Genomic DNA, 59,326 nt, shown 5'->3' on the forward strand with positions numbered 1-59,326 from the left:
GGTTCCGCCCCAGGCGCCTGATGGAACCCGAAAGTTTCCTGATGGAGCTTGGGTCATTTCCCGCCTCCTTAGCCCACGATTCATCTGAGACCCTTGTTGCGGCCTGGGAACAGGCTGCGGTGGGGGCCCTGGATCGAATCGCGCCTTTGCGGCCTCTGATCCGACGCAGATCCCGGGCGGCTCCTTGGTTTACCGCGGAGCTCAGGGAAATGAAGCGTCGGAAAAGACGCCTGGAGGGTGGTTGGAGATCCTCCCGATCCGAGTCCGACCGAACACAACTAAGAACCCATATTAGGTCTTATCTTGTGGCGATGGAAGTGGCGAAACGTAACTATTTCGCCACTCTCATTGCATCTGCAGAAAATCGCCCAGCAGCCCTGTTTAGAGTGACCCGCTCCCTCCTTAATCAGGGAGTGAGGGAGGACCCCTTACAGGGCCGTGCTGAGGACTTTGCACAGTTTCTGCAAGATAAAATCACTCAGATTCGGACCGGGTTGGACTCCGACTGGACAGAGTCCGTTGAGGTGACAGGGCCTAGTCTCGGTGGAGACATCTGGGTTGAGTTTGAGCCTGTTTCATTGGATGACGTGGACAGGATTATGGGTAGGCTGGGGTCTTCCACATGTTTACTGGACCCTTGTCCCTCCTGGCTTGTTTCGGCAGCCAGGGAGGTGACTGGAGACTGGATCCAGGCTATTGTCAACGCTTCACTAAAGGAAGGGGTCTTTCCCGCTGCGCTTAAAGAGGCGGTGGTTCGACCCCTCCTTAAGAAGCCTAACCTGGATCCAGACGTACTTAACAACTACCGTCCAGTCTCCAACCTTCGCTTTTTAGCGAAGGTTGTTGAGTCCGTGGTGGCACAGCAATTCCCTCAATTCCTGGAGGAAACTGACTACCTGGATCCTTACCAATCTGGTTTCAGGCGTGGCCACAGCACGGAAACGGCATTGGTCGCCCTAGTAAATGATCTCTGGCGGGCCAGGGATGGGGGTTGCTCCTCCATCCTGGTCCTTCTTGACCTCTCAGCGGCATTCGATACCATCGACCATGGTATCCTGCTGCAGCGGCTCAGGGGGATAGGGTTAGGAGGCACTGTTTTACAGTGGTTCTCCTCCTATCTCTCGGGCCGTCTGCAGTCTGTTTGGGCGGGGGGTCAGGGATCCTCCCAGAGGCCTCTCACTTGTGGGGTGCCTCAGGGCTCGGTTCTCTCTCCTCTGCTCTTTAATATCTATATGAAACCGCTGGGTGAGATCATCCGTGGTTTTGGGGTGAGGTATCATCAATATGCTGATGATACCCAGCTTTACATCTCCACCCCTGACCACCCTAGGGATGCCCTTTCCGTGATGTCCCACTGCCTGGAAGCGGTGCGGGTTTGGATGGGGAGGAACAGGCTCAGACTCAACCCTTCCAAGACTGAGTGGCTGTGGATGCCGGCATCCCGGGATCTGGAGGTTCCATCCTTAATGATCGGAGGTGAAACCCTTGCTCCCTCCGACAGGGTCCGCAACTTGGGTGTCCTCCTGGATTCTCGGCTGTCTTTAGATGATCATCTGACGGCCGTAACCAGGGGGGCCTTCGCACAGGTCCGTCTTGTGCGCCAGTTGCGCCCGTTCCTAGACCGGGATGCCCTCGCCACGGTCACTCACGCCCTTGTTACCTCTAGGTTGGACTACTGTAACACCCTCTACATGGGGCTGCCCTTGGGATGTGTCCGGAGGCTTCAGTTAGTCCAAAATGCAGCCGCGCGGGTAGTTACGGGGGCGTCTAGATACTCCCGTGTAACACCTCTCCTGCGTGAGCTGCACTGGCTACCGGTGGCACTCCGGATACATTTCAAGGTGCTGGTGCTCACCTATAAAGCCCTTCATGGCTTAGGCCCGGGGTACTTGCAGGACCATCTCCAGCCGTTCTCCCATCGTCCTGTGCGCTCTCACAGAGTCGGCCTCCTCAGGGTGCCGTCGGCCAAACAATGTCGGCTGACGACCCCCAGGGGGAGGGCGTTCTCTGTGGGAGCCCCGACCCTCTGGAATGGATTGCCCACTGAGCTCAGGACAGCCCCCGACCTTCTTTCCTTCCGTCGCGAGCTGAAGACGTGGCTCTTCCGCCAATTAAACTGATCCGTTTGGGGATACACTGATATAATTTTAAATTGTTTTAATTGGGTTACTGATTTTAATTTGGTATTGTATTGTGATTTGTATTGAAGTTGTCTTTTTGTAAGCCGCCTTGAGTCCCTAGGGAGAAAGGCGGCATATAAATCACAATAAATAAATAAATAAATAAATAAATTATTCCACAATTTGCTATTTCTTTTTAGAACTGCAGAGCTCATCTGAAATTGAAAATGTTTGGAGGGAAGGGAAAATGTTTCAAAAGCACCACAAGCCATAGAGACAACATATTTCTGAAACTCTGGCCTGGCTAAAATATAGTTCCAGATGCTATTGTATAAAGAAGTGTCTGGGAAATTCATTTTGAAGAAAAAAGAGATTCAGAAAGTCTGTGTCTGAGCACTACATTAAGATACGAAAAATATATTTTAAGAGCATTTGTTCTTTTTATATTCTGAACCTCATAATTATCAGAACAGGATAAACATACAACTGCGGAAATGAGTCTGCTCTCTTTGGCACGCAAACCCATGAAATAAACCTCTTTTATTTATCAGAGTAGACCTATAATGGGCACAATATGTAAACTGCAAGTTTGAAGAAATCTTTATGATATAAGCATAAATCACATGGGTGCCAATTCCATGATGAAATATGGTATGAAATTGGCTCTAAGCTGGCCTTCTAAACAAATATTTCACCCAATTGTGACTTATTCAACAAGCCATAATTAAAACATGGAACAAAATCCCTCATATTTGCCCTTCAAAACTGGAAATACTAAGATTTGAATCAAGACTATTTATTATGCCAAGCATAGTTCAATCATCAAACTGCAGTTCCACCTTGTAGCAGTATTCTCATAATAAACAATACTTTTAATATCCCCTTCTTAAATTAAATTTTAACACGCCCTTTTTAAATTAAACTGTGGGCAACTCACAACCCAAGGATGAAAGGATGAAAAATTACCAACAATGAAATACTGTATACACCAACAATGAAAACAGTAAGACAAAAAAACCCAAAAAAAGATCTGGCAGCACAGCTAAACTTCACCCTATTAGAACCAACAGTTAGTAAAATTGGATAAGATTTAAAAAAACAAACAACAAACCAAGAAGAAGCGTAATGGAGAAGGACTTTCAAATTGCAAGCTGGCCAAAGAGAAACCACTTCCAGTTTTGGAGGTAATATCTGTTCTGAAGACTATTAGTGATTTTTTTTAAAAAAAGTGTTTTTGAAAGCTTGCCTCCATATTGTGTCAAAAAAACTGGCTTTTCAAATGAGCTTGGGAGAAGCCCTTCCTGGAAGCTATTCCTAACATTCTTTGTGGGTGTTACAAGGAAGTGGCTGAGCTATGCGTGGGGAATTGAGGAAGCTGCTTGTTCCTTTCACAGTTCACCTTCTACTTGGTTAAGTGCTTCTCTGCCTCAGTTGCTCATGTCTCACTAACAGGATGTGGCCAAGTTTTATTTCAGTCCAGTTGGGTGCAATTGGTGGTGTGAGGCTTCTTAATGTTTCTTCATAACCATGGGCAAACCTTCTAGGAAGGGTCTTTTTGTATTCATATCGGTTCATTCTTTTCCGTCCTATTTCCACATTAAACCTTCTTAATTTTTTAAAAAAACTTTAAACATAGCTAAAAATACATGTCACAAGTAGGAGACATTCAACATTTGATGGACAATTCAATCAGCCATAAAAATGGGATTGCATCCATTTAAAATTCCTGAAGCTTCTTACTACAGTACTTGACTGTGCACTTATCAACCTAAGAATGAGTGTTTTGGGAATGTAGGAGATCAACGAAAATAAAGATCACTTTAACTTATAATAGTGACCTTTCCCCATCTATGACTTCAAGATGTCTCCATGTTCCCACCAACCAGAATGAGAGTTCTGGGGCCTGTAGTCTGATAAATTTCAAGGTATTCCTGTAATTAAAAAAAAAAAATAGAGTTCATTAGTGAGTGGGTTTCTTCAGTTGTAGATTTATTTCCAAATACAGGTAATCCTCAATTTACAATAGTTCATTTAGTGACCATTCAAATTTACAATGGCACTGAAAAAACAGACTTATGACCATTTTTCACATTTATGACCATTGTCACATGATGAATCTATCGCTTGGCGATAGATTCATATTTATGACAGTTGTAGTGGTCCAGGATTATGTGATCAACTTTTGTGACCTTCTAATAAGCAAAGCCAATAAGGAAGCCAGATTCACTGAACAACCATGTTATTAAGTTGAGAACTACAGTGATTCACTCAACAACTACGACAGGAATAGTCATAAAATGGGGCAAAATTCACTTAACAACTTTCTTGCTTAGCAACAGAGATTTTGGGTTCAATTGTGGTTGTAAATTGACAACTACCTGTATTATTCAAAGCCATTCAATATTTTAACATATTGAATGGCTTTCAATAATACAGGTAGTTCTTACTTTTTGGAGTAAGCCTTACAGCCAGATTTCCAAAATAGCTTGAGTCTTCAGCAACAAAAACAGCTGCAATGGAAATATTGATAAAATTCTACCTGAAGATTCCTCTTCTCCGTATCTGCCTACAGCAAACATACAGCTTTATTGCATTAATGCCACAAAGGAAAAAAATCGGTAATTGCCTTTTAATTTAAAAGCTAATCCAAGCATCCTCCTACCTAGTGGCTGTCAAGCCAGAAGACATGATTAGCCCTCAAATAATGATATTGAGAGCAGCTCTTGAGACAAACCAATTGTTTGTACAACACTTATTTTAGCAGGAAACATCCTTGTTTCAGGTATGAGAGCATCCTGGCTCTATGCAAGGATGACATTGCAATTGTTTATACTCATAAACCTGCCTTCAAGTGAAACACCATAATTTTAGAAATCCAAATGAACCCTTAGTGAGATGGTTCATTAAAAAAAAAAAGTCAGTCTAGTCATTTTGAGAACCACAGTTTATTTTTAGGAAAACTATCCTTCTGGGGGCAGAAGGGAAGCGTAGGCAGGCTAGATGGATGGTGACAAGTGATGACATCACCCTCTTACCCAAGGCAGCTGATTGGTCCTCTCTTTACTGCCGCAGAGTTTAAATTCATGCACTCTCATAGAGGATACTAATTCCTGGGATTTGAAAATAGGATTCAATTTTTTTATGCTGTAAGGAAGTTATTTTTTCTTAAGACAAGGACTTCTGGATTGAGCCATTGGAATAAGTAAAGGTAAAAAAATAATTCTCTATTTTGTTCTGAAATTGTTAAGAATAAAAAAAAACTAATGCAGAAAGCACCTGCGGATACGTAGTGATAGTGAAAGAAATTAGAGAATAAGTAGATTATTATTACCTGTAGAGGCTATAAATCTTAAAAATCAGCTTTAATTATTTCATCTTTCAAATGTGTACATGTAAAAGTGTAGAATGAGAACCTTATAGGAAGGGTCTCTTAAAAAGTAAGATTTTAAAAATTATTTTGATAATCAATAATTAAAATAGCTATTATGTATTTTTACATGTTAAATGTATTTAACATGTTAAATGTTAATGAGTATAAATAAAGCAAATACATTTTGGATATAAATTAATTTCACCTTTGTGAATAAGATTTACTTAGATTTAATTAATAACTGTGGAACTATTTCTCTACGAGAAATAGGTGATTTTCAAAAGCAGGAAAATTTACTCCTATATATCAATTAATGGGACAAGGGAAAAACTTGTTGATTCATTAATTTTGGTTGGGCAAAATTCAAACTAATAAAACATTCTAAGTTGTTGTGGTTATATATATAGTGTGGAGGGAAAGGGCAGGTCTAATTTATAGCACCAGGAAGCATATAAAAAACCATCAAATATTGCTCTCAATACACTATGAAAAGACCATGTACATATAAATTTATATACATACAGACATTTATGATGGTCTCTCCTGTTGCCATGGTCATGGCAATACAATCAGTAGTCTGATAGTTATACATATTTTCTAGGTCTATGTGAGCAAATTGAAATCTGCTCACAGATTTATTTTCAACATCTGTGTCATAGTCATTTGTACCTTCTGCCTATTTCTATCAGTTTTTTTTTTTAAATAAAAAGGACAACTTTCCCAATTCACAAATAATGATCTGGAAGGAAAAGTCATTGTCTTCCTATAGTAAATATGATATATCTGATTAGATGTTATTTCTGAAAATTGTGTCCTGGAAAGCTAAATCTGGCAGCCTATGGATCAAATCTATCTTGTCATTTATTTATGCCATCCTATCAATAGCCTTTCGCTCTGAATGAGCTAAGATGTATCTCAACACAATAAAAAGGAAGCAACAATCAGAGATCTTTGCCAGTGCTATAAACAATTGCTGATTTGGGCACCCATCTTTTATTGTTACAGACATCGTAAAATAGAAATGAAGATAACTGGTCTCTTGGTCATCTCATTATGGAGTCTCTGCTGGGCTCATCCTGTAAGTAATCTTTAATGTTTTAAGGTGACTCAAAATGTTCTTCCAAAAGCTTGAAATGACATTTGCCCCTCTAAGCCAAGAGTTCCTTTTTAAGAGGTTTATTTATTGATTGATAACATTTGTACAGCCATCCCTTTTAAAACCAGATTCTGAGTAGCTCATAATAGATGCACAGTAAAAATATTTATTTCCCCTTCTAATATTTTCAGGTATCCAGATACCCAGGTGCACACCACAGCAACTCCAAAGAACACTGGGTAAGTAAATCAACTTCAATATTTGTTTTCAAACTGAGATTATTTTAGAAATTGTCTTTATAACATCTGTGCAAAATCAAAGTATAAACACGTATGGAACCTTTGTGGGACTGTTGAAAGGACTGCATTTAAATAGGAGATAGGTGTCGTTGTATCCCTCCCCCTATGTTTTAACATAGATGGTCTCTTTGACACCAACTTCCCATGTTAGAATTGAACAGCCCTCCCTCAGCAGAGAGTGAGGGATACAGCATAACCTGTGTCCTGTCTACAACATAGTCCTTTCAATGGCCTCCACAACTCTCAGAAAGTTAACGACTGACCTCTAGGGTGACTGCAAAGAATATAAATCCTTCCATTCCTCCTCCAATCTGTTCTTCCCCAGCTACAGACCCCAAAGAACGCAGCACACACAAAGTCCGTTCAAACCTTAGTTTACTAAATAAACCAGTTTTTTTACAACAACTGCTGCTAATTAACTGCATGAACAGCCGCTAAGAATTCAAAGAATAATACTGAAAGCTTACTGTGGTTGGCAGAATGCTCAGAAGCAATTTGCAGGAAGCTGATAAGACAAGCAAGACAAGACACGAAGATATGTGAACAAAGTTGTTCCCTGCAAATTGCTTCAGTCGGCGTTCCTCCTTAAATAGGCTAAGAAAGTGGCCAATTAGCCCCAAGCCATACTCTCGAGGAGAACTCCTCCTGAGGAGCCACTCCTGCCTTTTGGCAGCTTTTCACTCCCGTGCATCGAGAAGAGGCTTCTCCTCTTCATCCTCTTCACTTAAGGGAGCTTCTGGAGGTTCTGAAGTCCCTGGCTGAATCCCTGCCTCTGGCACCACATCTTCTCCAGCCTCCTCATTGTCCGACTTGAGTGCCAGCTGCACACAACCACGTACGGGCCACAACACAGTCAGTTAGAACTGAAGAAACTGCTTGGACGAGAGGTGAAATATTTTCAGAGAAAAAAAACCTCCCCAAGAAAGACCAATTGCCTTTTGGAAAAACCATCTTTGGGACAGCGATGACCTGATGATTGTAAATCTCCATAGACAACTCTTTATATCCCTCATTCTTTCTTGTCTACTTTCAGCTACTTTTCTTATGCTCACTCATACATTTTTCTCTCTTCTTCACCTGTTCTCTTGGGCTTTCTTGCTCACTTTGTCTCACTGTATTGCTCTTTCTCTGTCTCTTGCTTTGTCACTTATCTGCTCCATTGCTTGTTCCCTCATTCATGCAGTCTGTTACCTGCTTTGCTATTTGCTTCATTGCTCACTCCACTGCTCACATCTCACTCATCCTATCTGTTACACAACAATTCATCCTCTCCTCTCATTCAGCCTTATCTTGCTTTCTCTCATTGTTTTTTAAAGCTGCAGTGGAGGCTTCTGACAGTTGCTAGGGAGTGGACTTTCCTACCTCTGCCAGTGCTGCTCTAATGTCCAAGCTGCTGATCAAACAGAGTTCATCTAAGCCATGTAAATTTTGCCTTTTGAGGTGACATCTGCCTCAATCTTTCTGGCCTTCAAATCTGGCTCTGCTCGTTGGCCTGAAGCCTCAATGGGGGGCACACTTTGCTGGAGGTGATGGATTGACTGAGAGAAAATAGTCCATAGTGTTCATACTCTTAATTTTAACATTTAATTGTTGTTAATCTTAATCTTAATGTTTTTAATGTTTGTATATCTATATTTTATGCTATTGTAAGCATCCCAGGGTCACTTGAGATAGTGAGATGGGTGGCATATTAATTAATTAATAATAAATTCATAACTCTTATAATGTGTGACTAACAGGGGTGAAATCCAGCAGGTTCTGACAGGTTCTAGAGAACCGGTAGCAGAAATTTTGAGCAGTTCGGAGAACCAGTAGTGGAAATTTTGACTAGTTTGGAGAACTGGCAAATACCACCTCTGGCTGGCCCCAGAGTAGGGTGGGAGTGGAGATTTTGCAATATCCTTCCCCCAGGAGTGGGGAGGGAATGGAGATTTTGCAGTATCCTTCTCCTGCCATGCCCACCAAGCCACACCACACCCGCCAAGCCACACCACACCCACCAAGCCATGCCCACAGAACCAGTAGTAAAAAAAATTGGATTTCACCACTGCTGACTAGTGCTTCTTATAAGCTCAGCCAAGTGGACATGGAGGGAAATTGTTAAAGAGACATCACATCCTGTCTCCCAGCTCACAGATTACAAACTGTAGTAATGAGGCTAATGTGGAGAATCTGGATTTCTTCTTCAGAGGGGATACATTGCAAATCCAATGTGTCAAGATTCTTAATCAGTCCTGCAGATACTATGGATACATTCCCTCCCATTGTAAGCAATGAGATAAGATCCTTTACATAGAAAAGATGGCAAAAACATTTCATTTCTGAGTTCTGTCTTGCCAATAGAAATATCATCAGATGGTATATTCCTTGAAACATCTGATATTAACTTGCTCTTGGGATGACAATAAGATGATCTTGTTTCTTATTATAATATGAATATATAGAAGATATATCTAGCAACGCATCCTCTTATTTCCATTTCTTGGATAGTCTATTTCAGTTGAAGAAGGCTTGAACAAGAGAGCTGACTCTACAGATCTTAGTGATGAAGATGCAGAAAACAGACTAAGCTCAAGCACAGAAGACAGAAGAAGAGATCTTGGCGGCAACAGCTGTGAAAGTTGTGAAAGCAACAGCTTTCCCAGGGAGGTTTCCAGCAGAAGCCTTGAGAGCTTTTCAGAAGATGATCATCAATGGAGCACTCAGGACAATGAAGAGGGAGCTTATTTTGGACATCAGATGGTCTACAGGAAAAGGGCAGGCAACAAGGATTCCCACTATCACCGAAAGGAAATAAATAAGGAGAGTTCTGATGATGAATCTGCTGGCAGAACATCATTGGTAGGTCTTCAAAGCTTTCTTGTATAAGCGCCGAAGTGCAATGGATGGGTTATTTTGACATTAGGGGGAAAAAAAAACCTAGGAAGCTAGGAATAGTCAACATTTAGTAATACAAAATGCAATTAATTTAGGGCATGGGGAAGGAGACCAAAGGTCTATGGAAGACTATAAGAAGGTCTGATGAAAGATTGCAGGGATTCTTTGCATTTTTAACTGCATAAAACCCATTTTAAGGGCCAGAGTTCAGTTTGCATGTGTTTCTTACCTTTAAATGATAGAAAATTAAAATGCCTATTTTTTGACATTATGATTTGTGAAAGATTTAGAGTAGCAACATGGATTTCAAGGACACCATGGATTACAGAAGTGGAAGCAGCTGCCAGCTATTCAGAAACAAAAATACCAGTTTAAATATAAATTATTAAATATACATTGTTATTATTATGATTATAAATCATAAATTAAATCTTATGACCATTGCTTTAGGAAGGCCCTTCAGTCAGGGGCGCTATTCAGCAGGTTCTGACAGGTTCTGGACAACCGGTAGCAGAAATTTTGAGTAGTTCCGAGAACCGGCAAATGCCACCTTTGGCTGGTCCCAGAGTGGGGAGGGAATGGGGATTTTGCAATATCCTTCCCCCAGGAGTGGGGAGGGAATGGAGGTTTTGTAGTATCCTTCCCTTGCCACGCCCACCAAGCCATGCCCACAGAACCGATAGTAAAAAAAATTGAATTCCACCACTGCCTTCAGTAATGTAGGAAATAATGTTATATACTTTAAAAATGTAGCTATGAGATGCACTTTTATGAATGAAGCTGGATAGAAGCCAGAGCTACAATTATTCTATGAAGCCTATAAAGACTTACAATGAACCTATGTTGTCCCCCCCCCCATTTGTCTTCTGGCACAGGAGGACCAAAGTGAAGGTCACCTTTTTGGGCCTAACAAAATATCCAAAGAACAGTTTGATGTTGAGAATGACGGCATGGTTTATACCCCAGAACAAGTCCTTTATACTTTTGTGGAGAGAGGAGGAAGTGATCTAACAGCTGAAGAAGATATCAGTGGTGATGACTCTTTAGATGGAAATAACGATGAAGACCCTGGGTACACCAAATCTCCAAGTGAAGTAGATGCTCTGCAACCTCCAGCAACTCATGGAGAACAGGATGGTGGTCATACCAGAGGTCGACATTCTGATGATAGTAGCAGCAGTAGCAGTAGCAGCAGTGAAAGCAGAAACCTTGAGAAAGAGGACAACCACATTATTGATTATGGCAGAAGGCATGGAAGGGGTAGTTACAGTAGCAGCCAAGAGGATGGATATGATTTTCAAAGTGAAGAAATGCAAGGAGACGAGCCAAGGACTTTTGAGAGCCACGGCAGTGATTCCCACATGCTTCCTGAGGCTATTCATTCAAAAGAAAGCAGCCAAGAAACCCATAGCAGTAGCAAAACAGTAGAACATTTTGAAAGGAAACCGATTCATTATGTTGATGGTGATTCAGATGAAGATAACAGCCCTGAATATGAACAGAACAAAGCCTTGAAAGAAGATGATGATAATTCTGAGGCAGACAGCCAACTTGTAGAAGATATTAGTCGATCAACAGAAAATGTTCCCAGTCAATCCAGAGAAGATGAAACCAGTCATTCTGGGAAGTCTATAGAGAGCTCATCCAGGGAACAATCTAGAGAGAACCTTAACAGTCATTCTACAGAAGATATGCATAGCCAATCCCAAAAAGATGATAAGCACAGCCGGTCCAGGGAGCATGATAAGCACAGCCGGTCCAGGGAGCATGATAAGCACAGCCGGTCCAGGGAGCATGATAAGCACAGCCGGTCTAGGGAAGATGGTAAGAATAGCCAGTCCACAGAAGATGATAAGCACAGTTGGTCCCAAGAAGATGCAACCAGAGGGCACAGTCAGAGCCAGTCTAAAGAGAACACGAGCAGCCATTCCAGAGAAGACAAACATAGCCAATCACGAAAAGATGATGTTCATAGTCAGTCCATAGAACTTTCTAGCCAATCAGGAGAGAATGAAGACACAGCATCTGAAGAAGATGTAAAGAGTGACTCCATTGAAGATACCAGAAGCTCCCAAGAAAAAGTTGTGCAAAAGTCTAAAGAGACAGAAGAGGAATCAAACGAGCGCAATCCTAGCAAATCTCAGGAGAGTCACTCTGTTGAAAAATCAGGAAACATGCCACCAAGAGCCGCTGAATCCAGAGAATTCAAGTGGCATCACAGCAGATCAAGTGAGAAGAGCTCTTCTATGGAAGAGAGCGAAGAGTCAGCTGAAGACACAAAAGAATCCGTTGAGGACGACAGCAGATTGTCTCAAAGTGCATCATCTGAGAGCAGCAAAGTATCTGAAGAAAGTGCCAGCAGTGATGACAGTAATTCAAATGAAGGGCAAGATCAGCAAAGCAGTTCATCAGAAACCAGTGAATCCAAAGAGGAAGTCAGCAATTCTATTGAAAGACCCAGTAAATCCAGAGAGGATACTATGAGCCAGTCTGACAGCATGGAAGATAGCAGTTGGTCAAGAAGCAAGGAGCTCGAAAGCCGAAAACTAATGCTTGACTTTTACCATAACAAACCCTTTAGTGATTATGATGATAACGATTGCCAGGATGGGTATTAATTTAATGCACAAAAAAACAAAGAAAGCCAACTTTGTATGGTAGTCGGAGGTCAGGATTCTTTCTTTTAATTTATTTAATTGTTTTAGAAATGTGAAAGTTGACAGGTAGAAATGATAATTCTAGAAGAACCAGGGGCTCCAATGAAGCACAAATGCACCTGAGAAATGTCAAAGAAGATGAAATCAGTTTCTGCAAGATTTGACACGCATTGATTGCTGTAGAATTAAGTTCAAAGAAAAATATCAGTTAAAGCTATTTCTCAGAATAAACAATTGAGGAATTTTGCAGAAACTGAGAGTTTGTATAACAGTGGCAGCTGCCAGTAGATTTCCTTCAGAAATTCTTTCAGCTGTCATTTAAGATTTTTTTAGAGGCCGATATTCATTTCTTTCACATAGGCCTACTTAAAAAAAAACAGTTTACACACATGCACATATGTGTTCACAACAATCCAAAGATATGTGGTTGACTGCTGTTTTAAATTGTGTCTATGATCAATTTAATAGGAAGTTTTCCCTTTAAATATACAGGGTCCCCCCCCATTATTATTATTTTTTGATGCATGGATGCCCCTGCCCCCAAATTTGCACTCCTGAAATCTGGTGGCACAATACAGATTCTCTCATACCAACCAACAACAAATTTTTGGGACAAAGTCTCAATTCTTTGTCATGATGTCAACAGATTATCAGCACACTTCCTATAGGTTTGGAAGAAGAAGAGGAATAACATGTTAATGACATAGGTACATTTGTGTATTAAGATTAGACTCAAAGGCTTGTGACTAAGTGGCACTTAAAGAAATTTAGTTACTACAGGGATGGCACAAAAGGAGACAAAGAGAATATGTGTTCCAATGCACGTCAGCTGGTCTGCAGCCTTAGAAATATCATTAATAATATGGGATGTATGAATATTTTGTGATAAATGTATAGCTGTATTGGAAAATATTATATTTTAATCCCTCCTTTTTATACAAGTGGACTTAAATTAAAAAATAAAGCAATCCTCTTCTTAGCAATAAAAGTTTTTTAAAAACCAATAATTGATTGCCTGCTTTAATATTTATGCTAGGAGACACTTTAATATATTGTATTAAGATTTGAATATCGGTGTGTCACAATAGTAGCAGAATACATATGTATTTGAGAAATAGAAATGCTTCCTCCTCATACACTAGTTTTTAAGCAAAAACATTTTGAAAAAAGTTAAGGAGATTTTTTTTTTTTTTGGAGTTAAGAGCAATTAATCAATGAAATAGCTTGCCTTCTAGGGTTCTGAGTGCTCCATCACTGTAAGTTTTCAAAAATAGACTGGACTATTTGACTGGGATGGTATAAGACTGCTGGCTCCTGCCTTGAAGACCTCCTTCCAGCTCTATGATTCTATGAGAATTCAAGAGAAAATAATTTTCAAAAATTATGTACCCATAATTAGGCCTACAACCAGATCTAATTCTCTTAGATAACATTTTGGAATTTATTGGAACAAGCAACTTAGAATGTCCCAAAGGTATTTTTCAAAAGGCAGTTGGACTTTCTTGTTTTTCCCCCTTGAAAATGTTTTGCCTCTCATCCAAGAAACTTCTTCAGTTCTGAAGTGAAGAGGCTTCTTGGATGAGATGAGAAGCGAAATATCTTCCAAGAAAACAAAAGGTCCAGTTGCCTTTTGGAAAACACCTTTGGGACAACCATGAGCTGGATGATTGACAACCTCCATAGACATCAAGCAACCTAGAAGTTTTGTGATAGCACAGCTTTTTCTTTTTCAACTCGGCACCTTTCTGATATGTTGGGAGAGCAGTGTCCCAGCAAATTCCCAGCAAATAATTCCCAGCAAATAATTCCCAGCAAATAATTAGTTGTGCTAGCTGGGAATTTTAGAACAGTATTGGAGAATACCAGGTTGGGGAAAAACTGCTGTATCACAATATCTGGATGTCTGCTGAAATAAAAAGGATTAGCCATTCCTCCCCACTCACTGAAAACAGTCTGATATATTTCTGTACTCATATAAATTAAAGGCCACCATTTCCTTTTTCCACACCATGCAACATGACAATATCTCTTGGCCAAAATAGATTCCTGCAGTGGTGGGATTCAGCCAGTTCACACCACTTCGGGAGAACTGGTTGTTAACTTTCTGAGCAGTTTGGCAAATTGGTTGTTGGAAGAAATTATCAGGGCAGAGAACCAGTTGTTAAATTACTTGAATCCCACCACTGGATTCCTGTCTAGGAAATCTGAAGCATTTGCAGGCAGAGGCCCAATAATGTTTCTTTATTTGAGCGTATCATGTTATATTAGCAAAGCAAATGTATTTAGTTAATATGAGTTTAAGTTTTAGTATGTTGTATGAACCCAATCATTGTTTAGTTTTTCAAAATATTTGTCATATGAGTAGGATTCCTATCACAGTGCTTGAGTCCCCTCAAGTATTCCTTTACAGATCTGACCCTGAGTGATGGATGCTTCCTCAGAGCAAGCAAAGTCAGTGTTGTGAGAGGACAGCAACACTGTCACAAGCTTATAATTTAACTTTAACCGGAAAAGTTGTAAAAATTGCAACTTTGCAAACAGCCAGAAAGTGGCACTGCTGTGTAAATCAAGCATTGTAACTATCCAGCTGTTTTTGGCTGGACTCGAATATTTGCTGGGCAAACTTTCCATAGAAGTTTAGAATGTAGAATAACAGAGTTGGAAGAGACTTGGGAGGTCTTCTAGTCCAACTCTCTGCTCAAGCGGGAGACCTATACCATTCCTGACAAACGTCTATCCAATCTCTTCTTGAAAACTTCCATCCCTCAGGAAATTTCTCCTTTCTTCTAGGTTGGATCTCTCCTTAATTAAGTTTCCATGCAGCCATACAACAAGTTGTATCTCTACATCAGTGGTTCTCAACCTTCCTAATGCCGCGACCCTTTAATACAGTTCCTCATGTTGTGGTGACCCCCAACCAGGGGTGGGTTCTAAATTTTTTTACTACTGGTTCTGTGGGTGTGGCTTATTTTGTGGGTGTGGCTTGGAGGTCATGTGACTGGGTGGGCGTGGCTAGCTGGTCATGTGACCAGGTGGCCATGGCTATATGTATAGGGACTACTCAGAGGGCTGAAAAAAGTCATTTCTGACAGGTCCTCGCACTTTTGACTGGTCCTCACACTTATGACCATCCTCACATTTATGCCTGTGCAGCATTCTTAACAACCATGTCACTCATTTCACAACTGCTTCTCTTCAACATGGTATAAGATAGGGCAAAAAACGTAAAATGTGAGGACAGTCGTAAATTCGAGGACTGGTCAAAAGTGTGAGGACCAGTCAAAAACAACTTTTTCAGCCCTTTGAGTAGTCCATATGCATAAAAGGATACAGCAATAGAGTGGGATGAAGGAAGGGAAGGGAAATTAGAGTAGAAGTGAGGGTAAGAGAGGGAGGAAGAGAGGAGGAGAAGGAGAAAGGAAGAGGAAGTAGGGAGGAGAAGAAGAGGGGGGGAAGAGAAAGTAAGAAGAAAAGAAAAGAGAGAGGTGGTAGGTTTGAGGAGAAAGATTGCTGTACAATAAAAAAGATGAAAGGGAAGAAAGCCAACCCCAAACAAATATTAAGATATTAAGATAAAGAATGAATTGTTAAACTTTAAAGAATAAAAGAGAACAAATAGCAATAAATAGCAATAATTAGAAACATACATACAAACATACAATGTATTTGTGGCCGGTTCACAAATTTAAACAGTTGTAGGAGGTTAGCATCGACCCCTTTCCTAGAAGAATGAAATATTTTGGGAAATATTAAAAAGGCAGAATATTATATTTTCCTACCTGGATGAGAAATGGAGAAGCATATTTTACAGACAAAGCAACTCCCACCTTCCTGCCCCCCACCCTTTGTTAATGGGCCAGAGGCAGAAACTCAATCCTTTGTCAAAGGACATTTGCAACACAATAGCAACAGAAACTAACACAATGGGCCCCATCAAGCCATGTGATCCTGTCCACCATTAAACCATCTTTCCAAGCAGTCTCCATGTTTCCAGTGTCTTTTTCCCCACTTGGAGCAGAACCCAGAAGGATATTTCTTCCAACACAGTATTTAGTCATTTCAATTAAATTTACAATTTTTATATTTCCTTTTTACCATATTTATTCCTCATCTATTTTTTAAAAAACCAATATTACCCTTCATCCTCATCTCTAATCTTAATCAAATTCAATTTTTCCCTTCTATTCTATATTATACCCCTTCCCATTGTCATCTATTTTTATATCCATCCTCACATTGGTTAATTATGTAATACAGTTGTTTAATACAAATTCAACATTTTAATATAAATCAATTAGTTATATAGCTACCTTTTTTGTATATTAATCAATATGAACATGAATATTCCAATTATTTCCATGCAATCCAATTTCTTACAAATCAATTAATTATATTTACCAATAATAATAAACCAAATAATTTCCCCCATATATTCCTCCAAACCACAACTTAACCATTTCTGCTTTCAACACAATATACAATTAATAGTATCTCAATTATTACAATTCCCTAGTTAAATAGAGCTTTTTTTCTTCTGTGTTTTAAAATCTTGAACCTCCTCTTGCCCTAAATTTCCCATTGTTTGCAGTTTGCACCTACCTTTTTGGTGAGGAAAAAGAAATCTCTCTGCCTCATTTTGTCACGTTGCAGCCAAGATCCTGCTTACTTTCAATTTCCCTTTCTCAGCATAGCTAGGGGGGAAAAAATCTGCTCCAGGAATTTACCTCTTTGCAGCTAGCTAGCAACAGAGCCCTCCGCAAAGCAGCTGAGAGTAGGGCGGCTCTTTGAAGCCCCGCAGCAAGAATTTAAAGTTTTTTTCCCCTCTAGCCATCAGCTGGGACTCCGGAGGCAGCAATAGATTGGGAGTGGGCGGAGTAAACGAATGGCGATCCGGCAGAGGGTGAGGGTGAGTGAAGGCGTGGGGGGGGTGAGAGAGGGCTTTGGTGACCCCTGGGAAATGGCCGTTCGACCCCCAAAGGGGTCGCGACCCCCAGGTTGAGAACCGCTGCTCTACATGAAATGATAAAAAAATGGGAATTGTAGAATTGAGCCCAATTGGAAATGTCCCTGCAGCAATGCATAATGATTGCATAAAGATTAGTTTCTTTGTATGAAACACATATTGTTTTCTCAAGACCACTTTTACTGCCAGCACCACTGATTGAGACAGATCTATGTGTTCTGCCCCAGCTCCGGATTTCCGAGGATATTGACATACACCAACGGTCCTTATCAAATTTATTAAGTAGCAAGAATAAACAAAAGTAAGGCAAAGGTTGGCATCCAGCCCAGAAAACAAAATACGATAAGACTTTTCCAAAAATGTTCTGTTGATAATTACAAGTTGTTTCCAGCAACAAACTTACTAAAGGTGTGTGACTTAAATAGGCTAAGGGAGTGGCCAATTATCCTTAAGCCTTACTCTCGAGGAGACCTCCTCCTCCTGAGTAGCCACTCCTGCCTTTTGGCAGCCCTGCGTGCTCGAGCATTGAGAAGAGGCTCCTCCATTTCGCTCTCTCCACTTGAAGGAGCCTCTGGAGGTTCTGAAGCCCCAGGCTGAGTCTCTGCCTCTGGCACCACATCCTCTTCAGCCTCCTCGCTGTCTGACACGAGTGCCAGCTGTGCAGGCTGCTAGTGCGACACCACACCAGCCTCCTCGTCATCGGGATCAGCCACAATCTGCGCAGGCCGCTGGTGGGCCACAACCTATGCTAGTTCCAGTACAAACTTTTCTAATATTTTCAGTTCTACATTCCGTTTCCAAGTAGTCTGTTTTCTACTTGCAAGGAATTCATGTATCTCACAAAGCTTGGAAACACCTCTGATGTTAACATCTCAATTTTCCATGTATGTAAATATACTAATATATGTATACATTCAATTTAAATATTCATCTCATTTCTTGCCATTCTTGCATATTATCCAGTCTTCATCCTTTGCCTGCCAATTCACTGCAAAGTAGTTTTTTAAAAGAAGATTGAATGAGTTGGACATCAACTATGCTGATGATATCCAGCTTTATCTCTCTACCCTGGCTGCCTGAGTGATGCCATGGATGTCCTGTCCCAGTGTGTCTGGAAGCTGTGAGGGCTTGGATGGCTCAACTCAAGCAAAACTAAGAGGAAGGTTCCATTGTTGCTCTTGGATGGCAGAGCCAGAGGGTAATCTGGGTGCCCTCCTGAACTCACAACTCCTGATCAGAAGCCTTTGTACATCTTCGGGTTGTGTGCCAGCTGCATCCATGCTTGGACTGGAGGGTCCTGCTCACTCCAAATGAATCTACCCTTGAAGAGAGTTCAGAAACTTGTATCTGGTACAGAATGTGGCAGCACAGGCAGTTATTTGGCACATGTAACACTACTTCTCCATGAGCTCCATTGGAAGCTGGTGTACTTCTGAATGCAATTCAAGGTGCAAGTTGTCACCTTTAAAGATTTTCATGCCTTTGGACATGGATACTGGGTCAGGGGAAGATGGAACAGACACCTCCTGTAGCACCCTGCCAGCCAAAACAGAGTGTTCAACTGTAAGTGATTTCATAAACCAGGGGTGTCAAACTCAAGGCCTGAGGGCCTGATCCAGCCCGCAGGATACTTAAATCTGGCCCACAGGGCCAGCCTGGAAATATCAAAGGACTGGCCCGCTGTGCCTCTGCCAGCTATAACGGGCTGTGCGTGGCCCCCCGTGCCTCATTTTCGCTTTCAATGGCCTTCTGCAGCATCTGCTGGTCGAAAATGGGCCACATGGAGGCCTCCTGAGGGCCCTGCATGACCTGTTTTTGGCCAGCAGAGTGCTACTGGAGGCCTGGGTGGTTGAAAACAGGCCATGCAGGGCCCCTGCGTGGCCTGTTTTTGGCTGGCAAAATTCTGCAGGAGGTGAAAATGGCGAAAATGAGGCATGGGGGGGGCACACACGGCCCATTTGAGTTGGCAGAGGCACCGCGGGCAGATCCTCTGATATTTCCAGGCTGGCCCCATGGGCCGGATTTAAGCATCCTGCAAGCTAGATCCAGCCCGCGGGCCTTAAATTTGACACCCCTGGTTTATGAAATCACTTACAGTTGAACTCAACTTGAAGAAGGTGGTCTATAAGGAGAAGATAGTTACATTATGATATAACAGGAAAAGATGGGAAGAATGTCTAGCTTCTAATGCCTGATTTTTAAAAAAAATAAAATAAATGTGTTAGGTTGGGTTACCATTATTTCCTGGAACAAATCACCCTGAAAAGTTGTTTTTGATTGAGCGATTTTAAGAAGAACCAGGATTGTAGATTAGGCTGGCAAGATGAACAAACTTTTTGATAATGATAATGGCAAAGCACATCAAAGCACAGCGGCACCGTGCTTATGCTATTAGCTGTGTTAGAGTAGGATTCTGGGTGGTTGAACGCTAACAAATAGTGCACATCAAGACAGGAAAAAAAATAATCATTTGTATACACATTTAGCTAAAATTAAATATATTTTATATGTTTCATTGTCAGTCATGTATTTAATAATTTAACTGTCTTTCTCTTATAACGAATATGTGGTATCATCTTTTGAAGATCTTTATTTATTTTAATTTATTTTATTATTCATATTTCTATGCCGCCCACTCTCCGAGGACTCTGGGCGGCTTACACCAAAGACAGTATACTAAATAGCATATTGCCCCCAACAATCTGGGTCCTCATTTTACCCACCTCGGAAGGATGGAAGGCTGAGTCAACCTTGAGCCAGTGAAATTTGATCCGCTGATCTGCTGAACTAGCAGTCAGCTGAAGTAGCTGCAGTACTGCACTCTAACCACTGCGCCATCTCGCCTCTTCTGCAGAGGATGGAACCAAGGCTTTGTGGACCTTGCATGACTCTAGAACTATTCTATCCCCGTACCACACACGCACCCCCACAGATGGCCCGGAGTTAATAAGCCACACGACAAAACTCTTTGAAGATAAAGCTGGCAGCAACCCAGTGGCTAGCTGCCAATTCAGACTTTACTCACACAAAACAAAGATTAGACTGCAAGCATTCCGATAAAACAGGCAGAGTTTCAACAATACAAGAATTAATCCAAATGCAGTCCGATAAAGCAGGCAAAGTCCAGTAACACAGAGATCATGGATTATTTCCAGTTTTTGCTCGTCATAAACTGAATCGGCCACCACACCCACATTTATACCCTGTGGGGTGTGGTCCAGTGACTCAGCTAATCTCTGGCACGCCTTCCCCTCTGCTGCACATGTTTCTCCCTGCGCCTCTGCCGAGGGTCCAGCCAGCACTTATCTTCTTCGTCGCTGTCCACCTGTGGCTGCGGGGACATGCTTGGCTCTGAGCCTATCTTTTGGCCTTCGGTGTCCTCCGGAGGCATTGCCAGAGAGGAGGGTCCTGGAGAGGGAGGCCTTGCCAACTCCTCTCTCTCACTCTCAGAGTCTGCATCTGTCGATAGCCCAGGCTCAGGCAACGGAGCCACAACAAGAACCTCAAGCTGTATATTCCATCTGGAAGGAAAGAAAATCCTGGCAATGCCTAGAGGTCAGACAAAATTTAATCTCCTGAGATGACTGAGCCAAAGGATCTCTGCGATAAGATATATGTTGGAGTTTGTGTCATGGTTTAATTATTTTAGTTACTTGTTTGTTTTCTGGTGCCTTCAAGTCAGGGCTGACTCCTGACAACTGCCTAGGTCCCTGTGGCGGTCAGATTAATGTAGCAGAATTCTTCTACCTTCTTTGGCAAGCACAGAAGATTAAATACTTGGGATGCTGTGGGTTATAATATTAATGACTTCAGGGATTCTTCCTGAATGATTGAGGTTGAGATGGCATGTCTGGCTGTTGTGGTAATTTGTTCCGATCAATAAAACTGAAATAAGAGTCTCATTGAATTTTCTGAAAGGAAACCTAACACTTGTTTCATAGGCACTTATTAGCAATTTGCTAAAATAAGGACACTTCCATTTACTCAGGCTTTTCCAGAGTTCCTTGGTGAACTTGAGTGTGCTTTGACTCTTTTTAGAGTTGGCTCAAAACCACATAAATATGGAAATGACTGATGTGCACAATCAATCAGGAGATTTTGCTGCAATCCAATTCAGTTCACTGATCCTTAACCTAGGAATTTCTTTGTGACTTATGCAAAATGTCATCGAAGATTTGTCATTGCAGTAGCAATTCCATAATATATGACATTGAAAGGAACCCAAAGCAAAATAAAACCCCCAAAGACAAACAAATGTATACCGTGCACTTTGGAGATTTTTTTTTCAAATGTCAGAAGTGCAAGCTTCTATCATTTGGTATAAAAAGTAAAATTGGAAATGGGGAGGAACAAGACAATTTGGTGCCTTTCAGAAGGTTTGGAATTCAGCTCCCATAATTCCTTACTAACTATCCATAGTGTAGACTGAAATAAAAATCCTCAATTTCTGGAGGGTAATAAATTGTCTAACTTTGTTGTCAACTGTAGCCATATAATGCTTAAAATGTCTGTGCTATTTGATACAATATATTACCAACTTCCTAGATTTGTAGTTTAGCTACACTGGTAGGGAATACAAAAACACCTTAATAGGGTTCAAGTATTTGTACATTTATCCTACAAGTAGCTATTCTGACTAGACGTTGCTCTTCAGCATCTCCAGAAACAAGACAACTTTCTATATTCTGGTATCAGATTCTTCAAAGAATGCTAAGAGCCAGAACCTGTAAGTTTCTGTATTCAAGACAAGTGGGTCTAGGACAACAGCTGGGATCATCAGAGCCTTTTAAAAGCATTTTTTCTACAACCTTTTTGGCCAAAAAATGCTTTTAAAAGGCTCTGATGATCCCAGCTGAATTGCCTGATCATCAGAGGCTTTTTTTTCTTTTAAAAGCAAAAATAAAAAATGCTTTTAAAAGAAAACAAAAGCCTCTGGCGATCAGGCAACTCAGCTGGGATCGTCAGAGTCTTTTAAAAGCATTTTTTTTTACAACTGAAGAGGTTGTAGAAAAAATGCTTTTAAAAGTAAAAAAAAAAAAAGTTGGCCACGCCCACCCAGTCACATTAGCCCCCCACCAAGCCACGCCCACAGAACCGATAGTAACAAATTTTACATTTCACCACTGAGCTGGATCCTTATGGAAAATTTCATGTTCTTCCTCAGTTTAGGTGAACTGTGGCCACTGGGAGAACAAATGGTCCTTTTTAAAATTTGGGACATTGTATACTGTCGGGGAATTGCGTAGCAGCTGTCCGGATGAAATCAAAGCCACTAATATAAATTGGTAGTCTTTTATATAGGCATAAATATATTTAACATTAAAACTTGCAGCAGTTTTTTTGTCATCATCCGGAAGAAAAGAACACAAGATAGTAGGGGACACAGGAACATTGTGAGGTAAATTTAAACAGCATACAGAACACACAAAAGAAAAAGGCGGGAAAAAAGGGAACCGCCCCCTTTATACCTACAGCAACCAATCATAGCGTCGATTGCCTCATGCATGAGTCAGCACTCTCTATTTAATCGCCTACAACTGTGTTTTTCTGGCCTATTGTACACTTTACTGTTCCAGCTACTAAATTCAATATCTTAACAGACAGAAAAAAAGCAAGACATGAGCAATTTCTCCAGGATTTCTGTTCCTGGTGATTGTTCCTCATGATTAACAATAATCATATCATATATTTATCTATGATTTATGATTACGATTGTGGCACAACATTTCAGAAATATATTCCTGTATTTTTAGTCAAACTTTGACATGTCAAAAAGGAAAAGCTACTTTTAATTATCACACTTCTGCAGCCTTTATATTCTCCTCTAATTCAGTTTCTATTCCATCCCCCCACCCTCAAAATATTATCTCTTGGATTATTTTGATGAAAAAAATAACAGTATCATACTGATATTCATTCTCTCTTAAGGACTCTCGTTGTTCTAAATATGTTTCTTGCTTTTCACCGCAGTCCTGCGGTCATTTTGGTTTTTTTGTTTTTGTTTCTGTTTTAAATACATGCTTTTGGCCCTTCCCATATATTTTTTTTTTTACCAGGACTATATTTTTTAGGACACCAAAATGCAGTATTAAAACTGCAAGCTTAATTATGCAGACAAATGTATCCTTAATGCCTGTTTCCCCCCCCTCCCATATAATAGTATACCACCATCAAGAACAACAACAAAAAAAGGAAAAGGATTTCAAAGCGTTCTGTACAAAAGACCACTCTTTCATTTGGGCTTTCATTGAGAACTATATTTTGGGAACACCACAGGAATGTAGCCTTATTTTTAAAAGGGACTTTTTTTTTCAGCCTCAGGCTCTCTCTTTGCTGCTACACCTTGTGAGAAGATGTGCGAATCATGGCAACCAGGCACATTATATGATTTCAAATGCTGTTTTCGGGATGTGCACAGGGGCTGCCACAAGGAAGAGGAGGTCAACCTATTCTCCAAAGCCTCTGAAGACAGGACAAGAAGTAATGGATGGAAGCTAATCAAGGAGAGATCCAACCTAGAACTAACATTTATTTATTATCATTCCTGATAGTTAGAACAATTAATCAGTGGAACGACTTACCTCCAGAAGTTGGAGGTGCTTCAAGATTGGAAATTTTTAAGAAGAGATTGGACAACCATTTGTATGGAATGGTATAGGGCTGTGATGGCGAACCTATGGTACCCTCTCTGTGGGCACGCGAGCCGTCACCCCAGTTCAGCTCTGTCGCGCATGCACCTTCCGCCAGCCACCTAGTCGTCTAGTCTCTGCCGTGCATGCATGGGGGTGGGGCAAGTGCGGGGGTGCATGCGCGAGGCCGCACGTGCATTGCATTTTGGGGTTTTGGCCACGTGCACTTTGGGCACTTGGTCCAGAAAAGGTGTAGGGTTTCGTGCCTGAGCAGGGAGTTGGACTAGAAAACCTCAAAAGTCCCTTCCAACTTTGTTATTATTCTTATTCTTAAATCATCTTCAGTTATCAAAAGTTTTCTGTAGCCGAGAAAGAGAGAGAGAGAGATATACCAGATACCCCAGGATTCTTCCGTGAACTACACTGAGGCAGACCTCCTTTTGGGTCTTCTGTGAATTTTAAAAACAAATTTATTTGCTTATCGCCTTTAGAAACTGCCCTTCTCCCTCAGAGAGGGAGCGTAGGTTGTAGATGGCCATAGATGCTTCACAAAGTCAGGAACATAAAGTAATATAAAACTCCATCTGTTATTCAGTCTCTATGTATAGACATGGATTGGCCTTGGTTTGAGTGATTTCTTTTGGGAGTACTTTGTTTAATTTTTGTGGTCCATGCTTGGGTGACTTGTTTAAATCCATGTATACTCTTGTAATTTGCACACAGAACTTTCTCTTGCTTAGTCTTTGAATCAGATCCTTTCCCCATATTGATGTCTTCTTTTAACTCACAATGTAGAAATGGCCTTTTCATGTCCAGATGTTTCATTTGCGTCATTTGCTGTTGTTAGGCTCAGCAGCATTCTGATTGTTGTGTATTTAACTATTGGAATGCATGTCTCATTATCATCTGTATTGTATTTTTGTGAGTAACATGCTACAGCTATTCAAGACTGCTTTTGTCAACTTCTGCATTATACTTGATTGTGAATGTTCACTTTCAACCTTTCAATTATATGTTTGAAGGTAGTAGAATAAATGTCCAGATTTGTGTGTTTGTCTATTGCTTTTGCTTTTCTCTACTCTGCATCAGTTCACCTATGAAACTTGGTTTTTTTGGACAGTCAAATTGATGGTTTACTTTTGTTGGCTCTAACTTTAACATCTGCAGTTGATTGTATTTGCATTTCATTTGTCTCTCTGCTGAATTCAACCAGTAGCTCAGAAATGTTGTTTTAGTTATTCTATTAATATAGACACTCATCTCACATACTTGACTCTGGGCAGCTCAAAGAATTCAACAACAACAAAAAAATTACAAATAACCAAAGTAAAAACAAATGAAATGGTATAGGGTCACTTGAAGACCTCCAAGGTCCCTCCCAATTCTGTTCTTATTCAAAACCACTTTATAGAAATTACGGTATAATCAGTGAAACAGAAAAAATGATACAGCCACACAAGAATAAAAGTACTTGTAAGCAATAGTTTTGAACTTAAAGGCATGATTTCCTTTTTCCCTTACAGGCAAGTTTGTGCTGAGGGTTAACAACTCACCTCTTCAATGCCACAATTAACTTCCTTTTCCAGAGTTGCCTTTAGAGCTCTCAGCACCCTTTATTATACTGTAGGTAATGCAGATGTAAAGGCCAGAACTTATTAAAGACACACTACATTACAGAACCTACTAAGCTCACTGCTCCCCAGAGAAAGCCCCACATCCAGCAGATGCATCCACAATGACAAATGTAGGAAGTTTGTCACTCTTATCCACTTCGGCATCTCCTTCTGAGATCTCTTGTGCCTGGATCTTCTAGTTTCTGGATCCAACTCAGTGTTGGTGATTATCTTGAAAGCCTTACAAAGTCGGCACCCAGGTACTTGTAGGATTGTCTTCCCTAACTAGATTCCACCCACTTTGTGTGTTTTCTTTGACACCAGGCATCATGAGGCTTCACACCCAATGTAAGCAGAGGAAGTGTCTTCTCATAGCTGACCACTCTTTGGAACACTTCATCTGCTGCCTTTGAGAAGGTATTCCTTCTGCACTGATGGAACATGACCACCTTAACATAGTTAAGTTAGGGAACATTGTTATAATTCTTTTTTAATTGCTTCCTATTGTTTGATTATAAATCACCCTGAGCCTCAGGAAATGGAGAGTCTATGAAAATGTGTATAAATAAACATACAAATCACTGTAAAGTATAAGCAATCTGGGGGCCTAATCTTCAGTGGATCCAGTTTTGATAGTTTATACAGGTAGTCCTTGACTTATGAACACAATTGAGCCCAACATTTGTGTTGCTAAGACAGACATTTGTTAAGTGAATTTTGTCCCATTTTATGACCTTTCTTGCCAACCTTGTTAAGTGAATCACTGCAGTTGTTAAATTAGTAACACGGTTGTTAAATGAATCTGGCTTTCCCTTTGGCTTTGCTTCTCAGAGGGTTGTAAAAAGTGATCACATGATCTGAGGTCACTGCAACCCTCATAAATATGAGTCAGTTGCGAAGCGTCCAAATTTTGATCACATGACCACGGGGATGCTGCAACAGTCGTAAGTGTGAAAAACGGTCATAAGTCACTTGTTTCAGTGCTGTTGTAACTTAGAATGAAACCAACTGTTGCAAGTCGAGAACTATCTGTACTTCAAATACATACAATGAACATTTCTCTTTCCACTTTTAAGTATAAATGCCTTTTTCTTTGTTAAATCATAATCGAAGAAGGGTTACAAGGCTTCAAACTCATTTTTATACATATAAAAATTATTCCTTGCAAACGTGGCTGAAGTTGGGAGCCAGACTAGATGATGAACATACTTCAATGGTGGCTCAGTGGTTAAAACACTGAGATTGTCGATCGAAAGGTCGGCAGTTCAGCGGTTCGAATCCTTAGTGCCGCGTAATGGGGTGAGCTCCTGTTACTTGTCCCAGCTTCTGCCAACCTAGCAGTTCAAAAGCACATAAAAAATGCAAGTAGAAAAATAGGAACCACCTTTGGTGGGAAGGTAACAGCGTTCCGTGCACCTTTGGCATTTAGTCATGCCAGCCACATGACCATGGAGATGTCTTCGGACAGTGCTGGCTCTTCGGCTTTGAAACGGAGATGAGCACCGCCCCCTAGAGTCTGGAACGACTAGCACACATGTGCGAGGGGAACCTTTACCTTTAAACAATTATTATGTATAAAGCGGAAGCAACACCTACATTATTGTTGAGTTTTAAGCAATTTCATATTGCTTGACCTGCTAATCACCCACACATTTTCAAATCGCAAAGCTGTGATTATATGGCCATCAACAATTTTGGTGGTTTGCACATCTATTTGCCTATGCAAGGTTATTTCCTTCCAGAACTTCACTGCTTTCATTAAAAAATTGTGTCCCCACTGTTGGATCTAAAGAGCAAGTGCTCTCTGATGTTTGTTTGCTGTTCTATTTTTGTCCACAGCTTGCCTTTCCATGTCACATTTCAGCACTGGTTCTTTACAGAGTTTACTTTGCAGAAGATTCCCATATATTTGCAATCTAAACACAGTAGCAGCAAAGTTTTGTGTCTATTTCTAAATGAGGCTCTTTGGCCTCATTGTAGCTTTCTTTTGGTGGGGTAGGTGCAAAAGTAAATATTGTGTCATATTAAAAAATCTAGGAAATCCCAAAACTATAGAAAGGAAACAGCAAACCATTCTATTCAGTTGCAAAGAAAATTATGGGAAGTCACGAGGAATCACCTTTGACTCAAAGGGGATTTATTTTTACCCGGGGGGGTGGGGGGCAAAGTGTGAATGGAAGTGACACTGTAACATCAGAAGAAAGAAAGAATTAATTTTTAGGTTACGGCAGTAGACATTTTTGATGTTTGAGTTTTTACAGTAGATTAAATGTTAAAGAACACAGGTAGTCCTCTAGTTACAACATTTTTTAAATGACCGTTCAAAGTTACAATGGCATTGAAAAAAGTGATCTATGACCATTTCTCACACTTATGACCTTTGCAGCATCCCCATGGTCATGTGCTCAAAATTCAGATGCTTGGCAATCGGCTCATTTTTATGATGGTTGCAATGTCCCAGGGTCATGTGATCATCTTTTGTGATCTTCTGACAAACAAAGCCAGATCCACTTAACAACTGTGTTACTAAGTTAACAACTGCAGTGATTCACTTAACAACAGTGAAGATTCACTTAACAAGTGTGGCAAGAAAGGTCATAAAATGGGGCAAAACTCACTTAACAACTGTCTTTCTGTCTAACAACAGAAATTTTGATCTCAAATGTAAATTGAGGACTACCTGTAATCTCCAATGGACTGTTGCCTTCTGGCAGAAGATACAGAACAATTAAAACTCAGACCACACATTTTCTGAATAGTTTTTAACCCAGAGCTATAATTGCACTCAACAATGAACTAAAGGGCCACCATCAGTGAGTTGTTGGACAGCATTTGTCTGTTGTGTGGATGATTGGGTGGTTTAGGGGTGGGGAATTTTGTGGTGGGTGGGGGTGTGTTTAGGGATTATGTGTGTTGGACCTGGTCTTTGGGCATTAAGTGAATTTCATTGTATGGGTATACTGTGCATACACGTACAATGACAATAAAGTTGTTGTTATTATTATTATTATTTGGAGAATAAGCTTGCCTGTTCTGTTCCTTACTTTTAGCCTGGAGAACTCTTCAATAATCATAACACCTAACTGCAACAGCACAAATTAAAGGAAATCTAGGGACTCTGAAAAAGGAGCTGGGAGCTTCGAGTAAGATGTGACTCATGAATGCCCATCCCTAAGACACATCTATTCAAAAAATCACTTGTATTTGGTTTGTAAATACTTTCAAGAGGGGACAGTTACATAAAATGCTATTTCCTACTGCAGTGAACATCTAAACATGCACAAAAATATACTTTTGGGTTTGGCCCCAAAGCTATTCAAATATTTTAATTCCTGCTGTACTCATCTCCTGGGCAAGTCCTTATCCTGAATTAATATTTGCCAGCTAGGAGAAACAACCTAGAGCTTAGAAAGGTATATTTAAAAGGCTTAAGCAAATTTAACACCAGCTCCTAAAATACTACCTTGTCTCACATCAGATAAATTCTTTAAAGGAAGAGTGGGTTGACTAGACTTATGGAATCCACGTTTGCCCTTTGCTGAACCCCCAGCTGGGGCCAGAGGCAAAACAGTGGTTCAAGATGAAAGTTCATGATGAGATTTCTTTATTAGTTATGTTCTAAAATTGCTGTAATGGTTTGGTAACCCCAATTTTATCCCTCATTCTTAACTCTTGCAAGGCCAACATTTACATAACTACCTAAATGGACTAAATGAACTGCCATTTGTCAGAAATGGCATAGGGCCATGATGGTGAACCTATGGCACATGTGCCACAGGTGGCACGCAAAGCCATATCTGTGGACACGCGAGCATTGCCCTAGCTGATTTTCAGGCCTTCCGGGCCAACCGGAAGTCGGGAAATGGCCCGTTTCTGGCCTCTGGAGGGCCTCCAGGGGGGTGGGGAAGGCCGTTTTCACCCTCCCCAGGCTCCAAGAAAGCCTCTGGAGCCTGGGGAGGGTGAAAAATGGGCCTACTGGCCCCACCGGTAAACTTTTTGCCGTTGTGTGCCAAGCTTGGTGGTGGTGGGTGTCGTGCGTGCATGCGCGATGTGCGAGGGGCATTGAATTATGGGTATGGGCACGCACGCATGCTCCCCCACCCTGTGCTCCCCCCGCTTTTGGCACGCGACGGCAAAAACGTTAGTCATTACTGGTGTAGGGTCTCCTGCTTAAGTGGGGGGTTGGACTAGATGACCTATAAGGTCCCTTCCAACTCTGTTAATCTGTTAAATATCCTGCTGTTTTCTGTACCAAACAACTGCCAGTCACAAAACAAGCAGAGAATCAGAAAAGTCATATTTCTGCTACTAACTCTATTGCCATAGCTAAGACTCATCGTACCAGAATTAAAACAGAGAAGCCACTTTTATTGTCTCCAAGTTTCCTTGATTTCAGAAACCTAATTTGGAGGGAGGTTCTTCTATTGTTTAACACTATCTTTTACTGATTTCCTGCAAATCACACAGAGATGTTCCAGTAAACTTACTTCTGCATGTCCCCTTTTAATGAAACTGCTGTCAGCCTTGCAAGGTAGGGCAAACAGGAAGTACACATCTAGATGAACTACTTCTACTTTATTGTATGGCTACATTAACAGAATTTTGCAAGTCTGAAAGTTCATTTCTCCTCCATCACCTTTACAAGCCAAGAAACTAGGTAGGGTCCTGTCTGAGACATTTACCATGTCTGCATTCCTTCTGCTAAGCTTCCTCTTGTCCAATCGTTCCCTGATTATGGCTCTTCCTCTGTTTCCCAAGGTCACTCTCATACACCATTACAGTAGTTCAGAGATATTCTTCATGGGACAGAAAGTTCCCATAAACCAGATCAGAACTGCAAAGGGGAAAAGTTTAATGTCTCATTTTTCACCCAACAAAATATGGCGTGAATTGGGGTTCTGAATCTATTTAATCGCACGCAAATATATTTGCTAACTTCACAAGGTTAGAACTGTAGGGATGCAGTGGTTAGAGTGCAGCATTGTAGGCTAACTTTGCCAATTGCCAGCAGTTTGATCCTACCAGCTCAAGGTTGACTCAGCCTTCCATCCTTCCAAGGTCAGTAAAATGAGGAGCCAGATTATTGGCGGCAATATGCTGACTCTGTACACTGTTTAGAGAGGGCTGTAAAGCACTATGAAGCTGTATATAAGACTAAAAGCTATTGCTATTAGTGAGATTGGCCTAAGCTTTTCTTTCACTGTGAACCGCTCCTGCAAATGCACTTGTCATTTATAAAGTAGTTGAATAAACTGCAAGTAAATGGATACAAATCTGGGAAAAATGGAACATCCTCTAAGTAAGAAGTTGAAGAGTTATTTCTATTTCCTTGCACAAATCTCTTAATATAGAGAGGTAAAACTCTGAAACTGGCTCTATCAAAAATGTGGAGACTAGAGGAAACTATGGCTTCTATGCATGCAAGCAGACAAGATCAATCCCAAGTTTCACATGAAACCCTGGAAAGAAAGTAGGAATAGCAAGCAATAGCACTTAGACTTATATACCGCTTTACAGCCCTCTCTAAGTGGTTTACAGAGTTAGCATATTGCCCCCAACAATTTGGGTCCTCATTTTACCCACCTTGGAAGGCTGGAAGGCTGAGTCAACCTTGAGCCTGGTGAGATTTGAACTGCCAAATTGCTGTCAGTCGGCAGTCAGCAGAAGTAGCCTGCAGTTCTGCACTCTAACCACTGCGCCACCATGGCTTATAGTAAACCAACAAAACCAAAAACTCATCTCTAGTAACAGAGATGAAGAGCAATCCTGCGAATGGAAAAAACAGTACTGGACTAGATGAACATCTGGACTTAGAGATGGCCTTCAAAGGTTACTGAACCGTCTGTATTTGTCCATGCTGAATGGAGTTGCTCAGAGTTGTAATTTAGAAACATCTGGAGAACCACAGATTTGGCATGATATTAGTTCCCAATGTCCCCAGTTAAAAAAGCAGAAGAATAGGATGGTTGGCCTTGCATTGCTACCACAGAATATGGAAACTACCCATACCAACCAAGTGTCCCATTACCAACTCAACTCTTCCCGCAAAAGAAACTGTGGGAGAACACTATTTAGAGGAGAACAAACATTGCAGCAACCATGAACATCAGGAAAAGGAAACAGTATCTTCCAACAAAATAGATACCCACAGAACTTTTATCAAAAAATGCCTGACCACTCAACCCACTATAGTGGGTTGACACAAGCTGTGAAAAGGATAACACTGCCATACATCAAAAACATCTCGGAAACCAACAAAACAATATTACAATCACATGGCCTCACTGAAGCACACAAACCAACTAAAGTCCTCCAAAACATCCTAAGTAAACCAAAAGATACAGCAGTCCCAGAAAAAAAAAAAAACCCCAAGAGTCATTTACAAAATATACTGTACAATGTAAGGGTTGTAACAGCCATTGTGTAGGACAAATAGGTCGAAGACTAGCAGAAGTGCATCCATGAGCACCAAGTAGCAGTTAAAAGACATGATGAAAACTCTTTAATTTCACAACACATGGATAGACTTAACATAGCTTCAACTGGGAAACTAGGCATCCTAGACCAATCCAAATCCAAAAATACTAGAGAATTCCTGGAAGTTTGGCACTCAAACAAATCAGTCATCAACAGACACATAGAGAAAAACAACATCTATATACCATTCAAAGGAGACAATCAAAAAGTGAAAAAGGAAACAAAAGAACCAAAACAACTCCTCACCAGCAATCAACACCTAGACAAGAAGAGATTGAAACCAAGATTAATACTAGAATAACAATCAAGAAGTAAACTAAATCCCAATTAAGAAACTACCAACTCAGACAAACAAGTTAACAGAAACAACAGGCTACTCAAGAAGCCACCAACATTCCCACCAACATTGACAAGGCAAGCCACTGGTAAAGAAAAAGAAAGGACACCCCACTCCCTTACTAGCACTGATGATGTTACCTAGTTTGGTTATGAAACATCTGCAGGAAAACAACGAAGCTCAGAGAGTATTAAGGACCAGCACACACAACGCAGCACACACAAAGTCCGTGCAAACCTTAGTTTACTAATTAAGGACTACTAATGAGCTTTCTTAGTAGTTGTTCAAACACAAGTACAGTTTAAATCAGTCTTTTCTGAACAAGAGCTGTTAATTTAACTTCATTAACAGCCAACAAGAATCCAAAGAATAATAACTCAATTCTGAGGCACAGTATTTCAGATAACCATAATCTTACTGTGGTTGGCAGAATGCCCAGAAGCAATTTGCAGGAAAACTGACAGGAGAGAAGCAAGAGCCGATCAAATGTTTCTGGAATCAAGACGCGAAGGAATATGAACGAAGTTGTTTCCTGAAAATTGCATCAGTCGTCGTCCTTCCTTAAATAGGCTAGGGGAGTGGTCAATTAGCCCAAAGCCTTACTCTCGAAGAGACCTCCTCCTGAGGAGCCCCTCCTGCCTTTTAACAGCTCTGCGCACTCGTGCATCGAGAAGAGGCTCCTCCTCTTCTTCCTCTTCACTTATGGGAGCTTCTGGAGGTTCTGAAGGCCCTGGCTGAATCAGGGCCTCTGGCACCACATCTTCTCCAGTCTCCTCATTGTTTGACTCAAGTGCCAGTTGCACAGGCTGCTGATGCATCACCACACCAGCCTCCTCACTGTCGGAATCAGCTACTAGATGCACAGGCCGCTGACGGGCCACAACAGTGAGGTAAACTGGGCGTTTCCGGCTCCTCCCCAATCTGCGCAGTCCAATAGTTTCAGTTGAGGTAGGTGGACTATTCTTCGGAACTTCTGGAACTTCCGGAGGCTGCATGGCAACTTCGACATGGGAGTCGTCTGGTGGCATTGGCTCAAGAATAAAAGGTATGTCTATGGCCTGCTTGTTGTCAGATTGAGAGTTGTGGATTAGTTTGCCCTTGGCTGCTGTGTCTTCCGCAGCTTCTGGCATGAATTACCCAGGTAGGGCCTGGCTTGCAACCAACTCTAGTGGAAGCAAATGGCATCATCGTAGTTGGTCCATGTGCCTTCGCCGTGTGCGGCCACCTTCCAACAGGACCCTGTATGAGTGGGGTCCTATCACTTCAACTACTTGGCCTGGCACCACCAAGGATCCCCTCCATAATTTTGGGTATACACCCAATCTCCTTCCTGGAAGGAGCGGGCCCCACTGATCGAATCCGGGGGCTTCTCTGGGAAATAATCTGGTGTAAATGGTCCAGGTCCATTCTCAACTGGCAGCCCATTAGCAACTAAGCCAGGCTGCTGTTTGTTGTCGGGCATGATGTCGCATGCTGAGTCAATAGGTAGGTGGCTAATTTGGTTTGCCAGTCCCCGGGCCCTAGTTTGGTGAGGGCTTCCTTAGCCAATCTTACAGTTTGTTCAGCCAGACCATTGCTGGCCAGGTGGAAAGGGGCCACTGTGGCATTCCTAATGCCATGACTTGCCAAGTAAATTTGGAAAGAGGCCAATGTTAGTTGAGGGCCGTTATCTGTCACTATGACATCAGGCAGGTCGTGGGTTACGAATAACTTTCGCAAGGCTCGGACGACAGCTTCAGCTGTGGTTGAGGTTGTAGATACCACCTCCACCCACTTAGAATAAGCGTCCATGATAACCATGAAGATGTGTCCCTGAAACAGCTTAGTAAAATCCACATGTATTCAGGACCAAGGGGGCCCTGGGACCTTCCATTCCCTAACTGGCAATATGGGAGGGGCTGAACTAGTTAGCTGGCACCACTGGCACTTGGTGACCCAGGCCAAGATTGCTTCATCTAACTTAGCTCTAAAGGAATTATCACCCTGGTGCCCCACAACAGGCAGCCCCTTAAGGTTAATATCTCCTGCTGTCTGATCTTGTAGGGCTGGAACTCAACAGCTACTTGGTCCAGCGGCCACCCCCTTCGCACCCAGTCCAGAAATTCACGTAAGACCCTATCCTTAGCGGTGTACCTGGCGAAGTCCAATGCCAACACCAGACTCTTCTGTTCATCAATCTGGAGGATTGACGGGGCCAGAGCAGGGTCTCCCAGGTGCAGGCAGGGGACATCGTCTGAGCGCATCAGCATTTCCCAAGGCTTTACCTGGGAGATGAGTCAGTTTATAATTATAAGCTGCCAAGAATACAGCCCATCTTGTCATCCTTGGTGACAGGATTTGTGGGGTTTGATGATCGCTGGCCAGGATTCCCAACAGCGGCTTGTGATCTGTAAAGAGGTCAAAGAAACAGCTGTATAAGTAATCATGGAAGCATTTAACGCTGGCCACTAATGCCAGCACTTCTTTGTCGATGTGTCCATAATTTCATTTTGTGGCAGACAGAGTCCTGGAAAAGTAGGCGATGGGGGCCTCAGTTCCATTTGGTAACCGATGGCTCAGAACAGCCCCCACCCCATAAAGTGACATGTCACAGGCAACAGTAAGAGGGAGGTCGCTGTCATATTGGACCAAAACACTGTCTGAAGTGAGCAGTGCCTTGACATCCCGGAAAGCGGGAGCTTTTTTCTGCCCCCATTTCTAAGGCATCCAGTTGTCCAGGAGACAGTGGAGAGGCTCAGCGATGGTAGCCTTGCGAGGCAAAAACATATTATAAAAGTTCAAAAGTCCCAGAAACGCTTGCAGTTTGGGCTTGCTTGCTGGCGTCAGGGCGTTTCGAATGGCTAGCACTTTTGAAGGTGTCAGATGTAGACAGGCAGCATCAATGAAGTAGCCTAGGAATTCCACTTGTGGCATCCCCAATTTGCACTTGTCAGGCTTGAACTTCAGTCCAGTTTGCTGGAAACGGGTTAGCACGACACAAAGGCAGGTAGCAAGGTTGGCTTCATCCGTTGCAGACATGAAGACGTCGTCAAAGTAGGGGATCACCCCTGGCAAGTCATATAGCAGTCTCTCCATAAGGCATTGAAAAATGCCAGGGGTGACGCAGACCCCAAATTGCAGTCGTTGACGATGAAAAGCGTCGTGATCGGTGACAATTGTCTGCGCCTCAGCAGTTTCATCATCCACCTCCAGTTGTTGATAGGCTTGTGCCATGTTGAGTTTGGCGAAGATGGTACCTTGTCCCAAAGAATGGAGCAGGTGTTGCACTACTGGGACAGGATAGGGGTTAGCCTGTAGGGCTTTGTTGAGAGTCACCTTGTAATCTGCACAGATGCGTATGGAGCCATCACACTTTAGGGGGATGATGATTGGTGTCTCCCATCGGGCATGGTCCACCGATTCTAAAATGCCCTGCACTAGCAGTTTGTCAATTTCTTTGTTCACTTGTGGGTGGAGTGCAAAAGCCGTATAGGGGCAATCTTGGGGTCCAAATTAAAAGAGATTGGTATACCAGTATACCTGCCAAGTCCCTCACTGTAAACATCTAAGAATTCAGGGATCAAGTCTGAAAATACCTCAGGGGTAGTGGCATCAGTCACAGCCAATCCTAAAGTATCAAACAATTCTAGTCCCAGTAAACTGGGTAACGAGCCCTCAACGACTATACACTTAAGGCGGCTGCTGAACCCTTGGTATTGGACCCAAAACTTCCCACAGCCTAAAACAGGGATGTGATTACCCTGGTAATCACGAAGTCGGAACTGACAAGAAGTCAAACGCCTCTTAGCCATTGAGGGTACTATTCCTTTAAGACTGTTCCAGGATATAATAGACACGGAGGAACCGGTGTCTATCTCCATTTTACAGGGCTTCCCTTCTTTTAAAACTGTGAGGGAAATTTTTTGCCTCAACTTGGAGCTAGTCTGATCTATCACTGTCTCGGGGTGGCAGGCACCCCTATAGATAGTGAAACAGTCTTCCCCCTTCTTACCCAGTCATTTTCGGGGTCGGTATTCAGGAATAGGTCTTACTGAATTATTTTCTGCCGGCTGATTTGCTCTACAGACCCTTGCGAGGTGGTCCCTGTTTCTGCATTTCCTGCAATCAACATTCTTAAATCTACATGCGGAACGATGATGATTTCCCTCACAACCTATACATAGGACTTGTGCCTTCTTCCCTTCAGTGCGCCAACCCTTCTTTTGGGTCATTTTGAGGTGACTGATGTCCTCCTCATCCTCTGACATCTGGTCAGAGTTGATCTCATCTTGGTGAACAGTGGTAGCTTTACGGGCAGCTTGTGGGCTTAGGTTCTTCCTTATCTCAGTGGCTGACTTATTAGATAATTCTGAGGCTTGAGCTTCGTCTACTGCAGATTGCAACGTGACGTCTGTCCTAGCTAATAGACGGCACTGCAATCGGATATCCCTGACTCCGCATATTAATTGGCCTAAAAGGATATCCTCTGGGTCCCTAAATTCGCAATACAAGGCATGCATTATTGCCATGTGCTCAAAAGCCCAATTGGGCTTATTATGAGGGAATGTCTTATTTTGGGGAAAACAGGGTATAACATAGCATGAGCAACTAAAACATCATAAAAAATCTTTAAGGAATAAAAATAACTTGCGATACAGTTTTATCCTCCAAAAAAGCCATGGTCTTATGAATTGGGGATGTGTACAAATTTCAAGATGCAATGTATTCCTTATGGTTTGGACCTCTGCAGAAAAGCTTTACTTCTGTTCCTAATAAAACACATAGCAAAAAATCTCTACACAATGTCCATTGTCTGTGTGCAGAGACTGTTGGACATATTCAATGTCAGAGAAAATCACAAAATTTGATTTAATGGGCCAGAATATAAACAGATAGTGTAGCATATCCATATCTTTCTTGTTCATATTTGGGCTTACTGTGATATCTGATCCAGGTCTCTGAGTTAGAAGAAGGTATGTGATGTCTACGTTGAATAAATACGTTTTTCATTACAGCAAAAATCAGTACTTGGAGGCTTTGTAAGGAAAACCTGAGTATGAATAAATAGAAGCCTTTGACAACAGGCAGGCAAGAATATGTGATTAGAAGCATCATAAAAATAGTTATTAAGAGTAAACTGGTATAACAGATAGCCGGATCTAAGTGTCACTAAAATGTTACCTTTTGCTTAGAAAGTATCTCCTGAACATCACGAAAGGAAAATGTAGGAGAATAAAACTATAATCACAGACCAGGAACTTATCTGGCATTCATAATATATATTATCTTCCACAAACAAGTCATAAAATATACTTATCTAGTATTTTGCAGGAGTGTGGGATACAGAGGAGTTCAATTTAGTGCAAAGGTACCTAATAATTTCAAGGACAAAAGGAGGGATTAGTGGGTTTCCATTTAAGACCATGTGAAGTTGCTAAGCTCCAATTGGTTGCTTAGAAACTAAACCACAGTTTATATTCTTGCAGGGTACCATTCTGGGTCTTCATCTCAAAACCCGAGGCACAGAAGCATCCAGTACCCCAATGGTTTTTAAACTATTCACAGGTGTCCAGCAAAAAGGTGAGTGGATTATTTTTTTAAATTGGAAAAACGAAGTTTCCCATATAATCGCTTTATTAAAAAAAATATGGAGGGATAGAATGTATAGAGCGTTGAGTATACCTTTTCTCCAAATAAATGGCTATTTGAAATTCTTGCACTGGATGTCCATTTTAAAAGCAAATAGGAAAATTTAAGTGAGAGAGACTAAAAGCGATTTAGCATCATTCTGCTGCACGAAAGCTGTTTTGTGCATTTGCACAGAGTTGTATGCCATAAATTTGTATGTAACAGACAGAGTTCCAAGTGGAAATCTAAATAACTGGAGCACTTCTTCATTCAGAAATGTTGTGATCTTGTCTGCTGGATTTTTGCCATTTGTGAAAAAAGCTAAAAAAAAAAAAGATCTATATAATTATGACAGAAAGAGTAATTTCTGTGACATTGTTCTCAGCAGGGTCAAGAGTACAGTTAAATTTTCTTAAGTACCGTAGGTACCATTGAGTTGAGTTCAACTCCTGATGACTAGAAGTAAAATGTTCCATTTTGACTTGTTCATCTCAAAATATGAACAAAACCAATTTTATATTTTCAAGCAAGCCACCCAGTGAAATCCAGTTGCCTTTCGGATTTCACACTTATCCAAAAGTTGAAATGCAGCTTGGTAATTAAATGATGTATATTACAGAACAGCCCCTCTCTCTTCATTAAAATTTTACTAAAATATACGTTATAACATCCTGCACAACATGTGGACGTTAGGTATAACTTCAAACAAAAGGCATGGAGAATGATGCATATAAATGTGTACATTTCCAAACTCAAAAAAAGCAGAGAAATAGGAGCAACTGAATTTATGAATGGAAAAAATTGAAACTATGAGAAGTTGCAATGTGCATATTTGTCCTTCCATTAGTCTCAAGAGGGATGACCCATTGATGGAAGAAAACATTAATAGCATGCATATAGTCAGATTCAGCACAGAATAACAGTTGGAAGGTCTCCTAATCTGACCCCCTGCTCAAGCAGGAAATCCTATACCATTTCAGACAAATGGTTTCATTTCATTTCAGTATAGTACTCAACAGTACAGTAAATTTTAAAACCGAGGATGTCCTGTTTTAAATTCAGGGAACTGAAGCAGTTATGGTTATGTTTGCAGAATCTAACATGCTGATAACACAGTGTGAATAAAACTTTTAGGATTAAATAGGGCACTCTTCTAGCTAGGACCAAACTGAATGTGGTATGAAATGCATATTTGGTTTTAATGTTCAGGTTTTTCTCAAAATGCGAATAATCTAAGCTGGGAATGCTAGCAATTACCGGAACTTCAGCAGAGGGGGAATTTAATGTCAAGCTTGATCCTTAAGCAACTGCATTTGAATTTGGGGAGATGCTATCTCAGTAGCTATATGAATTTAGTGGTGAGATAATGATGGCTTTGCGGTTGTTTTTTCAGCAACTGGAAATGATTAGAATGTAGAACATGAGCTTGGACTTTCCTAAAGGGGTTTTAATTCTTCTTCTGGAATATCTAGATGAAATTAGTTTTTCGGAAAAAATGACACACATGTTGAACAGATTTTTGACAGAATTTACGCACAAGGAAAAGATCATCTTTGTTGCTATCTGAATAGTCTTCCAAAATTTGACAGATAAAAATAAGAACATGATCTGCTCCCCTAAGATAAAATGAAATTTGGACCAGAATGGAGTGAAGAAACTGTAATAAAAACAATAACAATGTATAAGTTGGCTTGCTACAGGTTGAAATCCTTATAAGTTACTAGAAGGCAATTGAGAAGTTAGGAGAATTCCTTTTATGCACTGGGAGATAGAGGTAAAAGGAAGAATTTCTGGCAGCACCATGTTAAAAATGTTATTTACTGGAGATGTTATCCCTCATTTGGACAATTAGTATTAGATACACTTCTATTTGGTGGCCTTGGTTCCATTTCCTCTTATCACTCTTTGTCCTTCTACTTGTTTTGAAACCTAGGACGAAAAGACAACAGAAAAAGGATGGTGTTAATAATCCTCTCATGTCCTTTTGGGGTTTCTTTCCACAGCTTAATCAGGTTTGGTTGTCCTCTTCTGGTGTGAATGCCTTTTTTTGAACAATTACAGAAGTAAAAACTTGCTCAAGGAGACTAACCACCTAGTCCTTCCTCTACATTAGCACAGTTGTTTCTGGATAGCTCACAACCAAGGTATGAAGGCTACAACTGTTTTTTTCCCCCCTACCATTGCCTCTTCCTCTGTCTTCACTGGGATTCAATTGCATATTATCTACAGGCTTAATGGTTCCATATGTCCATTTTGAGCAGCTATGGGAAAATTTTATAATCTATGATCCCATAGACAGAAATTATTGAGAAGGCCAACAGCTGAATGGCTCTAAACTTCCCATCTTTGCTCTTGAGTAGAAGTGCTAGCTAGATGGATCAATTTTATGACATCAACTTTGAAAAAAGATCATTGCTGCATCTTTTATCCTTTCTTTTATGTACTCCTAGAGCGTATGCAGTAAGACAAATTCCTTGTCACACTTGGCCAATAAAGAATTCTATTCTATTCTATTCTATTCTATTCTATTCTATTCTATTCTATTCTATTCTATTCTATTCTATTCTATTCTATTCTATTCTATTCTATTCTATTCTATTCAAGCAATAGAGTCCATCAATTAACACATTCCATGAAGCGGCATTTTCTTTTACCAGAATTTGAATTTATTGTCAATAAATGTCCAACTTTAGCAGAGAAAAATATATCCCACTCTGCCTTCTTCACATTACTACGTACAATTATATAAGTCTCTGAGATGCCCCCCCCCCCCGCTTTCAATGGGAAAGATTTGATTGGTTTTTTTATATATATATATATAGGCATGATATTTTAACCTCTTGCTCTTATTTGAAAATTACCACTGGTCATTCCTCTTACCGTTACAATAATGCTTTCCAAAGATATTTGAAATTGAGAGAACCTCTTCTATTCTCTTGGCAATTGCCTGTTTCCACCCCACTGTGGAAAACTTAAAACCCAAGTGGTTTGAGAAGAATGTCTCAATAGATACCTTGGTTTGAACCAAGCACAATAATGAACTCTTAAGTACTTTAAAAAAAGAACGTTGAGGTTTTTTACCTTATGATATACTGGACTTTCCCATCTATTTATTCTATATGTTTCTCTTGAAGCTTTTTTCTTTCCCCACCTAAATTGGGATGTCCCATCTCGTGACAGCTAGAAACCTATTATTATGAGTTCTCACCTCTCTGGTGGTTTCACAGTGCCTGGACCTTTATAGCTGCTGAAATAGTACAGAATCATTTGACCAGCATATAGAGGAGATGATTAACAACTCATGTGGCTTTTTTGGTCTTGGGTGGCATATCAGCCCAAGGGCTGGTGTTGATAATTAAAGCCTACATGAGTATATTTGCTGCCATGCCTTTGAGAATAAAAAAACTCAACAACCCTCAGCCAGTTATAGTGGTTATAATAACAACTTCCAGATGTTCCTGGGATGCTGTAAATTCTCCAAATGTACAAAATGCAGAGATAATGCAATCTATGTGCGCGAATCAGTAAATATGACTTATTTATATGAGCCGAGGTGGCGCAGTGGTTAGAGTGCAGTACTGCAACTACTTCAGCTGACTGCTAGTTCAGCAGATCAGCAGATCAAATCTCACCGGCTCAAGGTTGACTCAGCCTTCCATCCTTCCGAGGTGGGTAAAATGAGGACCCAGATTGTTGGGGACAATATGCTATTTAGTATACTGTCTTTGGTGTAAGCCACCCAGAGTCCTCGGAGAGTGGACGGCATAGAAATATGAATAATAAAAGGAACCTGGATAGCTCAGCAGACTAATGCATTGTAATTAACATCCAGCTGTCTGCAATTACTGTAAGTTCAAATCTCACCAGGCTCAAGGTTGACTCAGCCTTCCATCCTTTTTAAGGTAGGTAAATTGAGGACCCAGTTTGTGGGGGCAATAAGCTGACTTTGTATAAATATACAAAAGTATGAAGGCTATTGCTTAACGCATTGTAAGCCACCCTGAGTCTCTGGAGAAGGGCGGCATATAAATCAAATTTAAAAATAAAATAAAATAAATAAACAAAATAAATAAATTTGTCTTTATGACCACCTCATCAATGTAAGAAACAATATTGGCTAGGAAGGAATTGTGTGTTTATTTCATTGTTTTTTCTCAGGAGGTTTACTGAGACTATTTAGACAAATACGGTGTTCATAGGTTTACCTGCAAAGACCCTATATTATCCAAAGTAAATTCTAACTCCAATATCTGTAAAGTGAGCCCCCCAAAAAGAAGGGGGAGGGGGAAAAAGAACAGGTTGAAGCTTTTGGAACTCAAAGCTGAGTTTAAACTAGCAGGGAGTTTTGTTCTTTGTACGCCTTATATTGCACAAGCAAGCACTTATGTAATTGCAAAGGCTTTGTGTTAAATATAGCGGCCTTTCATAATTCCCAGATTTCTGTCTTTTTGCAAAAACCAATATATTTTTAGACTTCTCATGGGTAGTCTACTATTAGCATATTGCAATGGCCCTGAGCCAATTTTATATGAATGGGAGACCTGTGTTCTATAACTGAAGGGGAGAGCAGGTAGTTCTCCCCTAGTCAAGCTGTTCAGTTTTAAAACAACTATTGTTCGATAGAAGAGGGTTTATTAACCTTCAGAAGTTGTGGGTGCTTCATCCCTGGAAGCTGTTGTGGCCTGCCAGCGGCCTGCACGGATCGTGGCTGATCCCGATGAGGAGGCTGGTGTGGTGTCGCACCAGCAGCCTGCACAGCCGGCGCTCGCGTCAGACAATGAGGAGGCCGAAGAGGATGCTCTCTGCCAAAGGCAGAGACTCAGCCAGGGCCTTCAGAACTCCCAGAGGCTCCTTCCAGTGGAGAGAGTGAAGTGGAGGAGCCTCTCCTCAATGCTCGGGCATGCAGGGCTGCCAAAAGGCAGGAGTGGCTACTCAGGAGGAGCAGGTCTACTTGAGAGTGGGACTTGAGGATAATTGGCCACTCCCTTAGCCTATTTAAGTCGCAGGCAGCTAGTGCTTTCTTGCTAGAAACAATGTCTCATTACTGCAGAGCATCTTGGAGAGCGAGCGACTTCTCATATCTGGTTTTCTGGGCTGGTTGCCAACCTTTGTCAGACTTAATAACTTTGACAAGGACCCTTTGCACAGGAAGCCTGCATTCTTGAAAGGGGTTTGTTTGGAATTAAACAGTGTTTGCGAAGCTTGGTGTGTGTCACATTCTCTGGGAATCTGAAGCTGGGGCAGAACAGAAGCTTTCAAGTGTCAGGTTTCGAGGTCGTCTCAAATAAATTGCATTTCAAACAAAGTCTTTGATGAAGAACTCTCATTTATTAAGCACGACATTCTAACTCCGACTCCATCGCAGCCAACACTGACTTCCAGACCCAAAACCCTCCCTTTCCGTTCCCCACTCCTCTGCACTCATTGGCCATCTTCCAAGTCACTCTACCCCTAATCTACTGCTCCAGCTCAAAGGAATTTCCCCCCTCCCATCCCATCTCCTAGGGGATATTATCTCCAGTGAAAATAAGTAGGTGAAAAGTCAAACGTCCCTTTCCAGACTCCTCCGCTTCTCCTTCTTATGTCAGCACTAGAGTAAATGCAGCTTGAAATGCTGACATCAAGAAGAGACTGGACAGCCATCTGTCAGAAATGGTATCAGGTCTCCTGCTTGAGCAGGGGGTTGGACTAGATGACCTACAAGATCCCTTCCAACTCTGTTATTCTATCCCTACAATCTTGACAGCTTTAAAGTGTGTGGATTTCAACTCCCGCAATTCCCCAGTCAGCTAGATATCTTAAAGCTGTCAATGTTCAAAAATACTGCATGAGAAATATAGTTTGACCAAACAGAAAAACTCTTGTTTGAAACCAGAACTACGAACACCCCCTTGATCTAAGTAATGAGAGTACAAAATTCTTCAGCAAAATTTTTGTGGCAAGAGTTCAGAATTCTCAGCATCTTCAGTGAAACTTCTTTCTACTCTCCTTTAGCTTCTCTTCTGATAGCTATTCTAACTATTACCTGATCAAATATTATCAGTCAGCTTATTTTACAAACTAGTGGACTGGATGGGAACAGAAAAACATGAGTTTAGGATGGGGAGATCAATCATGGACCAGTGTTAGATTTTACAACATTATACATTATTCAAAAAAATACTCATCATCAGCCTTCAGAGGAGTCATATAAATATGTCATTTGTTGACTTCAAAGCAGCTTTTGACTTTTTCTAGAGAACTGTGGAACAAATTGGAGATCTTATCCAATCATAGGTGCATGCTGACATTCCTTATTAAAATGTTGCATGATAATACCTGTATCTAAATTAAATTTGACAACTAAGATCAGTTTTCAGCTCTGGTGCCTTACTTCCAGAGTGTTGGACAAAAGTGTGCATTTTAAACCATTTCCTATTTAATTTTTTTGTATCCATTTTATGGTGGAAAAAGTCACAGCCAGGCTGGTGGATGGGCCTATTATTTATTATTTCTATGTGCAGATTATGAAACCAAATTCTCAATTTAAGCTCTTGGACTGAGGAGAGCATTAGGTCCGTCTGCCTCCCATTGCTCAAATGATGACCCAGTTATTAATTATAAATTATGGTTTTTTTTCAAAGATACTATCAAAATAAATGGCAAAATAACAGGAACGTTATTGAACAGGTTAAGGCCTTTGATTATCTTGGAATTATTTTTCGTGCAACAGACTTCAGTTCAGCTTTAAAAGAACTGGTAAAAAGCCACAGCTGCCGTATTAAGGGCTTTCCATACAACAGGAGGTGATTATATACCAGCTGAAGTAAAAGAGTTAGAATACTTCATTTCTTATGGGTGGTCCTTGCTTAATTACCATTAATTTAGTGACTGAAGTTACAGTGGCACTGAAAAAAGGGACGTACCACTGGTCTTCGCACTTATGACCATCACAGTTTGCCGTGAAGGTTGTCATTTGCAACCTTCCCAACTAGCATTCAGCAAGCAAAGTAAATAGGAAGCTGGCAGGACATCACAAGTTATGATCAGATGATGTCTTGCTTAATGTCTACAACCAGGACTGTTGGAACTGCCATTGCTAAGCAGGGTGGTTATGTGGTAATTCATTTAATGACCACTTCACTCAGCAACTGAGTTCCCAGTCCCGTTTTAGGGCTGTTAAGCAAGAACTACTAGTATGTGCCTATCCTGTTTCCCAAAAAATAAGACCCAACCGGAAAATAAGTCCTAGCATGATTTTTCAGGATGCTTGTAATATAAGCCCTGCTCCCAAAATAAGCCCTAGTTAAAATTGTCAGCCAGATGGGTGCATTTAGTACCGTATTTCCCCCAAAATAAGACCTAACCAGAAAATAAGCCCTAATGCGTCTTTTGGAGCAAAAATTAATATAAAACCTGGTCTTATTTCCAGGGAAACACAGTATAAGGACATGGAGCCATTAGAAGCTGTTCAATTGGGATTTCTATGGGACATTTTGGGACTCTCTGTGCATCCCAAACACAATTGTTTGCACTGAGATGGGAGGACAGATAGCATTGTTAGCTATTGGTTTATATTATTTTCAAATCAAATGGTTTGACTGCTCTGACTCTCAGATAAATAGGTGCCTTCCTAGTGAAAATTATTTCATTGCACCTTAAGTCCACCTTACTTGCGCCAATCCCAATGGGTAGATAATTCTTTCAACAATGTGCCGAGTGATTGACTTTCAAAATGCCTTACTTTATCCTAGAGAGACCAAAACAACAACAAAAAGTCCTTATTATATATTGCTGCAGTGCCTTTTTATAGACCTATTCATGCTATATAAGTATTTCCCCAGTTTCAACATGATATTTAGAGAGGACTGAGGATGACTAAGTCTCCTACTAACTAATCAGGAGGTGGAGAGTTCAGGAAGTAAAGACAAACTGAGTATCCTGACTATGATGGATTATAAATAGTTTCAGGGGAGGTGTTGTTATATTAACTTAATATAATGTTATATATGCTTTGGTATATTATTTTAGCTGTATTTGTACTTATTTTATTAATAATTTTAAAGGTTTTTTTTTAACAATTTATTAAATAAGGAACTGTTTATTTTTCCCAAATATCTCAAATGTGCTATTTCAGGTTTTTCTGAGGGGACAATTTCAGCCTTCTTGAGGGGGACAAAATGGCAACTGCCAGTTCTGACACTGTACTCGCAACCTGATATCCTACCCCCACCCCATCTAGGATACCTATGCTGACTATGGAGTGATGGGAAATGCAGTCCCAACATAGCAGAGTAGTAGGTTGGGGGAAGATATGTTAGATATTAGGAACTCTGGTTTGTAAACAGGAACAGGTTATTTTTACTGGTAATAGAAACTACTTGGTATATTGGCTAAGCTATTGATTAGGCTCAGGGAGATCCATGTTAAAGGCCATCTTCATCTATGAAATGTATTGATGTATTTGGACCAGTGAATATCCCTCCCCCACTCTCTCCCTCTTTCTCCCTCTCCCCTCCCCCTCCACCCCCCTGAAATCTACCTTGAAAATTTGTTGCTATGGGTATCAAAGGAAGAGAGAATTCTATGTAAGTCATTCTGTAAATATAACATTCTTGTAAATATAACAAATAAAATAAAACAAATCCCAGCTGAAAGATATTAAATTAGAAAAGGATATTCTGGTATGCGCCAATGTTTATATTTTAGGGGTGAGTAAGTTTATTGAAATTAAAGAGAAATTCTCACAGTAGAAGTCCAGTAGATTGCAGTTACAGTATTTCTGGGATGAATCAATGATAAAATGGAACTTCACTCTTGTACACAGTTCCATCTCCATCAAAGGTTCATTCTATGAAAGACTCTTGGAGCTCAAATAATATTGCTGACTGAATTTAATAAACATTCTACTTCAGAAGGTAGATTATGCAGTGAAATAAATATTGTAAATATTTGTATTATGCAATGAATTTCTTTGTATTAATGCTAAAATGTACTTTGGTTTCTTCATAGGTAACAATACCGAATATGAAGACTCTGCTTCTCCTTATCAGTATTCTTGGACTAGTTGTTGCTTCTCCTGTAAGTGAATTGAACTATAACAAAAATTAACTAATAATGTAGTGATCTACTAGATGTAGTAGAGTAGGGGTGCCAAACTCGCAGTCCAAGGGCCAGATGCGTCACACACTGGCCACACCCACCCCTGGTTTAGCAAAGGGGGAAAAAGTTGTGATACGTCACGTGACGACAACGTGTTGTTGTGAGTTTGACACCCCTGTAGTAGACAGTTTAAATAAGGCTGATGATCAAGTAGTTAGATCCAGTGCAAACCTGCAAAATGGCTTGTTTAGAAAAAAAACCCACTGCAAAATAGAAAAGAAGGTTCAGCAGAATTGGTGAAAACCATGTTAATTCATCAAAAGAGTTTCATAAAAACTCTGCAAGGCAATTAATTCTAGACTCCAACAAATTTGAAATCCTGATTCACACATTCTGAGTCACCCAAAATTCACATGCTTGCAATATGGCAGTAAGAACGTTTGCTTATGTTCTTTGTAGTTATGGACATGCTGACTAGGACTTCTAGGAATGGTAATGACTACATATCTAAAATTTGGGAAATTGCTGTATTGACAACAGCTGGCTTTGTGGCACATAATAACTGATTAGGTCTCATCCTATGTTTTGCAGACATTTTTGAAAAAAACACGAGTACTAATGCAAGACTGGAAATTCAGCTTTTCTTCTTACTTCACTGGCTGTTCCATGCTAGTGATTTAACCGCATCATTCAGCAGATGTTAAGTAATCTGTCAGTAACGGAGATAGTTTTTTGCCACTCCAGTGTAGATTGGTTAATGCTGTTTTCTGCCCCTCCCCTAAAAAATGGAGGTGGACAACTTGTGGCCCTTCAGCATAGGAAGTTCCTCAAACCCATGCTCTCTACATGGGGCTCCCCTTGAGGAGCACCCGGAGGCTCCAACTGGTGCAGAATGCGGCCGCGCGGGGGATTATGGAAGCAAGGGGGCGCTCCCATATGACACCTCTCCTGCATGAGCTGCATTGGCTTCCAATGGTCTTCCGGGTGCGCTTCAAGGTGTTGGTCACCTCCTTTAAAGCGCTCCATGGCATGGGACCTGGGTATTTGCGGGACCACCTTCTGCCGCCGATAGCCTCCCACTGACCAGTACGCTCCGACAGAGAGGGACTCCTCAGGGTGCCGTCAGCCAGGCAATGTTGGCTGGTGACCCCCAGGGGGAGGGCCTTCTCTGTGGCAGCTCCTGCCCTCTGGAACGATTTGCCCCCGGAGATACGAAGGATATCAGATCTCCGGGTTTTTCGTCGTGCCCTAAAAACTTTTCTTTTCCATCAAGCAGGGCTGGTGTGAAACCCCCCCCCCTTTTTAGCCTTTTTTAGCCTTTTAAATTGTTAAATGGGTTTTAGTTTCAATGTTTTAAATTTTGGGCCACAGTTATATAATTCTTTTAAAAATTTTAAATTTTGTATTGGTATGTGTTTTAGTTCTGGCTGTGCACTGCCCTGAGTCCACTAGGAGAAGGGCGGGATACAAATTGAATATATAAATAAACTTTGTGGTGGGGCAGTCTCAGGCAGTTTTACAGATTACCTTATGCAGAAAATCTGTGGCACAGTATTGGAAAGAACAAAGAAATGAGAAGTAAATTAGCATTAATAAATCCATCTATCCTATATATCATTAGTGCTTAAACTTATATACCACTTCACAGTGCTTTACAGCCTTCTCTAAGCGGTTTACAGAATCAGCATATTGGCCCCAACAATCTGGGTCCTCATTTTACCGACCTCGGAAGGATGGAAGGCTGAGTCAACCTTGAGCTGGTCAGGCTCGAACTGCTGGCAGTCGGCAGAGTTAGCCTACAATACTGCATTCTAACCACTGTGCCACTACGGCTCTAATCTCGTGAAGTTAGTGAATATATTTGTGTGTGCGATTAAATAGATTCAGAACCCCAATTCACACCATATTCTGTTGGTTGAATATGAGACATTAAACTTTTCCCCTTTGTAGTTCTGATCTGGTTTATGGGAACTTTTTGTCCCATGAAGAACATGTCTGAACTACTGTAATGGTGTGTGGGAGTGACCTTGGGAAAAAGAGGAAGAGCCATAATCAGAGTCCCGTCAGGATCGAACTCATAGCTGTGGGCAGAGTTTACTTGCAATGTCAATGCACTTACACAGTTTTCATATTCATTTCATATTGATTTTTTAAAAAATATATTCTTTCCTTCTAACAATCTTGTTATTTGTGTTATTTACCTAAATAACTAGCATTTTTAAATTTCATTTTTATGCTTCTTTATGACAGATCCAGAGGAGTGATGTATTTAGAAGAGGCCCCAGAGACAATCTTAATTCTACTAATGTAGATCAAAAAATATTAGTTAATCCTGACCATAAAAATGAGCAGAAGCAAAACAGAGATGGTGAGCACCAGGAAGGAGGAATATTGCTCAACCTCAAGAAACAGCATGTTACAGCTGGAAAAGTCTCTACAGGTGATGCTATCAGAGGGCATCAAAATGCAAAGGAGAGGCAGCTGCTTCAGGATGGCATAGGACTAGCACAAACCACAAGTAACAGCCAGTATAATACACAGGAAAATCTGGGTCAATACCTTAAAAGCTCTCAGCTGGATCTTCTCAAAAAGACCAGCCATGTGGAAGAAAATTACATTGAGGATAAGAGAGAGAACAATGCAGTTCTAGGTCCAGCATCCACAACCGGAAGCTCCAACGTTCACGAGACAGATCCCTTTGCTGAAAAACAACTTAGCGAGGGATCCCATACCAGGAATGGTCTTAAATCAAGCAAAGATGTTGATGTGTTCTCTAAGGACCATTACAGTTTTGACAGCTTCAATTTATATGATGAGGGCATGCAAGGAGATGACCCCGGATATGCTGATGACTCTGATTCCGGTGAGAGCAATTCCAACCAGCAACCTGGGGCACCAAGTAGTTCAAGCGATTCAAATGATGAGGAATCAGAACAATCAAACCACTCAGCAAATCCCGGAAGCCCAGATGGTTCCAATGGAGCCCAAGACTCCAGCGACCCTAGTGATTCGAGTAGCTCAAATGACTCTACTGATTCTAGTGACTCTAGTGACTCAAGCAGCTCCAGTGAATCCAGTGATTCAAGCAGCTCCAGTGACTCCAGTGACTCAAGCAGCTCCAGTGACTCCAGTGATTCAAGCAGCAGCTCCAGTGACTCCAGTGATTCAAGCAGCTCCAGTGATTCGAACAGTTCCAGTGACTCCAGTGATTCAAGCAGCTCCAGTGGCTCCAGTGATTCAAGCAGCTCCAGTGACTCTAGTGATTCAAGCAGCTCCAGTGACTCCAGTGATTCAAACAGTTCTAGTAGTTCCAGTGATTCAAGCAGTTCCAGTGACTCCAGTGACTCCAAAAGTTCTAGTGATTCCAGTGACTCAAGCAGCTCCAGTGACTCCAGCGACTCCAAAAGTTCTAGTGACTCCAGTGACTCAAGCAGCTCCAGTGACTCCAGTGACTCAAGCAGCTCCAGTGACTCCAGTGACTCCAAAAGTTCTAGTGATTCCAGTGATTCAAGCAGCTCCAGTGATTCCAGTGACTCCAAAAGTTCTAGTGATTCGAGTGACTCAAGCAGCTCCAGTGACTCCAGTGACTCCAAAAGTTCTAGTGACTCCAGTGACTCAAGCAGCTCCAGTGCCTCTACCGATTCAAGCAGCTCCAGTGATTCCAGTGATTCGAGCAGCTCCAGTGCCTCCAGTGAGTCAAGCAGCTCCAGTGCCTCTAGTGATTCTGGAGATTCTAACAGTGATTCTAGTGACTCTTCTAGCAGCTCCAGTAGCTCCAGTGATTCCAGCGATTCCAACAGCTCCAGTGATTCAAATGATTCCAGTGACTCTAGTGATTCTGGTGATTCTTCTGAGTCCAGTAGCTCTAGTGATTCCAACAGCTCCAGTGCTTCCGATGCCTCGGATGATTCTAATGGCAATAGTAGCTCCAGTGATTCTGGAAATTCTAGTAATTCCAGTGGTTCAAAATAAACTATTTGAGAGGCGAAACAGTAGGAAAAAGCTGCACGTATGAATATAATAAGTCAAAATGGTAGCATTGTTGGCAAAAGTGTGAATAGTACATTTCATTCTTATTTTGATAACCGCTTTACTGTATTAGGCAGGGAAGTTCAATGAAGTAACAAATTTTAAAATTCTTTTTATAAAACACTTGGTGTCTATTTTGGCTGCTCCACTGACCTCACTATTGCAAAAAAAAGATAACGATCCATGAAAAGAAATATTCACAATTACAATAAAATACAGAGTTCTCAAAAAAAAAAAAAAAAAAAACCCTACTACAAGCCCTAAGCAATTTTCAGATTTCTCCAGTAATAAAAAAAGAACATTTGCAACTGGTTCCAAATTGTTTTGTAACCCATGGGTGCACTTTGAATTAATAACAGTATTCTTTTTCTAGACATCCATTTGGAAACTAGAGTTCTACATGTGTACATATGTGAGTACCACTCCTCATGATTCTTTGAGGAGTGTCACAATATTTAAGGTGAGCTAAAAGCAATTGCTTGTTCACCCTTTGCACTCACTGTCACAATGTGCATTCTTTTTTTTTTTTAAATGATGTCTGACTTGGCCTAATATGTGAGTCCAGCCAGCCTTTGGGATGTATGGCTTCAACAACTGTATGAACACCAATGTAGCACAATGTGTAGATCTGACAATTATAAATATAGAGTGCGCTGCAGAGGTGGGTTTCAGCAGGTTCTGATCAGTTCTGGAGAACCGGTAGCGGAAATTTTGAGTAGTTCGGAGAACCGGTAGTAAAAATTCTGACTGGCCCCACCCCCATCTATTCTCTGCCTCCCGAGTCCCAGCTGATTGGGAGGAAATGGGGATTTTGCAGTAACCTTCCCCTGGATTGGGGAGGGAATGGAGATTTTACAGTATCCTTCCCCTGGAGTGGGGTCGGAATGGAGATTTTACTGTATCCTTCCCATGCCATGCCCACCAATCCACACCCACAGAACCGGTAGTAAAGATTTTTGAAACCCACCACTGGTGACGCTGCCCTAAATACAGAAATACAATTGCTTTCAAGTGGATCATGCATTACCAGATCTATAGGGACACATAATTAAGCATTAAAAAAAAATGTTACGGACCGAAAGTAATGTACAGTCAAAATTGAAAATGGTGGGACCAACTTTACTCATCTGATATTCTCTAGATGTCTCTAAACTACAATTGCTAAACTTCTCAGCTCTCCGGGTAGGAATTCTGATAAATGCAGTCCTAACTCATGCAGAGGGCCCTTGGTTGAGGAAGGCTAGAGTAAATAAACCTTTCCTTCTTGTGTTCTCTGTGATTTTTCCCTCTTTTTTTTTTTTTTTGACATTTGTTTTCTTTTCTAATTTGGGGGATTGTGGCTTCTTATTATAGAACTAGGGTGTGGAATCTTGACTGCGCCACAAAGCTAGTGTGTCAAGGTTCTTTAAAGCTCAGGCTATGCTGTAAATGAGCTGGCAGAACAGGGCCCAACATCTCTTCCAACTTGCTTAAGAAGTATTATAGCAATATTAGAAATAATAAAGCAATATCCTATCAAATCTTGGACACACTATAAACCAGGGGTATCAAACTCGATTTCATTGAGGGCCACTTCAGGGTTGTGTTTGACCTCGGGGGGGGGACAGGGGGGCGTGGTCAGCGCGATGTCACACATCGAGGCTCTGTCTTTGGCCACGATGGCCTCCTGCATCCCTCTGCCAGCGAAAACGGAGCTTGGGGAGGCTGTGCGCTTCCTGCACGGGCTCCGTTTTCGGCTGCGACGGCCTCCTGCAGCCCTCTGCCAGCAAAAACGGAGCTTGGGGAGGCCGTGCGCTTCCTACCCGGGCTCCGTTTTCAGCCGCAACGGCCTCCTGCAGCCCTCTGCCAGTGAAAATAGAGCCCTGGTAGGCCGTGTGTGGCCTCCCCAAGCTCCATTTTCATTGGCAGAGTGTTGCAGGAAGCCATTGCAGCCAAAAACGGAGACTGGGAGGGCTTTGCGCGGCCCTCCTGAGCTCTGTTTTCACTGGCAAAGGCACCACAGGCCGGTCCTTCGCTGTTTCCAGGGTGGTCCTACGGGCCAGATCTAAGTACCCCATGGGCCGGATCTGGCCCACGGACCTTGAGTTTGACACCCCTGTTATAGACTATAAGTAGTAACCAGCTATCTTAAGTACCTGCTAATCATTGCATTACAAGTAGTTCTTGAATTACAATCATTCATTTAACCACTGCTTAAAGTCACAACAGTATTGAAAAAAGTGACTTACCACTGGTCCTCGCACTTACGACCATCACAGTATCCCTGTGGCCATGTGATCAAAATTTGGGCATTTGACAATTGGTATGTATGGCGTTGGATGGTCACATGATCACCATTTGCAATCTTTTCAGCCAGTTTCCAACCAGAAAAGTCAATGGGGGAATCCAGATTTGCTTAATGACTGTGCAAGTCACATTAAGTGACTACAGTGATTCGCTTAACGAGTGCGGCATAAAAGGATGCAGAACTGGGTGAGGCTCACTTAATGACTGCCTTACTTAACGACGTAAATGCTAGTCCTAATTCTCATTGTAAGTTGAGGGCTACTTATATAGTGAAATCCCAGCTAAGATGAAACACAAACTGATCTATACTGAAACACTTTAAAAATCAAAATAAATCAGGAGCTACACGCAGAAAAGATAATTGACTACAAAAATGACCCAGGACACAGATAAGTTGACAGAGTGGAGGCAAAATTCCTTTTTTTAAAAAAAAGGGAACTAAAAGAGGGCATGATGAAGGGTTTCCAAATTACAAACTTCTGCAAAATCGTGAAGAAAAGACATTTCTGTCTCTGTTCCCAGTACAGAATGTCCAATGGAAATGCTTAGTGGAAAAGAAATAATTTTATCACCTGGTGCACAAATTCTTTGACTCGAGAAATCTTTAAATGGGGATCAGAAGTCCATCATTCATTATTAAGCGTGGTAGGAAAATAAAATCTTTAACCTGTGAGGAAATACATCAACAACCAACCATCCATAATACACCGTAGAAACCAAATACCATCAATATTGCAAACTTGGGGATATTACAGTCTTGATTTGCTAGAGATTTTGAGCTGATTCTCACTGAAGGATTCTAAATTGGATTTTGCAGAGGGAACTGCAATCTCACACATCCGGAGGGCACTAAATTAGGGAAGGCTGATCTTGTACAGAAGAATGACATTTGAACGCTAACTCCTTATCTTTCCTGTCCTAAAATTCACACTACAATGCTTACCTTCAAGCTAACCAGAATTTGTACATTTTCAGCCTGGAATGCAGCTATATATGCAGAGTACATGAATGTATTCTGTAGGAGCTAAAAATGGTTTGATTTCTGGGAATGCCACCAGTGGCACAATGGTTTGGCAACTTTTGCAAGTCCAAAGATATTTTTGCACCATCTGATCTTAACTATTATTGGAAACATCCAAGCTGGATTTTTGTCTGGGTTTTTCTCTTAACTATTAGCTTTGCTGTACGTTTCACTTCATAATCCATCCCTTCCCAGTCCCAAGGTTTTTGTTAGGATTAAGCAATTAATTAAAACAAAACTGGCTCAGAAACATATCAAAATAATGAGCCTAAAAGTTGGTACATTAGGGCTCCAGGTCCTCACCAATGCAATGTTGGTTATAATTTTTGGGAGATGTAGTCCAGTAACATCTGGAGGTCCCCAGGTTTTTCATTTTTGTATTATAAGAGTACATTTATTATTTAAACTCAGCAAAATCAACGAGACTATTTCATTTCAGTGGTCAGTGGTTGAATGATCTTGGTAGAGGGGACCTAGACATTAAACCCTTGTCATGGACAGATCATTCGCTCCTCCAACTAGACTTTCCTACCGCCGCCCCCCGCCGCAGGGAGACGGAGTCAATTAGATGGTTCCGTCCCAGGCGCCTGATGGAACCCGAAAGGTTCCTGACGGAGCTTGGGCCGTGCCCTGAGACCCTAACACACGACTCGACTGAAGAGCTGGTGGCCGCCTGGGAAAGGGCGGCCGCTGGAGCTTTGGACCGCGTCGTGCCTTTGCGGCCTCTGACCCGATGCCGATCTCAACTGGCTCCTTGGTTTTCTGAGGAGCTGAGAGAGATGAAGCGTCGGAAAAGACGCCTAGAGAGCATTTGGAGGACTAGCCAATCCGACTCCGACCGGACACAGGTGAGGTCTTATATCAAGACCTACCTAGTGGCGATAAAAGCGGCAAAGTCTAACCACTTTTCCGCTCTTATCGCATCTGCAGAGAACCGCCCAGCCGCCTTGTTTAGGGTGACCCACTCCCTCCTCCGGGGGGGAGTGCGGGAAGATCCCTTGCAGGGTCGCGCTGAGGATTTTGTGCAATTTCTGCACGATAAAGTCGCTCGGATTCGGGATGGCTTGGACTCCGACTGGATGAGTCCACGGGAGGAGACGAGGGCAGGTCTTGAGAATGTTACCTGGGAGGAGTTTGATCCTGTGACTCCCGAGGATGTGGACAGGGTTCTGGGTAAGATTAGTGCCGCCACGTGTTTATTGGACCCGTGTCCCTCCTGGTTGGTGCTGGCCTCCCGGGAGGTTACACGAGGCTGGCTCCAGGGGATTATAAGTGCTTCTCTGAGTGAGGGTGCCTTTCCTGCCGCCTTGAAAGAGGCGGTAGTGAGGCCCCTCCTCAAGAAGCCTTCCCTGGACCCGGCTGAATTAGCCAACTATCGTCCAGTCTCCAACCTTCGTTTTGTGGCGAAGGTTGTTGAGAGCGTGGTGGCACGACAACTTCCCCGGCACCTGGATGAAGCTATCTATCTAGACCCGTACCAGTCGGGCTTCAGGCAGGGGTACAGCACTGAAACGGCATTGGTCGCGTTGGTGGATGATCTCTGGAGGGCTCGGGACAGGGGTTGCTCCTCTGTCCTAGTCCTATTAGACCTCTCGGCGGCTTTTGATACCATCGACCATGGTATCATGCTGCAGCGGTTGAGGGGGTTAGGAATAGGGGGCACCGTTTTGCGGTGGTTCTCCTCCTTCCTCTCCGACCGCTCGCAGTTTGTGTTGGCAGGGGGACAGAGGTCGACCTCGAGGCATCTCGCATGGGGAGTGCCGCAAGGGTCGGTCCTCTCGCCTCTCCTGTTCAACATTTATGTGAAGCCGCTGGGTGAGATCATCCGTGGTTTTGGGGTGAAGTGTCATCTGTACGCTGATGATACTCAGCTGTACATCTCCACCCCAGACCACCCCAACGATGCCCTTGATGTGATGTCCCGCTGCCTGGAGGCCGTGCGGGCCTGGATGGGGAGGAACAGGCTCAGACTCAACCCCTCCAAGACCGAGTGGCTGTGGCTTCCGGCGCCCCGATATAGTCAGCAGGTGCCATCGCTGACTATTGGGGGTGAATCTTTGCCCCCCACAGAGAGGGCTCGCAATCTGGGTGTCCTCCTGGACGCACGGCTGTCTTTAGAAGAGCACATGACGGCCGTGGCCAGGGGGGCCTTTTATCAGGTTCGCCTGATTCGCCAGTTGCAGCCCTTTCTGGATCGGGACGCCTTGCGCACGGTCACTCACGCCCTTGTCACCTCCCGGTTGGACTATTGTAATGCTCTCTACATGGGGCTCCCCTTGAAGAGCACTCGGAGGCTCCAACTGGTCCAGAATGCGGCCGCGCGGGTGGTTATGGGTGCAACCCGTTGCGCCCACGTGACACCCCTCCTGCGCGAGCTGCACTGGCTCCCAGTGGTCTTCCGGGTGCGATTCAAGGTGTTGGTTACCACCTTTAAAGCGCTCCATGGCATAGGACCCGGGTACCTTCGGGACCGACTTCTGCCACCAATAGCCTCCCACCGACCAGTCCGCTCCCACAGAGAGGGTCTCCTCCGGGTGCCATCAGCCAAGTTATGTCGGCTGGCGACACCCAGGGGGAGGGCCTTCTCTGTGGGAGCTCCAGCCCTGTGGAATGAACTGCCCCCCGAAATACGAAAGATTTCCGACCTCCGGGTGTTTCGCTGCGCTCTGAAGACCCTGTTGTTCCGCCAGGCAGGGTTACTAACATAACGTTTTAAATTGGGGTATTTTAAATTTCTGGGATTTTAATTGGAGCCTAATTATTTAATGATTTTAAATTTTAAATTGTTGTCGTGTTTTTTGTGTTTTTAAATAGGCTGTACACCGCCCTGAGTCCTTCGGGAGAAGGGCGGTATAGAAATAAAATTATTATTATTATTATTATTATTATTATTATTATTATTATTATTATTATTATTATTATTATTATTATTATTATTATTATTTCGGTAACTGTGGCCGCGACTAGTTTGTTTCATTATAGACTGTAATATGCTTGAACTAGTTTCTTTCATTATCAAATGTCGTAAGTTAAATAAGTCACTGTAGTCTTGTTCTTGCAAAATTGATAAGTCGCTTCCACATTTTTATTAATGTTATCTTTACTGGTGAATCTTTTATGTAACGATGACTTTTAACATAGGGTTGTTACAAGAAAGTTTCGCTGGATGTAAGTAAAACTCAGTGCAATAAACTTGCTTATTCGCCAATGTTTCTGAAGTATCTGAATTTAGCAGCTAAGATCCCAAAGGCAACAAAATACTAGCTCATGATGCTTACAGAACCCTGCCACTTGTAAAATCATAAATGCTGCAAAGCATTGGATAAGATAGTGAAATGGACTTTCATTTCAGCTCCAATTGCCACTGCTAAATTAAAGTGCTACCGGCCCATCATTTATTTTGCAGAAAACTATACACCTATGAAATTGGCCGTCCTTGATGCTCACTTTGTCTTTATCACCTCAGGCATTGCTAGTCACCTGATTTCCCTCCAAGATAATGAGTGACAAATCATAGCCAATTTAAAATGTTTTAAAGCTGCCCCTGTATGGTGTCAGAATCTGGGGGAACTCTATTTAAAGTACAGCAACAGATTAAACTATTTAACTCTTGTGGGGAGGATATGAATGGGGATATGAATGGGGAGGATATGAAGACAACAGAATAACAGAGTTGGAAGGGACCTTGGAGATCTTCTAGTCCAACCCCTTACTCAAGTAGGAAACCCTATACCATTTCAGACAATGGTTGTCCAATCTTTTTTAAAAAACCTCTAGTGTTGGAGCACCCACAAGTTCTGGAACCAAGTCATTCTACTGATTAATTGTTCTACTTGTCAGGAAATTTCTTTAGTTCTAGGTTGCTTCCCTCCTTGATTTGTTTCTATCCATTGTTTCGTGTTCTGCCTTTAGGAGTTTTTGTTCTGCCCCAGCTCCGGATTCCCGAGGGTATTGACACACACCAACGGTCCTTATCAAATTTATTAGGTAGCAAGAATAAACCAAAGTCCGGCAAAAATTGGCAACCAGCCCAGAAAACAAGATACAATAAGACTTTTCCAAAAATGCTCTGATGATAATTACAAGTTGTTTCCAGCAAGAAACTTACTAAAGATGTGTGACTTAAATAGGCTAAGGGAGTGGCCAACTATCCTCAATCCTTACTCTCGAGGAGACCTCCTCCTCCTGAGTAGCCACTCCTGCCTTTTGAGCATTGAGAAGAGGCTCCTCCACTTCGCTCTCTCCACTTGAAGGAGCCTCTGGAGGTTCTGAAGGCCCAGGCTGAGTCTCTGCCTCTGGCACCACATCCTCTTCAGCCTCCTCGCTGTCCGACGCGAGCGCCGGCTGTGCAGGCTGCTGGCGTGACCCCACACCAGCCTCCTCGTTGTCGGGATCAGCCACAATCTGCGCAGGCCACTGGCGGGCCACAACAGTTTTGGAGAATAGGTTGACTCCCCCTTCTTTGTGGCAACCGCTTAGATATTGGAACACTGCTATCATGTCACCGCTAGTCATTCTTTTCATTAAACTAGATATACTCAATTCCTGCAACAATTCTTCATATATTTTATTTAGCCTCCAGTCCCCTAATCATCTTTGTTGCTCTTCTCTGCACTCTTTATAGAGTCTCAACATCTTTTTTTACATTGTGGCAGCCAAAACTGGATGGAATATTTCAAGTGTGGTCTTATAAAGTACAAAAAAGAGATTGCCAGGTTGTGTTTGTTTTGTGACTAGGTACAAATGGACAAAGGTCCTAAAACAACACAGTTACAATCATCTGGGCATTTGTCAAAGCGATAAACTTTGTTCAATGTTCTAAATAACAAACAACATAAATTTGAAACTTGTATCTTCATTTAAA

At 41.7% G+C, this 59,326-nt stretch overlaps 2 protein-coding genes across 3 annotated transcripts; both read left to right on the forward strand.

Annotated features, from left to right (window-relative positions):
- The first annotated feature begins 5,244 nt into the window (after positions 1–5,244).
- On the forward strand, positions 5,245–12,672 carry LOC117678937 (uncharacterized). Of its 2 annotated transcripts, XM_034440455.3 has the most exons (5): positions 5,245–5,328; positions 6,496–6,568; positions 6,778–6,825; positions 9,376–9,726; positions 10,638–12,672. In XM_034440455.3, exons 2-5 carry the CDS (start codon positions 6,512–6,514, stop codon positions 12,378–12,380), a joined length of 2,199 nt encoding a protein of 732 aa, XP_034296346.2. In that variant the 5' UTR covers positions 5,245–5,328; positions 6,496–6,511; the 3' UTR covers positions 12,381–12,672. The 2 variants fall into 2 exon arrangements, with proteins under 2 accessions (XP_034296346.2, XP_087731247.1); XM_087875121.1 differs by lacking the exon at positions 5,245–5,328 and having other exon boundaries at positions 6,076–6,568.
- A 21,865-nt stretch (positions 12,673–34,537) lies between these two features.
- LOC117678985 (uncharacterized) lies at positions 34,538–51,474 on the forward strand. The gene is made up of 3 exons (XM_034440529.3): positions 34,538–37,997; positions 47,037–47,105; positions 49,377–51,474. Exons 2-3 carry the CDS (start codon positions 47,052–47,054, stop codon positions 51,096–51,098), a joined length of 1,776 nt encoding a protein of 591 aa, XP_034296420.3. The 5' UTR covers positions 34,538–37,997; positions 47,037–47,051; the 3' UTR covers positions 51,099–51,474.
- Positions 51,475–59,326: the final 7,852 nt, after the last annotated feature.

This window comes from Pantherophis guttatus, chromosome 8 (assembly GCF_059756535.1).
Source record: "Pantherophis guttatus breed Tessera chromosome 8, ASM5975653v1, whole genome shotgun sequence".
NCBI lineage: Eukaryota > Metazoa > Chordata > Lepidosauria > Squamata > Colubridae > Pantherophis > Pantherophis guttatus.

Coding starts and splice junctions, on each gene's coding strand:
- LOC117678937 (XM_034440455.3), top strand. CDS start 6,512: ATGAAGATAACTGGTCTCTTGGTCATCTCATTATGGAGTCTCTGCTGG. Junction 6,569..6,777: donor GTCTCTGCTGGGCTCATCCT/GTAAGTAATCTT, acceptor TAATATTTTCAG/GTATCCAGATACCCAGGTGC. Junction 9,727..10,637: donor CTGCTGGCAGAACATCATTG/GTAGGTCTTCAA, acceptor CTTCTGGCACAG/GAGGACCAAAGTGAAGGTCA.
- LOC117678985 (XM_034440529.3), top strand. CDS start 47,052: ATGAAGACTCTGCTTCTCCTTATCAGTATTCTTGGACTAGTTGTTGCT. Junction 47,106..49,376: donor GACTAGTTGTTGCTTCTCCT/GTAAGTGAATTG, acceptor TCTTTATGACAG/ATCCAGAGGAGTGATGTATT.